The sequence below is a fragment of the Ochotona princeps genome, chromosome 6 (genome assembly GCF_030435755.1).
Source record: "Ochotona princeps isolate mOchPri1 chromosome 6, mOchPri1.hap1, whole genome shotgun sequence".
Taxonomy (NCBI): Eukaryota; Metazoa; Chordata; class Mammalia; order Lagomorpha; family Ochotonidae; genus Ochotona; species Ochotona princeps.
The window spans coordinates 73,295,424-73,367,512 of NC_080837.1; the positions used below are offsets into that span (position 1 = coordinate 73,295,424).

General features: G+C 42.0%; 1 protein-coding gene across 2 annotated transcripts; it reads right to left on the reverse strand.

Moving 5' to 3' along the window:
- Positions 1 to 4,038: 4,038 nt before the first annotated feature.
- SLC35F4 (solute carrier family 35 member F4) lies at positions 4,039 to 31,986 on the reverse strand. Of its 2 annotated transcripts, XM_058665370.1 has the most exons (7): positions 31,653 to 31,986; positions 27,424 to 27,721; positions 20,925 to 21,144; positions 12,686 to 12,811; positions 10,354 to 10,546; positions 6,766 to 6,855; positions 4,039 to 4,484 (listed from the first exon to the last, which is right to left on the reverse strand). In XM_058665370.1, the coding sequence occupies exons 1-7, from the start codon at positions 31,933 to 31,935 to the stop codon at positions 4,243 to 4,245; spliced, it is 1,452 nt and encodes a 483-aa protein (XP_058521353.1). In that variant the 5' UTR covers positions 31,936 to 31,986; the 3' UTR covers positions 4,039 to 4,242. The 2 variants fall into 2 exon arrangements, with proteins under 2 accessions (XP_058521353.1, XP_058521354.1); XM_058665371.1 differs by lacking the exons at positions 20,925 to 21,144; positions 31,653 to 31,986 and having other exon boundaries at positions 27,424 to 27,558.
- Positions 31,987 to 72,089: the final 40,103 nt, after the last annotated feature.

Below are 72,089 nucleotides of genomic sequence, written 5' to 3' on the forward strand. Positions count from 1 at the left end.
TGAACCATTTGATCATTTCCCTTTTTTCTGTTTTTTTTGTGAATAGTGCTGCAAAAAGCATGGTGAAGCAGCCATATCTTTGATCTACAATTTCATCTCTATTGGATATATACTTAGTAATTGTATTACTGGGTCGCAAAGCAGTTCTGTTTCTAATTTTTATTTTTATTTTTATTTATTTATTTTTTTATTTTACAGGTCAATTTTTTATTGCTTTGGTATTATCACTGCATCTCACACTAGATAAAATAATTCAATCTGGGTACATTTATGCAGTACCATGTACTATTACACATTCCAAAGCACCTTCAGATAGCATCACATTGTTCTTATTGTCAAGGAGAAGCCAAGTTATTATTCCTGTTTTATCTGAGATAATATCTTTTTTTTTAATTATTTATTATTTTCCGTTTCTAATTTTTAAAGGAAATCTCCATACTGTTTTCCACAGTGACTGCACTAATTTACAATCCTACCAGCAATTGTACGAATTCCTTTTCTCCACTTTGTTGCCAGAGTATTTTATTTGGATGCTGATGAAATTCCTATAGGTCATGCCAACAAGAAGGGTGGTGTTTGGGTTGAAAATGTACGTGCTTAGTTCCCAAACTCAACTGCCTACCTAGTGGGTTAGAGAAGCCATCGATCTCCTGGGTTTTGAACAGGAATAAGGTTTGCATTAAGACACAGGAGAACAGCAGCCTTAACACAGTACTTCCACTGTTAAGATACACACACACGCACACACACACATACACACATATATCTATAAAGACCAGGAGTTTAGAACTCCATCCTAGTCTCCCAAACAGGTGGCAGGGACTCAAGTCCTTGGGTCATTATTTACTGCCTGTGCAGGGTGCACATTAGTGGGAAGTGTGAATTGGAATCTGTATACCGTGATGTTGGGTAGAGATGTCCCAAGTGGTAAATCAACCATTGTGTCTTCATTGTCACACCCATCTAGGTTCTGATCATTAATGATGTGACATAAGACACAAGGGAGGCACAACCCTGAATGTTCAGTTACTGAAATACAGTATTATTCTAGAATAACTCTGGAAGGTAGCAAGGCTTATCTTGATTTACAACTACTTTTCCTGAAGAAAGGTACTATTTCACGTTCCCAAAGCTGATTTGAATTATTTTTTTTTTCATGTTGTTAGAATGACTATTTATCTACAAAAGTTGAAAGCTCTGGGAAGCAGGGATACTTCCTCATATATTAGCATATTTTTGCCCACTTCACAGATATAGAATTTTTTTTCCATGATCACAGAAAATTCTATTTGACAATGCTTATCTGGGGAGGACCAGTTAACAGCACTTTAACATAGTCTATCGCTTCAGAGCTGGAAGTAGAATCTAATAATGTTTGGATGAATAAATGAGTGAATACCATAACAGAAGTGTTTTCTTAATATAGACTAAAGTAATTGTGGTGATTTGTCTTAGGGTGAATTAGTGCTTTCCACGGTAACTGATGGAGTCATCAAAACAGCAAACCAACTCATTTCTTAAGGATGTCAAAATGCAATTTTAAATGCCATGTTAAATAATGGCACAATGTTGAGTGCATTTAGTCAGTGATTACTGCTATTTAACAGTAATTTAAAAACAATGCTAGGGTCCTTTTTGTGCCAATGAAACATTTAAGCAGTCAAAACTGACTTTACATGGATAATAAATTAACTCATATTTACTCAAACGTTGTTTTAAAAGCTTAAAATATGTCACAGTTATTATTTTTGTTCAAATCAAGTCGTTTATCTATGCCAGAATGCTGGCACTGCCTTTTCAGAAACTGACAGATAAATCAAAGGCTTGACGCATTATAGTTTTTATTTACCATGATGTCCAGCCAGTGAATGTGATATTCTGAATCCTTTTTTTATTGCCTTGTGATTGTCTTGCTTACACTTTAGGGGCACTTGAATAAAAAAAAAATGAGTGGGAAAAGCAGATGCTACAAAGTCTTGGCTTCTGGTATTAAATTTCCCACCAAATGCCAAGTATTTTGAATTGTTTGCTGCACTAACTATATCATTATGAAATGGATACCTTGGATCAAATTCAGAATTTATCAGTACTTTGTGGAAACATGGCAAAGGCTATTGGATATTTAGCCTCTTTCAGTCCTTCATCTAACAACCTCAACAATGCTTGTCCTTGTGTGAGACTAATCCATTACAATTTTTAAAGAGGAAGGGATGTATCCAGTATAAAGTTACCCATTTATCAAATGTGTGTAGAGGTACCAGGCATTGGAAACACAGTGATGGCTGCTGTACGGCCCCTATTTCCAAGGGGCTCAGTGTCTGTGAGAGTCTCAGACAAGTGGAAGGATAACTCCCCAGGGAGCAGTCAGTAATGTCACAAGGGCAAACAGAGACTGCTCAGCAAGCTATCAACAAGTAACTCCATGAAGTCTAGACAGGGATATTCAAGTGATAGGAAAGGAAAAGGAAACACGAGAAGCAAAGTATGATTTCACTGAAGAGTTGCAAGAAGTCTTTCGTTACTGAATCATATGAATTCTGGGCCAACCCTAAAGACAGCGTAGGTTTAATATGATAGCTGATTAATTAACAATGGCTGGTTAAATTTAACTTTGAATGAGTTCAAATGAAATAAAAGTATCAATGTAGACCCTCCATTGCACTAACCATACTAAAAGTGCTCAATCACAAAAATGTGTACTGGATGTTGTACTAGAGGCTGATAGGGGATGGCGAGCGATGAGCTTTGAATGACATGTTGAGTGTTCAGACAATGAGATAGAATGGAAGCAGTTCATACAAGGGAGTAGAATGATCACATTTATGTTGGAAAGGTCATTCTGTACAAAGGCATTAGAGAGAAGGAAGCATAGGAATGAGAGAATATTGCATTCATCGCAGTACATGATGAGAAGCTGCAATAAGTGGTATAGGAGAGAAGGGCATGACTCAACATATTAACAAATGCACATTGTTTAGACGTGGAGAGTAAGGAGGTAGAATTTGATTTTGACCCGTGGTTTCCACAGTGAGTGAATGACAATGGCATTAACATTGATGGGGATCAAAACGAGTAGCTGGGAAGGAGTGGTGTTGAATTAAATTTTTTTGTTTATATGAGACGTTTAAGGAGTTGTCCAGTGAGTTGCAGAAGGCGTCTAAGTCATCATATCTGAAGCCCAAGGAACACGTCTGGGTTGAAGAAGAAGATGGTTTGAAGTCATTGCCAGATGGATGACAGTAGAAACCACGGGAGCAGAAGAGCTGAATCCCCTGAGGGAGAGAGCAGGGGGGAGATGCCATAAGGCATGAGGACTGAGCCTGGAGCACAAGGCAGGTGCCGAAATCAGCATGGGAAGAAGAGCTCAGAGCAGCAGCCAATGAGATGGAGTGAGAACCAGGAGAGAGTTTCAGGCGCCAAGTAGAGAATGTTCTAGCGAAAAGGAAAGCTCATCATGCAAAATGTATCTGAGAGTGCAAAATGCATGGGTTGAAAAATGTTGAGATGATTTATCAAGAGAAAAGTCATTGGTGATGTTTGAGAGTGCTTTCAGAGGAGCGATGGAGGGAAGCTGGAGAACTGGCAGCAAAAATAAAAACTTATTTCAAGAAACTTGGTGGGGAAGGACTTGAGGTATGGCTCATGACCTCTTTATACCCATTGCACCATTTTCAAACATCCACCTCATCAGACATTGTAAACTGCCTTATACCCAACTCCACTCTAAGAATGTGGAAAGTACTCAAAGACCTACTTAGATTCCTTACACCATCATTGCTCTTAGTATAGATCTTGCATTAAAAAGCTGCTTTGGTGAAATTTCAAGAATGGTTGTCCAGTTCTCAGGTTTTTAGGCTCTTATTGGACTTAAATAAACACAAAGTGCTTATCATTATCATGTGTTTTTCTTCTAGACAGCTTTCTCTGACTGAAAGACAATTTTCTCTCAAGTCCATGAATGAATTAAATCTTATATTTTCAGGAAATGATGGGAGTTGTGGGAGGACTCCCTCAAAACAAAGAGAGGACAAAGATGGATATGTCTTCATTAAAAAATTTATTATGATTATTTACACCAGTTTCTTGATAAGCATATAAATGTAAACTTTTACTGTTGGCATTATTTCACAATATGACTTATTCAAATTCAGAGTTAATACTGTTGATTGAGTGTACAGGTAGTGAGAAAATTTTATTATATTCACAGAATATACATTCACGTGCATCCAGCTGTGTCCCTGGTCAGGCGAGCGGTATGGACACGGCCCCATTGACCCTGCTCCTGCTCCGCAGGTGCACTCCAGGGTCTGACACCTCATCCACATGCTCTTCACTTTTCTTTTCCTTCAAGCTATTGATGAATCGCAGCGTCATTTCATCCCACTCTTCAGGCAACAGCATCAGCAGAAACCCGAGGCAGATGATGATGGTGGCAGCCAGGCGGACGACATTGAATATTACCTCCTGTTTCAGGAGATCCACAGCTAAGGAAGAAACAAATCAGGTCGTTACAGCCGATGGCTGGTCTTGAGCTTTGCCAGCCTAAGTTGATGTTACTTCTTGACACTTTCTAACTCTTCCTTTTTTCAAGCTGAAGCTCCCTTTATCCATATTGCCAGCTCTGCCTGCTGCTCCTTCCTCTGCTCTAAATCACACTTACCCTTCACAATTGATAACCTTGCAGTTGCATTTACTAAAACTTTGTGTTTTTTTTCCCCACACCCACTTGCCTTTCTCTGGTTTCATTGAATCACTGGAAATTGTTCAAATGAGTCAGCCTAGTTCAGGTTTAGTCCTTTGTAGATATTATTCTTTATTTTTTTAAAGTTAATTTACTTGAAAGTCAGAGTTACAGATAGATTTTGCAACCACTGATCTACTCCCCAGATGGTCACGATGGCCAGGGCTGTTCCAGTCACAAGCCCGAAGCTTCTTCCAGGTCTCCCTGTGTATGGCTGGAACCCAAGCATTGGGGCCACCTTCCACTACTTTTCCAGGTGCATTAGTAATGAGTGGGGTCACAGATGCAGGCTCCAGGACACGGCTATGAACCCACGTGGGATGCCTGCATTGCAGGTGGCAGCTTCACCCTCTAAGCCACAATGCCAGCTATGATGTTGTTCTTTAATATTTTTCAATTGGGATAACTTTACATAATATTAAATGATCATTAATTTAATGGCATTTAGTACAACCATCCCCTCTGTTGTCCCAAACATCTCCATCAACTTAAAAATAAATAACCCAACACTTATTAAACATTTTTTTTTCTCACTCCCTTCCCCTTATTCCCAAGCTCCTAGTAGTCACTAATGAACTTTTCCTTCTATGAATTTGCATGTTCTGGATATTCTACAGAAATGAGATTTTATATCACATGACCACAAAGTGCATAGCTTCTTCCACTTAGCATGATCTTTTGGAAATTCACAGTGTGATACATGGGTCATTCTGTGGACAAACATTTGGGTGTTCCCATCTGTGGATACCACCCAGGTTATTGCTATAAACATTTGTGTGCAAGGATGTTTTTGAATCCCTGCTTCAAATGCTTGAGGTATACATTTTATGGTGGAGGTGTTAGCCACATCTATGCTGATCTTTTTGCATATGGTTCTCTTAGGCCTCTCTCCATCAAGCTTTCTCCTTTTTGACCTCCTGCAGAAAATCTCTTGGATATTCTTCCTGTGTCCTCTTAGAGTATGCAGTCTCCACCTTTAGCAAAGCACTTCTCTCTCTGCACTGTATTTGCTCAATTCCTCTGTCTTCCCTTTTATTCTACATGACCCTTAGCAAAAGGACTGTGTCTCATTTAGAGTCCAATCTCAAGCAGTGCAATCACAGCTATCAGCATACATTTCACCCTAAAAATTACTTGTTGAATGAATTAGCCCATGGATGAATGAACGAACTTCCTCGACAACTCTGCTTCATCTGCTATTTCTTCCCTGTGAACAACACGTGTCACTCAGAGTCCAAATCCATTTGGCATTTAATAATAAATTTCTTTGTATAGTTCCAAGTTGTTTCATGTACATTGGTATTCTTGAAGCAATAATTGTACAATTTTCCCATATCTTTTTAATGCCCCTGATTGTATAATAAGTATATTTCTGATTATCCTGGAGGAAAGAAAGATGGCAACTCAAGATTTGGAATTGCAGAATTTCAAACTTAGAGGGACTGAAATAGTTACGCAGACAATCCATTTTCATTGCTTGTTTCACTAGCAGCTTTAATAGAAAGATTGTGCTGGAAAACCAGCTTTTCCTGTTATTCCTGATGGGACTTGAATTCGTGTTTCCTTCTATCTACATCCAAGGGCCACCTGCTCTGTCCCCAGAGCAGCTCCTGCAACTCCCAGGGGATGGTCTGATGAGAGCCGACACCCTACAGGTTTGCTACACTTTCATTAGTGACGTTTATTTGAGAGTCCCATGCGGGATTGTCTTTTGTTTCCACACGATTGCCTCTAAAAATATCCCAAAATTACACTGTCAGAGAGATTACTTGAAACCCAAATGATACATTGGGTGTTTAATTCTAAAAGCACAACCAAGTGAAAACAGTGTTTTTGTAGCTGAAAATTTAAAATTCCATGCACAGTTACTCTGTCGTCTGCCACCTTCAGGATATTTAAAAACATCTTCCCAGGCAAGGGACATAATCCAGCACTTATAGAAGAAATATTTCAGAGCTAACACAAACAGGAACAGGAGGCGTATTGCAGGTTCAGAACCCGTATGTGTCTAATTGGGGCAGTACCTGCATTTCCAGGAACACTGAGGACTGTCCCGATGGAGATCAGGATGGGATACGTCAGCACCACACCTACATTCACCAGGATGTTGAAGGCTGTAAAATTGAGAAAATAAACAGGATGAAGAGGAATTGATACACTGGGCGCCTTTTCTTTTTAGAATACAAGAATCAATATCTTCTTGGCTGAATGTGACTTCTAAAGGAACTTTGCCTTTGGCCATTTAATCCTCTAATTTAGGATAAATGTACGCATGTGTGGCATGAATAAGCTGTGTCTTTTTCCTTCTCTGTCACCCTGGTCGCTTGTGCTGTTGCTAATTTCCCAGCCGAAGGTGCACTGAAACAAATGCCAAGAGGTAGATCATCAATGCACCATGCTGTTTCTTAGCATTGCCGGAGAGGTTGAAAGCACGTGATTGAGTTTCAGTGCTTTATCTCAGTGTAACTTCACTCTATTTTTTCATATTCCTGGACAAAGAAAGGTTCTGGGGGGACTGCCTAAAGGAAGGTCTAGCCAATGACAGCCCTGCTGTTAGTCCCTCTCTCTCTGCAGGTGACCAGCATATGAGCAAATCTCACACGGGTGTGGCCGACATGATTCACTGAACCCCCAGAGACAGTTTCCTAGCCTGCCTTGGGCACAGGCTACCAGAATGTCGGCCTACAAAGCTATTGAAGGTACAACCTGATGTTCTTCAATATCTTTCAACTTCTTTAGTTAAATACAAAAGTAGATAAGACAATCATCGCTCCTCAAAAATTAGCAAGCACAGGTATTCAACAAGAAGAAATAATTATCCTATTATTTTAATAAGATTCAATCATATGATTGTTTTAAGGGCTGGAGAGGTGGATATTAACTATAAAGCACCCTCAATTCAAGGAAGATCCCTATGAAAATGGCACGAAAATGTTGGTCATATTTCTGCAGAATCAAAGAAGGTTCTAGAACCATTTCAATTAGGATGATGTCTATTCTCGTATCACCCTTTATCATTTCTGCTCTCATGAACCCCAGGGACTTAGACACCTGGAGTCACTTGTGCTTGGCAGTTAGAGACAACAAGTTCAAGCCCATAAGGTTTAGGCTCCTTTCTAATGTCCAGAAAGCGATAGTGGTAATCAAGGCAGAGGGCTGCCCAAGCAAGTCCCTGCTCTCCCTTTATGGCAAGGCTGCAGTGCAGACAAACCATCCAGCACCTTGAATTCCTCTTCAGAAAGTCAAACATGAAAAATCATAAGATAATGGGCTTACTAAAATGTCAAGCTCCCTAACTGATATGGTAGTGGCTGAACAGGTTACTTTAGCATATGGAATGAAAGCGTTGGTATTTGGGGAGAACTGACCCCTTCTCACAAACGAGCCAGGTGACTGCTTGGAAATAGGCTATCTATTTCTCCTGAGTTCTTTAGATGGAACACTTCCCTTCTCTTTTGACAGTATAAGGAAAAGAATACATAGGTCCAGTGTTGGCGGGGCCACAAGGCCCAGCTGGAGCTTCTGACATGTCAGGTGGTTGAATAAGGTCAGCCTGCATCATGACTAAGGCACTCTTGGAAGCAGATGAACCTGAGAAAGGAGTGAGGCACAGTGAACCCAGGCTCGCAAGAGAGTCACCTTTACAAGAGAATGTTGGCATCTCTGAGCACAGATGGGTCTGTGTATGTGTGTGTGAGCGCACGCGCTCTCTCTCTGTCTCTCTCTGTCTCTCTCTCTTTCTCACACCAGCCCCTGCCAGATAATTCTTGATGCCATGGAGAAGAATGAAAATGATAAATGTAAGAATGAAAGTACTGAAGTCTGTGGACCCCCGGGATGTGTGCCACAGTAAGACAGAGGCTGACTCAGTCGCGTTTGTCACAGCACAGTGTTGATTCAATGAGCTTTACAGCATACTGGGGGTAGACCTGGCACTACACATGCAGATCATGATGCTTGGTAGCAAACTCCAGGATCCAGATGGCACGGGTGGCACCCAGGCTCAGCAATCATGCCCAGGAGTGTAAACGAGAAACGCAACAATGTAGACATCGGTCAAGGGCTATTTAGAGCAAAGTAGAACTCATGTGTGTACAGTGGAAGCCAAGAGTCCATTTTACTCATGATTTCCCCTGGGTAGAGGGAATAGTCTAGCACTTTGAGTTAGGATGCTCCAGCCAGATGGACTTGGAGCTGATGATGTGTGTTCTGCTAAGAAGAGATTATGACAGGTGATAACCATGATGTGAAAAGTAGACCTCAAGGGACCAACAGTTAGCATTTGACCCTTCTTTCACACAGCCCCTGTCTGGTACAGACCTCCGCTTTGGGACCTTGCCAAAGAGGGTAAAGATGATCGATGCCTGTGTGGGAATGAAAATGAGATTATTTTCCTCCCAGACCTTTCAGTGATATCGTTACTTCAAATCATAGTGCCTTGCAAAAGGTCAGTTGAGGACTGGCACTTATCCTGCAGGTCAAGTAAGTGGGAGAATGTGAAGTGAGCAGGGGATCTGTCTTTAGGGGTTGTTTTGAAGCAGGAAAGGAAGTGACTTGATGGTGACTAAACACATGTTCTGAGCCATGTGGTTGCTGCTGTTACCTGCTGCTTGGTGAGCAAACAGGCTTGTTGTTTCCTCGGCTCCTCTCACAAAACAGCAGCTGCAGTGCAGTCTGAAGTGGGAGGCTGGAGTTCCAGTGCAGCAGCAGGTAGCGTTAGTCACAAGGCCCCAAGTGGACCTCTTCCTGGCTATTGACAGGACACATTCTACTCCACCCTTTTCTCTCCTCTGATGAGGGCTTCCTGTTACAAATACCTTCTCCGCGCTTAGAATGAGCTGTTTCATATGTGGACATGAGCCTGTCACCTCCCTGCTGAGGGGTCTTTAGGTGGATTTTAAGTTCAGATCCCTGTAGCGTAGCTTTCCAGGCAGTTTTTTCCCTTTTCATCTCTAGCTTCACACATCTCCTCCTTTCTCCTGCAATAAGTGCTCTCAGCCATTTAGAACCAGAACCATTCTGAGTTAGCGGACTGCAAGCTCAAATTCTCACCTCTGTCTAGCACTTGGTGGCACCCATGGGTTATCATGATATGCAGGGGGTGGGGGGGACCAACATTGTGCCACAATGGGCTAAACTGGGACTTACAGTGCTGCCACCCTATACAGGAACACCAGTTTGAGACTGGTTGCTACACTTCTGATTCAACTCGCTGCTAATTCCTGGGAAGGAAACAGAAGATAGCTCAAGTGCTAGGGACTTTGCTACTGGTGTAGGAGACGGAGTTGGAGTTCCAGGGTTCTGGTTTCAGCCAGGTGGAGACCTGGCTGCTAAAGCCATTGGGGGAATGAGCATTGGATAGAAAAGTCTCTATTCTTTGTGTCTCCCCGCTTTTTTCTTCTCCCAGTGGCCTGGTTCTCAGCTGCACACGTTAACTCATGGGAGCCACTCATTTCCAATCTAATCAAACAAGAGCCTGCAAAGAATCTGCCAAATGTACACTGACATCAACCGATATAAACTTGGGAAGCCAAGAACAGAGGCCCCTACGGGAATCATCCCACCATGATATCCCAAGGCAATGTCAGGGAGCAAAACATGGGTCCACTTACCCAGCCACAGCCCTGCCATGCCACACAGACAACCCCAAGGCAGTGCTGCGAAAGATGACCAGTGCTCCACCTTGGTGAAGTACAAGATGACCGGTGTGAAGGAGATGAAGATCAGATTGAAGAAACCCAAGGTAGAGACAAAGTGGGCAGCCTCACCAAAGTTGGCACTTCCTAGAAACATCTTAAACAAAACCTAGGATAAGAAAGAAGCTCAATCAGAGACTTGGGGTGTGGGGAGGCAGCAGGGAGATTTTAACCGATCTTCCAGAGTTTGCTCTCCATTTCTTCTTGGGTTGCTGTCTCCCTGGCACTGATGGGCTGTAAGACATAGGGAAGTAAAATGCTCCACAGCTCCCCTGTGAAACAGCCAGTGTTGCTGCTTGTGGTACCTGCTGAGAGAGGGTTTCCAGAGTTGGGGGCCACCAGCAGGAACGGCTCAGGAATAAATGATAAACAGGAATGCAGACACACCCAGAAATTTCTTCTAGAACTGAGATGTCATGAATACATCCTCCAAGCATGGGATTCATTTCATCCTTACTTTGGATGCAGAGAACCTTTCACCATGTTGCTAATAGAAATAATTATGATGCCCACGATAACAAAAGCTTTTCTTCCTTGAGCCTCAAATGTCTTTGCAAAAATTATGTTTATGCTCTGGATTTGGAAGCAATTTTCTCTATGAATTAAAAGCCTCCATCTAGACAAAGACAGGAGCAGTGAATGATTAGACTGAAGTCACACGGCAGGCTCAGAGAGGAAGCCAGGCTGTATTCCTTACTTCTTAACCCTTCTGTCCTCTTCACTAATCTTTTAACAAGCAATGTAAAATGGAGTAGGTTCTTTCTGCGTGAACTACCAGGCAGATACGATTTTACACATGCTAGCAAATACTACTGCCGGAGAGGATGTAGAGAATTATCTGTATAAGATGGTTATTATGGTCACTCAGGAACCCCTGATACTGCTTTTAATTTTTACTGGTATTGTTTCTTTTTTCCCCTGAATTTAATACCTTATTTCTAAAGTTTAGAGCTGAGGCATACAATTTTATATTTTTTATGGAATATCGTGTGATGTTTTGATACCGTGTGTATGGTATCATGCTCCAAGCAGTATAAATAGTTCTATCTCCTCAAACACTTATTCCATGATAAAAACATTCAAAAATTTTTCCTTCTGGCTTTTTTTAAATGCACAACCTATTTCCATTATCAATAGTTATCCTACTGTGTAATAGAACTCCAGAACTTCTTACTGCTATCAAACTATAGCTTGGTACTTATTAAACTTCCCTCATCTTCCCTTGCCCACCTTCATAATCCTGCCTCGGATAACCACTGCACCTGTTTCCTTTCTTGAAAGACTTAATCAAGGGAACACAAGCATGTGGTAGTCATGGTTCCGACCAGACATTGTGGTGGAACTTCCAAAGGGAGCAAGTCAGACACTAACGATGAGTGAGTGAACACTTGTGAAGCTCGTTACACAGAGTGAATGAGTCATGAAATATAGTTGGGGAAATTAACTTCACAGCTTTGGAGAATAATGGTAGCACACATCCAGGAGGGATGCAAAGGCTGCTGTTATTATTATTTTGCCTTTTGAGGAAAGTTTTCTTAACAAAACACCAAAAGATGCACATTGGCATTGTCCTTTGGATAAATCCAGATGGTTTGCTCTTAAAAGGATGCTTTAGGAACAGCCTGCTAGATCTGCTCTTTCAGTCTTCTCTCTGAATTCAGATGGAATGACTGAACAAAATTTTCACTGATGTCAGGGACTCCAGAGAAGGAAGAATAGAGTGCACAGAGTGGGCTCAGGATGCCGTCGGAAGGGAAACAGCTGGCTGTAATTCATAATGCCTCTGTGAAGTCAAAATGACGATCACAGTCGGCTGATTCAGATAGAAATAGGAAGCTTTCTCATGTGCAGATAAGCGGGGGAGTAGGAGCAAGTGGCACAGGCTTAGGAGCTGACTAATTTAGAGTTTATAAATCTCTATCTATTTATCTATCTATCTATCTATCTGTCTATCTGTCTATCTATTTATCTATCTCTTTCTGGTTGTACAACCTTGGCCAAGTTACTTAATATTTCAAAGGCTCAGTTCTCACCTGGAAAGTGGGAATAACTATCTATGCCACATAGAGTCATATTAAGCAGGTGAAATTTTCTGATAGGTGCCCAATAAATGACACTGTAAGTGGCACTTAGTATTGTTTAAGCACATCTACCTGTTTTTCAACTCAAGGTCTTCATTGTACTTCTTTCCCTTATTACTTCAGCCTAAGCTTTTACAGTCAACTGTCAGAGAAAGTGTGCGACATACCTTATATAGTGCAGATGTAGAGGCTGACCCCACTGCAAAGGCCACTCCTATGATGGAATCGGCGTGGAAGTTATCTGCGTAGGCCATCATGACAATGCCAGTGATTGCCATTATTGCAGCAACTATCTGTCAAATACAATGCAAGGAAACAGAAGAAACCCTTGATGCCTCCGGTACCCCAGATCACCCCAGACTGGGTGAACATTGCCAAGTACTTCCTGAAACCCAATTTCTTCTACTACATTATACCTACTGCTCAACTGCAGGGATGGTCAACATAAAAAATAAGTAAGTGTGCTCAAAACACACCCAGGCACAGAAAATAAAGCTGCTCTTTCTCTCTTTTTATGAAGGGCAGGCAGCTTCAGCACAATTATTTCAGGTTGGCTTTCTAAATATTAACAGCCATATTGGTGAGATTAATTTATTGGAAGTCACTTTCAAGCATTCTCATCTGTACTGTATTCTTTGGCTTCAAACAATTCAGTATACATTTTAGTCAGTTCCTTGGATCAGTTTCTGAAGATCTCCACATCACCAAGACTTTACTATAATAATAACCAACACGGCTAAGCGATAAATCTAAGCTAAGGAAAGAAAGTGAAGAACCTCTCCTGGGGGTGCACCCAGGAACAAGCTGACTGCTCCATCACTCGGATGTCAGAGGCCAGTTCTCCATTTAGTTTAAATGCAAATTAATTCCATTTTAGGTGCACCACAGAAAGATAATTTCATTTAATTATGCTACAGCACTGCTTCATTGCAGAAAGTAGGCCATTCATAATCTGATTGATGTCAGCATGGCTTAATGTAAAATCATACAGTCCTGAGTATATTCGAAATAGGAGTCCTCTACCTTGGTGAGATGCTGATTGGAACTATTTCTTTAATTGTCTTGAAGTCACTGTACTGGAACACATTTCAAACCTACAACAACAGTAAAACAGCATGCCAGGACTAGGGAACAATGTATCATCTCCTTGTGAAGCAGTCTCACTGACTTTGAAATCAAGATGAAAGTGTGTGAGAAATTCAAAACTGCATTAATTTTGTTACACTTCAGTTCTGAGTATTCCCCATAAGTAACTTCCTCTGAGATCTTTTGTTACTCATAAGTGTGATTTGGGAGACCCCTTTTGAACATCAGTGAATTACTCCTTACAACCAAAGGCAGAATTTTGACTCATGCTCCTGATGGTTATCATTAGATTCCACTAACGCAGTTCTTTGTTAACTGCCACCCAAAGCCAGGGCACAGTTGGCTTTGGCTTAGCTTGCTAATAGCTTTCTCTTCTGTGAGGAGCAGCAGGAAGGTTTGAGAACAGGCGCTCCTGTGTCGGCAGAGCTGTCTTCATCATATGGGACCGAGGCAGCTGCAGGGTGGGAGGCAGTTTCCTTGTGGAATGAGTAGCATTTCAGATGTGTGCCACATGCCCTGCTTCAAATTATGGGGAGCAGAATTTACTACATGGTATGAGGTGTCAGGGAACATTTCTGGAAAACAAATAATAGACTCATAAATGAATATGGGGAGGAGGTTTGCTAGCCCTGTAAGTTCGGTAGCTGTTATCACTTTCCTTGATTTGGAGATGTATAGCTGTGCTAGGGATTTGCAACAATTCTCTGGGTGATCTGGTTTCAAAGAAATGAAAAGGCACAGTAGATACTGGCATTTCACGATGTGTCTTCCTGTCTAAATAATGTTCACAGGCTACAGTATTCATGTGCTCACATAGAATCCCTTAATAAGAATGAATATCTAGGTCAGTATATATGAGCTGATAGATATTTTCTTTGGGCCAAATATCAGATGTGTTTTCTCAAACAGGTAGTTCTTGCAAGATAAAGGTAACAGAAACAATCGAAGAAACTTGAACACGATGTGCTATTTCCTGTTTAGAGTTCTCCACAGGCTATAACCACAAGTGACTCTTCGCTTTCTGAGTTAGTCTTTAGTAAAAATGTAGATGCATAAAATTCAAGAATAAATATTCTCAAGATAAGGGTTGGATATGACTAAAGATTACATGGTTTCATAGTAATTCAGAATTACAACTATAATGAGCCTCTTACAGATCTCTGTTGCTTGTTCAAGTATTTGTGAAAATGCAAGTGTGGCTTGCTTAAGTGGACACTTCAATCACACAGCGTCTCTTGCAATTACCTTGATGGGAAGGAGCATTTTTTCACTTAGGTAACCAGGCAGTTAAGTTCTGAAAGCAGGAGAATATGAATGTTTGAGATATTTGAAAATTTTTTCTCCAAGGCACAAGCAATAACTTGTAGGCCATATATACATATGTGTTCCTCAGAGGTAAGATAGGTTGATCTATTTGCCGTATTTAGATCCAAATTTCACAACTAGCTGACAGGAAAAATTCTCTATGGCTGTTTAAAGAAAATCTCAATGTAGATGTACCTAGTTGGAAGTAAATGAAAGAATCTCAGCTAATCCTGAAAATGCAAGACCATGTTGGATGTATGGCTTATTAACAATCACCATTTGGATGATTCTCAAGTGGCTCTGTTTGGCTTGGTTGGTTTAACTTCAATGTCCACAGAAGAAATAACAGGAGCACATATCTGACTCCATGCATTTTCAGAATTATCCATTAAACAGGATTAATAATCTGCACTCCTCAACAGAAAAAAAGTTCACAACTCAGCTCACTGAAGATGTGTCTATAAGAAGCCAGCACCTTAATTATTGTGTCAACAAATGCTCATCTGTGCTTATGCAGAGGTTGACAACCACAAAATTGCTTCGGGGACACATGAAACCTGTAAGAGGGACTCAGCTGCTGAAAATGCACAGTGGACTAGAGCTGTTTGCTCTCTGAAAATCGTGGCTCTGCTGACAACCTGTTCTGAGTCCAGCCTCCACATCAGCCGAAAATGTCTGAATAAGATGGCAACCCCACCATTGCCATTACCTGAATCTGGTTGAATAGAGAATGTTAGTAACCATGGAGACACCCAAACGGCCATTTTAAGTTTTCTAAATCTCTCTGCCCTCTCACACTGTTGTGTACTCATCCAAGGTGAGTATTCCTAGTGGATTTAGTATCCCTGTTGTTTCAGCATGCTGGTTGAATGACCTGAGCCAGCCAGCTACCGGCTCTGCCTCCAGGAGAACTCTTTCTCCTCAGTGGTCAAGGTCAAGCAGAGGGGCCTCTGGGACCACATGAGCCTATTGCCCAAAACTCACAGACCACTTCACAGATATATAGTTGGCAATCTCACAGTGCCAGCTATCACCTGTGACCCTTCATGAAACTCAGTCTTTTTCACCTGTGAAATCTTTAGTTCATAAAAACAGAGGGTCCAGAACCTTGTGGTTCTCCTGCAGGATTTACCAGCCCCATCAGGTTCTCTGGGACTTCCATTTCTAGCTGGCCTCCAGGTTTGCCATCTGGATACCAATACCAATTTTTTCAGGATCTAAGGCACCACAGTTCATCTCTTTACTCCAGTTCTTTCCCACAGTATTCTTGAAGCATTTCAAGTTCTATGAGTGATGTGAACCCCAGCGTGTTTACTAATTTTCTCTGTGGGCTAATTCTGTGTATTCAAGCTGGGTGAACCTTGAGGAGCTTAATTCAACAGATTGTTGAATCCCAAAACCGCGTATCTCCAATTACACGACTTATGAGTGGCTAGACTCAAGCTCAGCTGAGGCTGGGATACACACCAACAGTGAGGCCAAAGAGAGCCGCATTAACAGTCACTCTTTCCTCCGTGAGTGGATTTAGGGAGAATCATGTTTCAGGGAACTATGGATAGACAAAGTCCTTGAATTTCTGCAAGATACATTTAGGAACCTGTGAAGAAATGTCATTTTTACTTAGATCCAATTAAATGAAACAAAAGCTGAAATGTGGAAAATAAAGGAGGTTTTACAATCTGTAGAGATTTGGGTATGGTGTGAATGAGAGTCTCTTGGATGATAGCAAAATTTCAGGGGTGCTAGGCCATTGAACACAACTCACTTGCGCTCATTTTCGTATCAAATTCACTTGAAAGTGGTCTCAGAGGGAGACCTGCGTAGATAAGAGGGAGAGAATTCCACAAACCAAGACTGAGGGATGTCCAAGGAAAGTCAACATGTCACACTTTCATGAAGGGAATATGGATTCCTCGTGGGCATAAAACCTGAGCACCATCATAACCCAGCTTCCACTCTACTTGCTGTATTCATAAGTCATTGTCTTCTAGAAGACCAGATGAGAAGGGTCAGGACCTTTTATCCATCTTCTACTGCCTGCCCTAAGAAGCACCAAGGTTCCCACAGAGAATCCTGCATTGTGTACGCATGAGCAGTAATCAGAGGCAAGATGGAAACAAAAGGTCATCCTGAATCTTATCTTGGTATTCAGCATCAGCACAAATCAGTAGCAGCTCAATCCGACTCTCCTGGTGTAGAGCATCTGGAGGCCAGTTTAAATTCAACTCAAGATTCAGTTTCACTAACATACTCCAGTCAGTCCTTAGTGGACACACGGTGTCTCTTTAACAGCCACCATTGGGAAGCACAGGGACACCTATAGGGCTGGACAACACATCAGTGTTAAGGTGAAGGGACAGAGTTCATTTCCTAAGTTTGCTAATACAGTGAGAATCTTCTGGATCATTCTCTGAGCACTAGTTTTCTCCTATATTCAGGGGAATTTGAGAATAAAAATGGATTAAGATCTAAATATGAGATTTCTAACCCTGCAGTCTGACATCAATGTTTTGTTGTTGTGGAACAGGTACATGGTAATGGTAGTGGCTGGTTTTCCTTGTGAAGAGCCCTCTTTCACAAAGGTGAGTGATTTTTCTGGTTCTTATGAATGTAAAAACCATAGCTAAAGAAGACATAATCTCAGAGGTGGAAAAACTCCAAATTCAATGCTGCAAGTGTTGGATTAGCACGTTGTAACATTTTCAATATAAAGTATGATCATTTGAAGAAATTTACTAATTTCTACCATAGGATCATATATTAACTACAAGCAGTTGTTCATGAAAGCTTTTTTATAGTGAAGATTGCCAGTAAGTTAATTCTAATGACTTTATGATAAAAAATGAAGTATGGCAGGTCACCTCTGTAACATAATTAAACAAGAGAGTAACAAGTGTGATTCAAACTCTATAATTCATTGTTATGTGAGCACTGCTCTTTCTGGCCCATAGTATCTATAGACTTGTGTTTACTAATGTTATGACTTGCAGCATTTTTTATTCTCTCTGTGATGTAATTTTGACATGAAAAATAGCAGCAGGGAAGGCCATCACTTTCATCTTACATATGATCATTTTTGGGGCCAAACCAAAACTATAATTCAACAATCATCTGTTTCTAAACTACAGATATTTTTACATGAACCATAAAAATAAAATCCATTCTGATGTTTGAAAGCATCTCTTTAACCATTTTTTAGAAGGAGGAATCCAGTGAAGTGACATCTGGAGGGGTTGTGTTTCAGATTATTTTTAGACAGGCAATGAGAGCTGTATTCAAGTTGTTGGTGCTTGGTTAGACTGCCTTTAATTTCTCAAATGACCTAATTATACATGTTCTCGATGTGTCTCAAGAGGGGAAGAGTTGCTGACACTGTCGGAAGGCAAAATGCTGAATATGTTTTGGTAATTCTCATATTCCATGTCCTGATTATGGGAATCATTAAAATTGTACTTGGACCTTCTTTGGAAATGTGGCATACAACACTTCCTAATGCCTACAGTGAGAAGTGAAGTACTTCTTGTCATTTTCAAAGAAAAATATCCAACTTCCACTAGCATGCCTGATACTAATGCTTATTCACTTGCCATCTTTGACATCTTATTGTGAGTATGGCTTTATTAGCAAATGCTTATGGGGGACTTAAGAGTCTTCTATCACCTCTTATTGTTACATGCTAGATCAGTTTCCTGAGGGAATGCATCACTACAACATTGGTGACATAAAAAAACAAATGGCTTTGGCAATGTTGTGCAAGTCAGAAGCTTGACTTCCTACACAGCCATGCCCCTGAGAGAAATTTCAGGTAGGATATATTTCTTGTCCCTCCCAACATGACTGTCCAGCACTCCTGGCTTCAAGGCACACCTTTCCCCTGTGTCTGTGTGCTCATGTTGTCCCCTGCTCTTCTGTGCAGCTCCCATGTGAGTCTCTTACAAGTTTCTTGATGGACTTTGGGTTCACCCAGATAATCCAAAATAATCTCTTTTTTCTCACAAGATCTTTACGTTACTGACATCTGCAAAGACTTCTATTCTAGAAATTCACTTTCATGGGTTGTGGAGATTAAGATGTGGGTTGTGGAGATTAAGATCTTTTGGGAATCTGTCATCCGACTCACTGGGATCCCATATTGAAAATGACAATCATTAATAGCCTCTAGGCAAATTTAGCCAATCTGTAATTTAAATTTAAGTTATATAACTGAGATTTTTTTTTCTCTAAAAGAATTCAAATTTACATTATACCTTTGATACCTGTTATCTCAGGGAGGTCCAGGTCAAATATGCGTATTCACGCTAATATGCTAATTTTTTCACTGATAAATCTCATAGTGAATGTGGTGATTTGTTTCTGTTACTCAGATGCCCCTGAAAAAGCAGAAAAGTGCCTCCATTTACTCTTTATTCCTCTCTAACAAGGCCTCCCCTCTGATAATCCCTCTGACTTAAGTGTCCTGTAGTAGTGGAAGATAGTGAAGAGAAAGATTTCACAAAAACATGAATGAGTTCATCATTATATCCTCAAATAGCCATTGAACTTCAACCTTATGCTCTGAATTCAGGCTGACTCTGTGGTTGTACAGACGTATTGCATCCTGTGCTAAGAAGGCTTTGTGCACCTTGCACTTGCTCTGTTTCTGCTATCTTGAAATCGTTGATGCTTCTAAAAAGAAAAGGGAAAAAAAAGTCCTGTGTTTCATTTTCACAGGAATGTATGTCACACAGTCCATCCTCAATGGGGCAGCGAACTGTGAGGAGGGGTCCTGACGGTAGACAGGCAGCACCTGTACCCTAGCACCCCAGCTGCAACTGCATGAGGTGAAGCCCCAGGAATGTCAAATCTAAGTTCAGCCAGAGGAGAGTGTGACATCACATTTGGATATGTGGTAATAATACCACGACTGACATAAATTTTTGTCCTCCAAGAAGATTTTCTGCTGTGGCTTGCGTCAAGCTTCAGTTTTCAATTTCTGAGTAGCATCTCCCATAATGCAATAATAATTTTCTAATTTGATATGTATATATATATATTTAAATCTTTCAAGATTAATAACCATCATTAGCTGGCTCTCTCTCTGCCTCTCATATTAACATAATTTTAGCATTTTAGAGAAGAGCAAGGACCTACAAATCTTTGCCAAAAAGGAAGCAACATTTTGAGAGCAAACTATATTTCAAATCCAACCTTGGATGCATTGTTGAGAGAACAGCAAGCTGTGTAATGTTGATAGTCTAGGGAGAGGCTGTTCGTTTGGACCTCATTCAGAGGCACCAGTTGGCTCAGTATTTTCATCACGGTGGCTTGTCAGATTGTATGAAGGAAATGTAGCTCTTCACTACTGCATCTTCTACACCAAGTAATCTATTTCTAACCCAGAACAGGCATTCAGAAATCGTGGGAATCCACGTTACTCCTGAGAGGAATAATCTCAGAACTGAAGTGGTTGGTGGGAGTTAACACAATTCAATTAAGAACTTGTACTCCGAAGTTTGAGCTGTTGCTTTTAGTTTCCTTTCTACATTATTCACATGAGATAGCTAGCCATGTTTAATAGCACTGTGCCATTTCTGCTGACATGAATTAGAGAATCTTATCTCCCTACACTGATATTAATTAAATCCACCTATGAAAGGGGCCTGCCTGGGGAGTGTTTGAATATTTACCAACATTTCTTGATTTTTTAAAAAAGCTATCTTTACTGTGGCTAGTTTTCTTAGATCCTTCCATTCTGAGGACCCATGATCACAATGTTAAAAATCAATTATAAGATAAAAACATGTTTTCTCTCTCTTAATCTTCCTGCTGCAATCAGTTGACCATCCCGTGGAAGCCATCCCAATATCTTTTGATGGTGTCTTTCTGCCTGTGCTCTCTAGTGCATCTTCACATTTGAATTTGTATTCGAACCAATGGGGAAAGTTTGACAGAAACTCCATGACACAAAGCAGCCTTCCTGAGGTCCAGCTCTGCAGCCAAAGGCAATGTTGCACAGTGAACCAAGCGAACCATTACCCTGACTCCCATGAACCTGTCCTTGAGCACGATCCAGGACAGCAAGAAGACAAAGGCTTTGTTACAACAGAACAGAGCCGACACATCCGTGGCCGTCAGCTTCTTCAAAGCCAATAAGTACAGGTAATTTGTCAAAGTCCATAGGATAGAAAAGGGAGCAGTTCTTTTAAGAAACAACTTCAAGGTCAGGCCATCTTCACCAAAAATCCGACTGCATTCCCTAAGGAGGAAAAAGAGATGAATACATAGGAAGTATAGGTTGGCACAGCTTGTCTAACTCTTCACAACAATTTTCAGGCAGAAGTGGACAGGAAGAGCCGGAACCCATCTGTGGACTAACTGCGCTCAGCTCTGCCACCTCCGGGCTTCAGGGAGCCCCCTTGGAGAAAAGCCCCTATCTCCCCAGACACCGATTATCTCCTATGCAGGTGCTCTTGGGAGACTCCCAGGACAGGCCTGCTGTCGGTTCTGGACATTTTCAGAGAAGCCCAGAGAAAGACAGAAATGGGCAAATATGGAAGTCATGAGCTTAAGGAAGAAAGGGAAAGTCTTTCCCAAAAAGTGAATGGGATAAACCAAATGGCTACAGACACTTCACAAAATCCTCTGGGACAGACCCACACATCCGTGAATCTGCTCGTATCTGTGTCCTTTTCTAGAATATACATGCTGAATTGGCCAATTGCTTTTCTCACTAGACAGGGTGGCAGGGAAAGAGGTCCATATGATGGTTGACTCCCCAGATGCCCACCCTGGCCCGGGAGTGAATCCAGGTCTGCTACAGGAGTGGCAAAGATTCAGCTACATAAGCCATCACTTGCCTCCAATCTGCAATGGCAGGAAGCTGGAATCTGAGTGGAGCCAGGACTCCAATCCAAGTATTGTGATGTGGGATGTGGATGTCCCAGGCAGCAGCCTCACACCTAAGTGAATGTAAATCCTTTGAGGTTGCTTCTGACACAGAAATATTTTCAAAGCCTCTGTGATGACTCCCAAGCTGTTAAAAACTAAATGTGAAATTCAGGTTACATTAAAATGTAAACATAGGCCACTTTGGAGGAGTCATTTCAGTTAAATCTGTGTATTTTTTCTTTTGATCTCTGATTAAATTGACTATTTAGCTCAAGGGGAAATTTTCCCTTATTTTTTCAAAAATATATTTGAGAGGCATGAGTGAAAGAGTGAGCATTATTGCATTAGCTGGTTTCCCAGTGCCTGCTACAGTTAGGACTGGGCTAGTCTGAAGCCAGGAGCTGGGAACTTAGCCTAGGTCTCCCGTATGAGTGAAATGGACATGATTACTTGAACAGTCAGTATTTCCTCCTGAGATCTGTATTCACAGGAAGCTGGAGTCAATAGGTAGAGCCGGGCAGCAAACCCCACACACCCTGACATGGGACACAGGCATACCTAGCCAGTGTTTTAACCACCAGCCTAAATGCAGCCTCCCGAGATGTCACTGTGATTTACATGTTCACTTAGTGATACTTTCAGTAGTACCGTAACAGTGCCTGTATACCATGGGTACAGAAGACAAGAGAATTCATCTTTGCTTTTTCATTCAATTATTCATGAACATTCAAGGGGGACTTGCACTTGGCATCCTGTTTTCCACTGTACTGTAAGGATTTTATTCAAATCAACAAGTTACGAATGTTTGAACATGATTGTAACATTTGCAATAGATTGTATTGACACAGCTCTAGACAGCAGGAGAACTGGCTCTAAGAATCCACGGAAGAGCAACCGTGCCTGCAAACCCAAGTGTTTGTCTCTCACATACAAAGTCTCTTACAGGAGGACCACACAGAGTAAGAGATGAAAATTCCCAGAACAATTTTTCAGATTTCAGATTGTGTCTCACAGTCTGTGTGTCTTTCAAACAGCAAAGAATGCAGGGAATTATAGGTTAACAATTACAGAAATGTTACAAATGCTCACTGCTCATGTAGATCCTTGCAGAATGGTTTCACTTATATGTAGGGCACAAATAAAACCAGAGAGTTTTCATGAAATAAAAATGAAATTTCCCAAAGGTAAATTTGAACCAATAAAGGGGCTAAAAGCTCTAAGGGCAATGTCAACTCTAAAGCAACCTGGAATTGCCTGTGTTCACACAATGTAGCAAGCATGGCCTCGCCACAGCCCTGTGGCCACTCAGGGACTCCAATGCACAGTATTCAGAACAGGCGATGGCTTTGCTAGAGCCAGCTGTACAAGACTCCACAATCTCTACTTACGAAAACATCAGAAGCTGCACGGGGCTGTGGATGAGCCGTGGGCTTATGGTGTCACCCCCAACCAATGAAGCCTTTTAAGATACACTTTTACTTAAAAGCACCACAAACCTCAGTTTTTATGAAAACATTTCCTTTTCTTATTGTTGTTAGCCACGAATGGTTCTTTCTCCCTGCAATCTACCATCATAGTGGTGGATTCTGAAGCAGGAAGAATATTCTGGGGCCCCAGACCAGGCCAGTGGCTACATAGGGAATGAGAAAGCTTCACAGCCAAGTGGCTGGGGAAACACTGATGTCCAGTTGCGGCCACTCTCACCTGACTTGACCCACACCCCAGGGCTCATTCCCTCACGGTTCCCCCTTCTTTTCCTTCCTCCAATCCCTGTCAGCCTTCTCTCCATCTGTCCCCGCTGCTGTGGGGATCATAGCTGCTCTTCCCACATACCAGGCCAACCGCATCACACTTTGCACCATTTAAGTTTTAGATGCTAAAATATGTAAGCATTTGGAGTCAGAGTTGTGACACAGCAGGTTAAGCTACCATCTGTAAAACGGGCAGCACAGGAATATCAGTTTGAATCTCTGCTATTCTGATAAGGTTACTGGGGAAGAAGCAGAAGCTGACCCAGTGTGGGCCCTTGTCATACATGTGGGAGACCTGGATGGGATTCCAGACTCTTGGCTGTTGCCTGGACCAGCCCTAGCTATTTGTGATGCTTTAGAGAATGAACCAGAACAGGAAAGATTCTCTCTCTCTCTCTCTCTCTCTCTCTCTCTCTTCCTGTATGTCTCTCTATAACTTTGTCTTTTGAAATAAATAAATAAATAAATAAATATTTCTAAAAATGTGAAAAATTTTAGAACAGATCTTTAACAGGAAACAGTGTAACAGAAATAACAGTAGATCTCTCTTTGGGATGATGAGCTTAGAGTTTCTGGACAAGAGGCGTTGGCAAGTAGCAAACTGTGGAATGAAGCCTAGACATTGGGGACTGTAGAAATTCAATTGTGCTCATCTTTATTCTAGCAACTGCTAGACTAAGTCCCTTCTGGATGTCAGGTGTCTGAGCACGTCTCAAAGTGTTATTGTGTCTTTGGATCTTTATTTCATATTTTCTGTAATCTGTTAGAGCTATGGTATATAATGTTTTTCCTCTTAAATTTCAAAATCTCTTGTGGCGATTGAGCTTTCCTGGGAGTATATATGGAATTATCGAATCATCAAAACCTATTTCCAGATGGACAATCCTCAGCATGTGGATTTGATACTTTCCTGAATGTTCTCTTGCTGCTAGTGATAAAGAAAAAAGATGGACCTTCTTTTATACCATTTAAGAGAAAATAGAAGTTCAGGTGTCATGGGACAAATATTACTCCCAACTTGATACATGAACTCTTTTCCTCTTGTTCAGGAAGGAGAGCTTTGAGAGTACCTTCCTGGCAAATGGTGTTAATGAGTCTACTTGGGATTAAAAGATCAAGGATCTAAGATTTTTCTGGCAATGTTTATTTCTTATATGGAGAGGACCACTAGAGAATAATCCCTTCAAAGACAGTGGTTTATTCTGCACAACAAAAGCACTTTGGTTTGCTTTAGAAATGGTCAGCTTAACTCTCCCAGTGCTAATAGGGAAGGTGTCTTGTCCAAGTGCAGATTTTATTAACTTTAGAGTTAGCCCAACATCAGAAAAATGGAAAAGATGAAGTTCATTCACAGAAGAGCATGTCTGTCAGGAGTAGCCTTTTGTGTAAATGTGCAATCTTAAATAAAACCAACTTGACTTGATTTGAAGTATTCTTGAAGTACTGCTTCTAATACTCGTGTGTCTAAACACAGGAGCATTAAGTAGAATCCGCTTGTTATCTGGGTTCACATAGATATTCTCTAACAGGGACAGTTTTACTTTGATAATTACCTTCTCCTGTAACTGTTTATTAAATGCCATCCTTTAAAAACATATGCCCCAAATCATGTTTGAATTAAAGGGAATCAAATTTATCTTTGGCAATCACAAATAGATATGGAGTTTTATACTTCCTGCTGAACCAGACAACAGCTGTTCTTTCAAAGTGTTTTTTTTTTGTTTGCTTAATTATAATTGAGTTTTCATGATCACATGTAGAAAATCACTCCTAACATGACCTTAATATACTAACCACTGCCGTGCTGGTGACAGAAGATGGAAGCTGAGGATAAGGCCTCCTTATTGTTAAGGTTTTAAGAGTTACCACATCATGTACTGGCTACTGTAATCATTCCTTCTTTTCACTAGGTGTAGGAGCAACTGAGAAAGGTTATTTCAGCTCTTGCAGGACAAGCTTATAGTCATTCCCCTGGAGACCCACAAGTTGTTGTGGAGAACTGGCACTTCCCCATTTGGTCCCTACTGGGTCTCTGGTTCCTGCTTTGTCTCAGTATTGAGATGGTTGTCCTGGAACTTTATTTCTGAGCCCCAGATTTTCCTTTTTTTTGCTTCCATCATAAATTTATTTGAGAAGAAAAGTGAGAAAAACCCTGAGACTGGCCAGGCTGAAATCAGAAGCCAGAAATTGCGTTTCGGTCTCTGACATGGGTACCAGGAATGGAACCATGCGGATTGTCACTTCTGCTCTCCAGGGTTTGCACTAGCAGGAATGCTAGGGTCAGCAGCCAGACCCAGGGTTCAGATCTTTGCATTTTGATGACATGGGCATCTTTTTTTTTTTTTTTAAAGATTTATTTATTTTATTACAAAGTCAGATATACAGAGAAGAGGAGAGACAGAGAGGAAGATCCTCCATCCGATTATTCACTCCCCAAGTGAGCCGCAACGGCAGGTGTGCGCCGATCCGAAGCCGGGAACCAGGAACCTCTTCTGGGTCTCCCACATGGGTGCAGGGTCCCAACGCATTGGGCCATCCTCGACTGCTTTCCCAGGCCACAAGCAGGGAGCTGGATGGGAAGTGGAGCTGCCGGGATTAGAACCGGTGCCCATATGGGATCCCGGGGCGTTCAAGGCGAGGACTTAAGCCGCTAGGCCACGCTGCCGGGCCCCGACATGGGCATCTTAAGGGACAACTTCAGTGCTAAGAAACATCTACACTGGCTTTTCCTTTTTAATAATCTGTCCATTTGGGCCCTGCACAATAACCTAGTGGCTAAATCTTCTCCTTGCATGCACCCACATCCCATATGGATGCCAGTTCATGTCCGGGTTGCTCCATGTATACCATCTAGCTCCCTGCTTGTGGCCTGGGAAAGAAGTGGAGGATGGCCCAAAGCCTTGGAACCCTGCACCCACATGAGAGACCCCAAAGAAATTCCTGGCTTCTGGCTTAGGATCAGCTCAGTTCTGGACATTGCAGCCTTAGGGAGTGAACCAGCAGACAGATCTTTCTCTGTCTTTCCTTCTCTCTCTGAATTTGACTTTCCAATAAAATAAATCTTTAAAAAGAAAAATTTGTCCATTAATAAAGGAAGTTTGAAATGCACACTGCTTTTACCTTCCTTGAGAGCTACGTATGACGTCAGTCCTATCTGCCGCCTGACCTCTTCAATGGACGGTGGCGGAAGCCAAGGGCATCACGGAGCAACCACTAGCTTTTCAATGGACGGTGGCGGAAGCCAAGGGCATCACGGAGCGACCACTAGAGCCACAGGACTCTGCAGGAGGCAGAGCCACAAGGAGGGCTCCTGTGCTCCTCGCCAGCAAAAAATGGCAGCTTTCAATTCCTCTGGACCAAATCTCCCATGGCATGAAGCCAGGTCATCTCACCTGCTTACAGACCACAGTGTTCAGAATATGGATCTAAAGTTTCTACTAAAATCAATTTTACTAGTGCACACTTGGGAGAAGTTGAGACAGACATTGCGATGACATTCTTTTAAAGTATGGGTTTTTAGAGATAGGTAGACTTAAATTTGGATCCCATTATTTATCATTGTTTGACCTTGGGCGAGTCATTTAACCATTCTGAGTCTGTTTCCTTATGTGTTAAGATGGGACAGTAATGCCACCTTTAAAGGTAGATTTGTTATCACTAATGATGATCAAATGAGATGGTGCAAGCACACCAGTACAGTGCCTTGTACATTGTAGACACAATTTATTTCTGAATAAGGTCTCCACTCTTCTTCCTGGTGCGCATTCTCAATGGTAGGCCCTGCTTCTCCGTGTTTAAAAGAGAACTTACCCATCTTTCAAAGAGATGAAAGTTTGTGTGTCTGCATAAAATGCATTTCCAAACATCCCCCGTTGTCCATGAATCTAGAAACCTACCTGAATTTTTTCATTGGAGATTGCTTTTCTTGAGCAGTGGCCAGATGACCAGAATAATAGACTGGGAAAAACATAATATTCCAGTTTGTTGAAAACCAAGTCATGAAAAATGGGCAGTAGAAGTTCTTATATGTGATTTTTACAATCTGTGTGGTTCCAACCCAAGACGATGACACTGACAAGATGATCAAGAGTCCCCACACAGCCTTGAGAACCACCGATGTGCAGGACAGACAGCGGGCCTTGATGCTGTTCTCCTGGTTGCTGCTCTCAGGACAAGGCTGTGTCCCATCGTCCCCTGAAACCAGAAAGGGAAGACATGCGGGTAAGTCAGATTGTAAAACAGCAATCCAACACATTCAAACACAGGAAACTGAAGAGACAGACTGTAGCATCACAGTGGTGTCCTTTCCTGCCGTCATCGGAATATGCAGAACCCAGGCTTGTTTTCTCTGTGGCATCTTGGCTCTAGATGGTGCAGGGTGACTCTGGAACACAGTAATGTTACATGCCTTGGACATTTTATAAACAGAGCCACATTCTCAGAGCCTGGAGCTCCAGAAGATCAAAACTGGCATTCTTTTATTTATTCAACAAATCTAATGTCAATTCTGTCAGTAGCCAGTTAAGTAGTTGGTAGTCCCAGATGAAAGAGTTGAGCTCGTAGTCTAGTGGGAAGCCAGGAAATACATCAACTATGGTGTGAGAAGGGCCATCTCTGATAGATATGAGGGTACTTTCTTAGAAAATGGAAATTAAAAGTCAAGTAACTGTGTTTTAAAAGAATTTTGAACTCCACGCACACTCCTACAAAGTCCTTTATAGAATGAGTGGGAGGTGATCAGGAGAAACTTTTGTGACATAGTGCCATTAAAACGAACCTGTTTGTACGAGTAGCCAGCTACCACCGCATCCCATGTACAGATGACACCTGCTCTTAATAACAGTTCTGCAGAATTCCTCTTTGACCATTGACTCTACCATGCAGAGTAGGGGAGAAAAACCAAGATAAACAGGAGATCAAACTGATTTGGGAGGTAGGGAAAGATATGAATGTACCCTCCTAAGTAGGTATTGTCACTCCCACTCTAAAGGTGGAAAACTGAGAGTCACATTAAGGGTCAGCCCAAGTCAATGTGAGTCCAGTGTCGTGTTTTTATTCTGAACACTCACGATGCTACGCTGTTAGTCTTCTCCTTTCCGTTTGAGCACTGGAATTTTCAGAAACAACTTAGAGGAAAATGTCTGTTTCCTGGTGGGCTTGGCAGTCTTGCATGAGGTTTAAGAGAAGTGATCCTTCAGAGAAAGGCAGATGACCACTCTTGCATCGCATTAGTTTCGGGACTATCTCATAGGGGAGGATTGATATTATAAGAACTTGAAGTTTCTTGATGGGGTGGTACTTTCTCTCTCTCCCTTTTTTTTTTTTTTTTTTTTTTTGAGGATTGCCTCTGAGCCACTGCCTTACCAGGCACACCAACAGTCATTGAAATCCTTGCGTATTGTTGACCCATTCTGATTGCCAGATTGAACAGTTAATTCTGTAATTTTACAAGGCATTGGAGAGATTGGGCCTACAGACTGCTTTTTTTTTTCCTGACCATCTTAAACATGCTTATATCTATACTCTTGCACATATCATTAAACTGCTGTATCAGGAATCCTATCCATTTCTCTTTTTTTCTGGTGAATTCTCATGTTAATATATTAATACAACAGAGTCTATGTAGTTCCTAGCTACAGTTCCAAGACTATAATATTCCTTCCACCTACCCTCTCTCACATCATATTTTTTCTCTTTCTTTCTTTTTCTTTCTTTCTCTTCCTTCCTTCCTTCCTTCTCCTTTTTTTTCTTTCTCTCTTTCTTAGTGAATAGGATGGTAGAGGCTACTGGATTTTGGAAATCTGACTTTAATCTGCCCTTTTACAATCCACAGTCCAGGTTTAATTCCAGTCTCTGCATTTATTAGTTGCACAGTTATAGCATCTCTCTTGTGGGATTAATTTTGATGTTAAGAATTGTAATAGTCATAAAATCATGAGGAACTGAATTTAGAATATTCTCATTTTTCCTCTCTCCTCCGTGGTGCACTGGCATCCCCCCAAATGCCTTCTAGTTGTCACAGAAAGAGTAAATTATATTCCAGGTGATCTTTAACAGTTTTCATTTTTTAAATTGGTAGACTATAGTGACATACAGGACCTGTCTTTATTAGCCGGCATACTTCATTAGTTGGAATATTTTGTCTTGTAAACATCTGGATGGCAGGAGTATTGTTGCAATGTATTAAATTTTTTGAAAATTTAAGGTATAATTTTCTTCATCTTTTTAAAAAAGAATTTTAGCTTTCATGTGTATATAGTCATTGAGGTAACATTTTAAAAACATTGTCTGGAGTGAGCTTTTGGTCTAAGACACTGGTTAAGGTGATGGATCATATGTTAGAGTACCTGTGTTTAAGTCCTCACTCCCCTCCCTAATCCAGCTTCCTGGTCATGTGGACACTGGAGACAGCAGCGACAGTTCACGTAATTTAGTCCTGTTACTCACGTGGGAGACTTGGATGAAGCTTTTGGCTTCTGAGTTTGATCCAGGAAAGGTAGGCATTTGGGGGAATGAATCAGTGAATGTGAATGCCCACTCTTCTCACTTCTCTCTCTCTCTCTCTCTCTCTTTCTCTCTCTCTCTCTCTCTCTCTTTCTCTCTCTCTTTCTCTTTACCAAATAAGATAAAACAACGCTTGTTCTTGAACAACAATTTTTCTCATATAAAACATCTTTTAAAATTAGTGAATCCCAAGAGAGGCTTTTAAATCTCCTCTATCATTTTTTGTTGTTGTTGTTATTTACTCCTGGCTGAATCCCTAACTTACCCTTTTTCCTTCTCTTTCTAAAAGGAACTCAATGTTCTGAGTTTCTTGCTTGTTTAGTTTATATTCTGCTACCCAGTTGTTTTGGTTTTCAAAAATTATTTGTTCCTTCATTTTATTTATTTGAACTGAATTCAGGTCTCCCATGTAGGTGGCAAGAATCCAATTGCTTAACCCATTATCTGCTGCTTCCAGCCTCTGTATTAGCAGGAAGCCATAGTTAGGAGTCGGAACTCAGTATCAGAACCCAGAGATTCTCAGACAAGATGTGGAAGTGTTAACTAAGGTCTTAAACACAATGCCAAAGGCACAATCCCTAACATCTATTATTTTGGATAGGATGTTTTGCTGTTATTACTGTTTTTTTTTTTAAATGAAAGAGACTATAGTCTGTTTCTGGCCAAGCTGAAGGAGTAGATGGGGAAGGAAAATGAAAATGTAGGAGATCCAGAGGAGGGGATTTTCATGAGGTCAGGGAGCTAACATTCTAAAATAGCAAAAGATATGAGCAAATGAAAAGTATTAGCAAATGAAAGGTTTTCTGAGGTAGAGAAGCAAGCGTTAGCAAATACGTGCTTTGCTGTTTTCAGGGAGATGGATGTATGTTCCTGTGATATCAGGAAGTGAGTATGAACTTGGCACTTCGAGAGCATTCCCTGGGGGGAAAAATGAGACATCCCCAACCAATAGGCAATAGTCTTAGGCAGCAGCCTAGTGGACCAAGCTTCATTTAGAGACTATGAATTCCTCGTTGGAAGGTTTATTTAGCAATTCCAGTAATTTAGGCCGTGGTGAGAAGTCAGGTGGATGGCAGATAAGTCCAATGGCCTCATCTGATCCAAAAATGTTTGTGGAGAGGCAAAGGAAGTTTGCTATGGAAGTTACGACGTTGGGAAAACTAAGAGGTTTCCAGGGACAGGACCTGATGAGAACCAAAGCAAGTTTTTTCTTGCTCATTTTCTTTCTCTCTCTTCCTCTCTCTCTCGTTCTCTCTCTCTCTGTTTACTGGTGTTTTTGTTCTTTTCAGAATGGGCATCTTGTGATGTTACTGAATCTCTGGAATGAGATAAAATATGGTTAAGTTCTGACATTTTGAAGATGACAAAGCTAGCAACCTTGCAAATGCCATGCGATGTCATTAACTGACTCCGTGTTAAGCTCTTTCACCTTGTGTTTTGGTCTTCAGTTTCTCTGCTGCACTGTGTACCACTGGCGGACCTGCTCTGTTTTCCTCCTCCTTCTTCCTTCCGCTGGACAAATCCTCCGCATTCCTACCCACGGCATTTCAACATTCTGTGCCTGGGCTTGTTGGGACGTTACCAAGATTCACTGTTATTTAAGAGGGGTTCTCCCACATACCTGTCCGGTCCTGTCTCTCGATTCTGTGCCCACAAACTCCAGAGGATCCTCGACTTTGAAGTTCTAGAATAGGAGCTGACGACTCCTCGGTGACAGACAGTGGAGACAGTTGTCGACTGATGCCACTGTGGGAACTGGGGCAATTGGCTCCTGGTTTACACCGAGTGGCTGAGGATCTGGAGGTACCTGGGAAGACAAATTCATACCCTTCTGAGAACTTCCTGGAGGAGAAATCGATACCAGATTTTAAAGGCCTTGGTGTGAAAATTATGGGGGCTATCATCACAGTTCTGATGTGCTGGTGTCTAATTCTATAAAAGAACAGACTGCGTTAGCAAGGACCGAGTCTCTAAGATAGAGTCTTCTCAGAGAAATCAGTTCACTAGAATTGAACATCAGATGATAATACTCATATGAATACTTTCATGTTCTGAATTAAAACCGTCATCACAGCCAGCTGACGGCAAGGAATACACAGTGCCATACTGCATTTGCTTTCACAGCTTTTGTTCTACATTGACTCTCCAGTTCCTCACCGGCAAAGGAGTGTTGTTTATTAAACTGTGTGTGGTTTTCCATCAGATAGGTGACTTTTGTTGTTGTGCACACTGAATCACCTCCAGCCTCTATCCAGTGTCATAGTTGAAAGCCCAACCTTCAGGATCTCCCCTAGTGCAAGTCCCTTCCTATCCTGATTAGTTTCTGATTAGTTTCCATCCCCTAGTACGCCTCATTAATGTACAACCAGAGAAGTCACACAGGATTCAGCCTAGCAGCTTGACCCTCGTCACCTCCACCTGTTGCATCCAAATAATGCACTGGCCAACATTAAGAGATTAACACTGATATGTTAGTATTCAACCTACTCCAAACCTGATTTGCATGCCACTGCTTTCTTATTAGTAACATTCTTTTTTTATTTCAGGATTCCACCCAGGACATCACATTACAGTTTGTCCCCTTAGCTGGTAGGGTCTGTGACAGTTTTTCAATCTTTGTTTTCAATCTTTGTTTGGCTGTTTTTCAAAAGTGCTGTTGAATTATTTTTTGTGGAATGCCTTTCAGTTGGGGGTCACCATGTTTTCTCTCATGGTAATATTGAGGTTATGGAATTTTGAGAAGAATGTTATAGACATAAAGTCTCATTGTATTAGCCACGAAGACATTGGCCCTGGTCACTTTGTCAAGGCAGTGTTCTTCCCTCTCCTCATCATGGTGTTTGCCAGCTGATCACTAAGTGTAAATAGTTTACACTTTATGGGTGGAAGGTGTGAATATTTGCTTTATGGAGGAGTCATGTCTTGCAGTGTATATGTGTGTATGCATGTGCGTATATGGAATTTCTCTATGAGTGTTTGTGTCTTTGTCTTATTTATTTTTCCAACAGTTTATTTTAAAATATTCATTTCATACTTTGAATTATGATCAAGTCTGCTTATTATTTTCTTCAAATTATCCCAGCTTTGGCCATGAGGAGCTATTTTGATTGCCTTCTGAAGTCCTTTGATAGGGCCTAACGCTTGTTTTCTGAGCTCTTTCTTATGCTACAAGTTGCCCCAGGCTTATTTTCATTTTTCTTTTCCCCATCCTACTCTAAGAATCAATAATAATGTCTCTATCAATCCCTCTTTCCTTTAAGCGGATACTGCTTAGAAACTAGCATCTGGCTGCGAATGTATTGATATGGGGTATCCCTGGGTTAAGCCCTCCTACTTGTCAGAGCTAAAATGCATGTGAACGTCTACAAACGTCTACCCATGTATATGAATATACATAAGAGTTTATTCATAATTACTTGTATCTCACATTTCTGAATGTTCTCTAGGAACTAGCTGAAATGTTCTATAATCATGGTAAAAATCAGCATTTGCTGCCTCTGATGGGAATCAGCTGGTGGGATTAGATATGGAGCAGAGATCCATCTGACGCTGTGAACATGAGTCCTCAGATAGGCCCACTTCTCTGAACTGGCTCTGGGGTATTGCACTGCCTCTTCCTTCTGAGTTATGACTTCCTTGTTTCCCACTGATGCCGCCATTGAACAGAAGCCACCATTCTCTCTGGGTCACATGGGCTCTGTTTTGCTGCGATGCTTCTGAGATGGCAGAAAGAAGGGAAACTAATATCAAACAAACACAAAAAAATTGAAATGTAAATAGCATTCTGGCTTTGATTTAGCTTTGAATCCATTATGTTGCATATTAGGTGAGTAATCTTCTGCAGCGATCATCTCAGAATATCAAAAGCAGCAGTGGCCAGAGAAAAAGACTGAGTTCCTGAACCACCAAGAACCAACAAGAACCAATAATGAAGCAGCGCAGGCCTCTCCATTCATAATGAAAGCTCATCTTATTTTCAGTCTTGAGAAAGATAGTGTATAAAGAGGTAATTGGATATGCCATTAAGTATCTCAAGTTGACCTTATTAAAATCATTATTTAATCTTGAAATTTTAAACCACAAAATGTACAAAGTTATTTAAAAAGTCAACAGATGTATTATACACTGATTATTACAGGTAAATTTAAGACTATCTTAATATGTTTTATAAAAATGTCAAAAAGAGGTGAGTTCTCATTTTATGTATTTCTACATGGAACAATATTTACTGTTCCTTTTAGCACTGTGCTTCCAACTGAATAGCATAACCAATGAAAACTGGACATGTATAATTCAGTGAACTCTAAGTTATTCATGTTCCTCAAGAGGGGCAGATTCTTGGATACCCCAAGTCTTCTGAAGTTGGCATTTCATGGGTTTTTATAATTTATTTTTATATAATGTATGCCCCACTCATCTTTTACTCAGAGTAATATTGAGCTTCATGTTGTGAACACTTGGAAAGCAAAAAGGCTACCAATAGGCTGGGTGGCAAGTTGAGGTAAGATCGACATAAAATATTGGTCACAATGAACTAAAAATTGGTAATCTGCATACAGCTAGGAGGTGCTGAATTTCTAAACCACACCAGTGGTTTATCTTGCCTTCACATTTCCACAGACACACAGCTCAAAGTTCATTTCCTGTTGCCAATTGCTTCCAACTGATTGGTCTTCTGAAGAAATCCAAGCTCAGTCTTTGAAGGCATTTAACTGTCATGCTAAGACGTTGGAGCTGGGTCAGGCATTTGGCCTTGCAACGGAGACGATACGTCCTGCGTCAGAGTACCTGAGTTTGACTTGCGACCGTGCTTCTGACTCCAGCTTCCTTTTGAAGCAGACTCTAGAATGCAGTGGTAATGGGCTGAAGCAGTTGGCTTCCTGTCACACACGTGGCACACCCTAGTGTCCAGCTCCCATCCTCAGCCATGACAGCCCCATCCAAGCTGTCATTGTGTGTCTAGGAAATGAGCCAATGAAAGGATCTCTGCATCTCTCTCTGTCTATATGTTTCTCAAATAGAAAAACAAAATGACAGACTTTAAATTTCAGAACCAGAACTAGAAATACACTTCAGGTTTGGGCAACAAAACACCCATATCCAATCCTTAAAATGAGACAAATGATACATGTCTTTGGGTCTGGCCCCCAAGCCTAACAGCAAGATAATGGATACACAAAGGAGTCTGAATGTAGCACAGAGGATAACTTCCTCTGATTTAAAAACTTTTCAAGTAAGCACCTGGAATAATGTTTGACCATTAAACAAACAGCTTAAAATAGCCATTTATATTAATCCCCGAAGTAAGATATGGAAAATGCAAATTATGATAGTTTAAAAAAAGATGATCACGGCAGGAATATAGGGCACAGCTTTTCTAACTTTCAAACCCCAGCATCACCTGGGGATTTGTTAGAAATGCAAGATTTAGCACTCACCTCAAGCCCACTGAAGCGGAAATTGTCCCATGGAATTAACCTATGGTTTAAGAGGGTCTCTAAGTGATTCCAATGCCAGCTGAAATTTGGGAAACTATGTGAGCGATCCCAGGAACAGGGAAGTACTCAGGCTCAACGACAGTTCTTCCCACTGTTTGGTTCAATGGGACAAGAGGACAGTGGTTTGGAGAATCTGGAAGGCAAAGGTTGCCAAACTGGGTTGCAACTTTGATTAAAACATTGTGCTGGACACTCCAAGAACAGAGCCTTTAATATATTTATATATCCATCTTATGGAGGCTTACTATGGCCAATAAGCTAAAGCCAAGAGAGCCGATAGCCTGTTTCTTTAGTCCTTGCTGGTCCAGCTCCCAGAGAGGTGGGTGGAGAAGAGTTGTAGGTGGATTTAGAAGGATAAAACAAAATATCCCACTTGCCGTGCTTCTACAACAGTATTACAGAGTCAGTAGTTAGATCACCTGTTCTAATTCTGACCAGATTTAAGCCTCTGTAATAGATGATTCCTCACCTATCAAGCTACTGCAAATCACATTTTAAACAAATCAGCTTGATTGTTTCCAATTTACCATTTAGAGACGTGCCTCTTTAAAAGACCTGGTATTTTTCATGAGGAGACATTATGATCGCTGAAGAAACGTTGAAGACAGATATATGATCCTGGGTTTTTTGAGTTGGTGTTGATTGGCAGCTGTCACTTTGTCACGCAAAAAGAGAAGTGATATCAGTAATTCAACAGGAGTATGTTGACACTTTTTATTTTTCAAATATTTGTTTATGCAGAGTAACAAAGACAGACAGGAAGGAAGCAGAGAGAGAGACACACACACACAGAAAGAGATTTCTTCAATCTGCTGCTTCATTACCCAAATGGTAGCAACAGCCAGGGATGTTCTAGGCTGAAACGAGGAGCCATGAACTGAAACTGGGTCTCTCGCATGGATAGCAGCATTCCAGGCTCTTGGGCCGTCATCCTCCACCTTCCCAGGCACGTTAGCAGGAATCTGGACCAGAAGCGAAATAACTGGGACTCAAACAAATGGGGTGCTGGCATTTGGAGCCGCTGTTTAATGTGCTAATCCGTGACAGCAGCCTCTCCGCTCATATTTTTACACTCATATACTAATGAATTACAATGGCATCAAGCATTCCCTTACAGAAGTCTTTATTGTCATCATATAGGATCACTCTTCACGGAAGTCCATATGTAATGGTATGTGGATGAATAGTTGAAGGGGAAAGTGAAAGGTGGTGTGGGGAAGGACAGAATCCCTATACCCTTAAAACTGTATCGTGGAAAGTATAAAAATAACAGAAAACCAACTGTATCTTGTTAATGCCTCAAATGTATTACCTTTATAGAAATACAAAGTTTTTTTTTTAAAGATGTCCATATTGACTTTGCCTGAGGTTACATCCCCTTAGCAAAAACGCAACCAACAGAGTTACTGAAAGGGGTCAGCATGGTTGAAGGGCAGTGAGCAAGCACCATGCCAACTTTCCTTCCCCATTTGTATTATCACTGTGGGTTTTTTCTTTTTTAAAAGATTTATTTATTTACTTGAAAAGTGAGGTATAGAGAGAAAAAGAGAGCAAGAGAGAGAGCTGCAACATCTTCTGCCTCACTGCCATGGCAATGGACCCTACTTTGTTCTTTAAAAGTTGAGACCACCCAGCACAATTCCATTTGTCTTACCAGGTATTATTTCCTCTTTGTGCATCAGAAAATTGTTGAGTCACTTCATAAATAAGCATCTTTTAGTGTATTGCAGCTATGGGCTGCATTGTTATCCACATTTTTATGCTTTAGATATTTCATACTTTCCTAAGATTCACTGATTATGTTATTACAAATGATAATCAAATATCCATTGCCTAAGACTTAGATTTTCAAGGTATGTATCTGAAATATTTAAGTACTTATGCATACATATTAAAGTGATCTTTTAAAAAAACTCATTAAATTGCTGATTCATTTGTTATTTCCCTAAAATATATGCTTAAAAGAAAGAACTACTGATGGTTATATTTCTGCTAGGCTCATCTTATCTAGAACAGTAATATGTGTAGCATTTGTTTGATACCTGCCATGTGCTAAAACAGATCACAAAATGGTACTGTTGAGTGGGTTTTACCAGACTCATGTTGCAGATGAGGAAAGTCAGTCTGTAATAGCCCAAAGAAAGCTTAAAACTCAGTTGTTCCAAGTTCCAAAGCCCAAATTATTTCCAGTGTGCTTTAGTGCATATCTGTCTCAATCAGTTTTATTGAGCTCCTTCAGACTTGCAGAAGCAATCTTTGGAGGAATAAGCTAATGATTCCTAAGTATCCTCAAGAATATTAAAAGGAGTAAGTATAAGGTTATCATTTTTCACAAAATGAAGATAGGAGCATAGGGATTGGGTATAGCAGTTGACATTGCTTGAGATGCCCTCCATCCCATGTTGGAGTTTTTGGGTTCTGTTTCCAATTCTCTCTTCCAGCTAATGCCTGCTCTAGGAGGCAGCAGGTGACGGCTCAAGGACTTGGGTCCTTGCCCCTCTTATAGGAGACCCAGACCAAGTTATGGGATCCTGGTCTAGGCTGTTGTGGATACTTGGAGAGGGAAAAATTGGAAGATTTCTCTGGTCTGTTTCTGTTTCTCTCTCTCTTTCTCTCTCCCTCTCTCTCTGTCTCACTGCCTTTCAAGGAAATAAGAATGAATAAAAGAAAAGAAAGAAGGGAAAAAGATAAAGCAGGGAGAGTAAATTCATCTTAGTCAAGGAGATGGATTCAAGAACAGCATTAACAATACAAAATGATGGTATCTTGTGCATGTAAGCTGGTCATGGTTGTGCTTACTGGCCATGATCTTGTACAAGGCACCTGCAGTATCTTTACGCTAGCCTGCAGATGCTAGAGGGACCCTATTTTTGCTTACACTTCTCTAGCATATGTTCCGGATTTGTATTCTAAAGAAGGAACTGGGGTCAAGATACACTTCCTGATTCCAATCCCTCCCACACCTCACTCTCAGCATTTGTTCATTTACATATTTCTGGCCTGTTTCTCCATGTAGAATCAAGCTCTGTTTCCTCTGGTGCTGCTCACCCGTGGACCTCTTTCTCTCTGTTATGGCTCTAAACACATTCAAGTTTTCCTAAATCTAAGGTTATTTTCTCGTTTCTAGCTACCCTGCACTGGCCCATACCTATTCTGTGACTACTCAGTCTTCTTCCCTCTTACACCTTCTGGCACCTGTAGAATTAGACACATGGTAATGATGTCTGCTCAACACTTACGGAAACCTGAAGTGGACTTTTAAGTATTCTCAAGGTTTTTAAGAAAATTTTTAATTTATGTTGCTGATCTTAGATATGAATCCATATGTATCCATCCAGTCAATCCCTTCTGGGCTTAACAGCCACCATGGATCCTGTGGCTTGCAACCCAGGAGCCCTGTTTGATACCTCTGCTAGCACCCAAGTCTGCAGCTTAATTCTCTCTCGTCTGTGTCTCTTGTCCCCTAAATCTTCATTCTTTGTATTTTAATCATCTCTCTAGGTGACAGGGAGGTTCTGAAAGCATTTAGGAATATTTTCTGAATTTCTTATAGGTCTCTTTCCAAGAACCCCAAGCAGCCGTCTTCAAGGATAGGTAACTGGCTGCTCCCATTCCTGCTGATGATCATCAGGGGTGGGTTTTCTCTGAAGAGATCTGGATGACTCCCAGGTGAGGGTGGAGAGGAGGGAATTCCTCAGATGCACCGATCTCACCTCTCCATGACACCACTCCCAACAGGGTGATGGCAACAGCAAGGGCAAATTCATTCCCATACAGTGCAACGTAGGCTTTTCCTTATGGCTCTGAAAGAATTCCTTTTAAATCATCGGGAAGTTAGGATGTCCTTTAGTACATTTCCCAGAAACATGAATCTTGAAGTAAGATAGACAATAAAATGCTGTAATATAAAAAAAACAAAACCACCATTGCAATCTGTTGACTCAGCTGCTCCTATTTTTAAAAGTTCTGGTTGTCCACTTAGGGGTAGGCCCTCACTTCCTAAAAAAGACTCCAAAAGCAGTAGAAATCGAGACCAAAATAAACAATTGGGACCTCATCAAACTAAGAAGCTTCTGTACAGCTAGAGAAACAATCAACAAAGTAAAAAGGCAACCCACAGAATGGGAGAAGATCTTTGCACACGACATAGGTGATAGAGGGCTAATCTCCAGAATATACAAAGAGCTACAAAACAACCAAAATGTCAAAACAAACAAGCCACTCAAGAAATGGGCACAGGAAATGGGCAAACACTTCACAAAGGAACAAACCCAAATGGCAAATAAACATATGAAAAAATGCTCAAGTTCCCTGGCAATAAGGGAAATCCAAATTAAAACATCAATGAGGTACCACCTAACGCCAGTAAGACTGGCCCACGTGAATAAAAGCACCAACAACACTTGTTGGCGAGGTTGTGGCGAAAAGGGAACCCTACTCCACTGCTGGTGGGGCTGCAGGCTGGTACAGCCTCTATGGAAATCAGTATGGAGAACATTCAAACAACTCAAATTCAACATACCGTATGATCCAGCAATAGCACTCCTAGGAATATATCCAGAACACTTGTTTTATGAGAAACCAACATGCACTCCTATGTTCATAGCAGCACAATCAGTAATTGCAAAAACATGGAAGCAGCCAAAATGCCCATCAATAGAGGATTGGATAAGAAAGCTATGGTTCATCTACTCCATGGAATACTACTCAGCTATTAAAAAAAAACAAAATGCAGTTCTTTGTAGCCAAATGGGCCAAACTGGAAACCATAATGCTAAGGGAAATGAGCCAATCCCAAAAGGTTAAATACCACATGTTTGCTTTAATTTAAGATGATATGATGTTATGTATAACATGTTATGTTATGAATGTTATATGTTGTGTATAAACTAAAATTGAAATGTCAATGAGGTGGTCACAGAAGGTGGTTAAGAATTCGCATTTACTTTTACCATATTGGTTACTCATTACTATGTCAATTAATTCCATAATGATGTAAATTTTTGCTGATGGTATGTTGGAGCTTTTAATTGATCGGGATGATACTCTGCTGGCTCTGTCTTCAGACCAGAGAAGGTATACCTAAGAAGACGTTGAACTTGACTGGTCAATAAGATGATGGACTCTATGTTTGGTATATGCTTGCAATGGGGGAATCTCAACTGAACTTGAGCTGTGGTTATGCAACAAGCTGGAGGAATCCACCATGGTGGGAGGGTTTGGGGAGGGGTGGGGAGAATCCAAGTATCTATGAAACTGTGTCACATAATGCAATGTAATTAATGAATTTAAAATAAAATTTAAAAAAAAGTTCTGGTTGTCATACTTTGAGTATATACCTCCTTCTTTAAGGCAATAAGACACTGTCATTAAGACTACATAACTACTTTGTTCTTAGTTTTATGGTGTATATATTCTTTCTAAAACACACAGAAATAATTTTCTATGATCATTAGATGGAGTGAGTGTATTTGTGCTTGAAATAATGTATTGTTCATACAAGTAACTGATTTTAATTTGCTTTCTAATTCTGAATTTCCATTATGCTGGGATTGCTTCCTTAAATCACCCTGTTTGCTGTTCATTAAATTTTCACATTAGATTTCTTCTATTTGAGCCATTGTCTCCTTGCCCTCAATTTTTATTTTCTTGGAACTTGAACCAAATTATTTATTCATCTCCAGGTGCACACAGAGAGTACTAAAACCCTTACACATCTGGAATAACATTACCACTCTCTTGCAATGTTGCTGTTGTCCAGACTCTAATAAATACTCATCACTGTCAGAATGTTCGCCAGGCTTTCCTGGAACTCACAAGCAAGGAAGCTTCATAATCCTTTATTAGTTCAAACTTCAACTCAGAACACACCAATTGACCTGTGGCTATTGACCTAGTTCTAGAATGAGTCATTCATTGATGATGTATTGATACGTACTGTGTGCTAGCAAAGCCTCAGATCACTGCTAAGCACAAGGAAGATCAAGAGGGTGTGGTCAAGGTGGAGGAATCCACCGGGGGGAGGGGAGGGGGAGAGAGGGGGGGATTCCCAGAGCCTATGAAACTGTCACATAATGCAAAATAATTAACAATAAAAAAAAAAAAAAGAGGGTGTGGGACTTATGCTCACTTTCTCATGGTTCAGGGGGTTACGGGGAAAGCCAATTACATGAGCGTTTTCCACAGAGTGCTAAATCCCAGTGTTTGGACAAGCAGTCTTTACTTTGGGAGCCAATTCACTGCACATCTCCCTTGCTAGTGCTAATGGGCCACACTGTCTTCTTCAGGATCTGGGCTTTTAAACTATAAGCCTACGGATCAGTTCACAAAATGTTTATGCTTTGTTCATGAACAGAAAGAAGTAAATGGGCAGATAAATATGCCAGAGTACAGCTAATGCTGTTGGCATGCTCATTTATCACTCAGGGAAGACTGCAAGACAGGGTTTGGCAGAGACAGCTGCTAAGGCAGCTCTGCTGTGATTTAAGCCACAATCTAAATAAAGCAATTTGCAAGTTTCTGCCTCAATCAATGTGGGGAAAGCTAGACGACTAGACAAGCAGGCCTAGGTCACTCCCAAAATTGCTATAGATAATACACTCACCATTTGGGTGGCCTGAAATAGTACCTAAACCCAAACCCTCAAGGGTAACACCAGTTCTACAGTCATAAGCAGCCTCTTCCTCACTTAGCAATCCTATTCTCCCTGCAAAGTCCTTTTCAGGGCCCCAAACCAACCATCTGGGCCCAATGTTGCTCCAGGGGGTAGTCCCTGTGACTTGAATAGGTTTACACAGGGCAAGGAAAGGATTAGTTAGATCTTCAGAAGACTGCTCTGCAGTGAGGAAAAGAGGTTTGACAGAGTAAAATTAGATATAGAATGACTTGTTAAAAAAAAAACTACTGGGGTGTACTGAAAGAGAACATAGCAGCTTGGAAGAGTTGGTAGTAGTGAGATGGAGGCGAGGTAGATTTGAAAGAGATTGCAGAGACGAAATACATGTAACTTCAGAAACATTTTGATGCAGGTGTAGAGCAGGTTGAAGAAGGGGTCAGGAATAAGTTTCAGTTTCTGCTCTATGATAAGTGAACTGATAACATATCACTCTCGGAGCTGAAAGAGGACATGCTCTTCGGGAAGGGTGGTGAATGCAGTCATAGGTATGTTGACATTAAAGGGAAGGCAGCCAGTGGGCAGCTGGACACTCAGGCCTTGGGCTCAGAAGACAGACTGAAGGGTCATCAGTGTGTAGACAAGTCTGTGAAGCCATGGGAGTGGAAACAGATGAATTGTCATCACCTCCCCAGCTCCTCCCTGGAATCTCAGAGTGTGACCTTATATGGAGATAGTAGCTTTGCAGAGGTTATCAAATGAAAACGAGATGATTAGGGTGAGCCCTAATCCCACAGAACAGGTGTCTTCATAAAAAGGAAAAGTTTTGACACAGACAAACACAAAGAGAATGGCATGTGATAATTCCACATGCAATGGATACCAAGGATTGCCAAGAAACCATGAGAAGCTAGGTCAGAAGCGTGGACCAGATTTCCTCCCATGTGCCCCACAAGAAGACAATCCTGTTGATACCATGGTTCTAGAATTCTAGGCTTTAGTACTGTGTGACAACACATTTCTGTTGTTTAAACCACTCAGTCTGTGTAATCTATTATGGCCAGTAATAAAATAATACAGCAAAACTTGCAATCACACAGAGAGAAAAAGGTTGACAGAAAAATGCAGATAACAAGGGCTGAGATTAAATAAATTAAATAAGTAAAGGGATATGAACCTAGTCTTAGAATGCAGTTGTGGGCATGGTGGTGCTGCACGTTAAGCTGCCATTAGGGACTCACATATCCCACACTGAAGTACCTGCTCGAATCCTCGCTCCTCTGCTTCTGATCCTGCTCCCAGCTTACTGTACGTGGGAATCAGCAATTGATGCTTCAAGTACTTGAGTTCCTGCCACCCATATGACATGGAGATCTGGACAGAGTTCCATGCTTCTGGTTACAACATGGTCCAGCCCCCACTAATTAAGGAATGAACCAGCAGATGCAAAACTCTGCCTATCTTTCAAAGAAACAAATACATCTTTAAAAAATAGAAGGCGTTCACAAAGTAGAGGGAAATCAGAAGACTGAAGTAATATAGAAGCTATAGTAGGAAGAACATGGGAGAAGGTGACCGTAGCGCAAAGGGTGACTTCGGTGCAGGACAGCTATTGCTGATTTAGGAGAAGTTCTTGTTGGTAGAAACGAGTGAAAGCCACACTTCATTTATTGAGAAACGTGTGGGATATGAGAGCACACACAAGAAGTTAAAGAGTGCACAAGTGCAAGTGGAAAGTAATTTTTCTCTACAGGAATTTCTGCAAAGACAGACACTGTGTTAATTGAAAGAGTAGACATACCATTTGAAATTTGCTAAGTGGGAAGTGGGGATAGACATAACTGCAACCATGAATAGATAGCTAGAAAGATGGAGAGATGAGTAGGTGAGCGGGTAAGTGAATGGAGGAAAAGATGTCAAAGCCAGATACTGCAGAGTCAGTTTGCTAGAGGAAAGATCCTCTTTTGTCCACAATGGACACAAGTCATTAAAAAGTCAGGCTTGGCTTTATGCTTTATAGAGAACATGTGAAACTTTCTTAAATTCCTTGAACTCTTTCCACCAGAATTCAGGGGAGTAGATCCGGTATGTGTATCACTTTCCAGATCCCTTGGTGGCTATAAAAATACAATAAAAACTCACATCATTTCTTGGTCAAAGATGAGGAGAACACAAAATTGTAATTTTCATTATGTGGGTTTGCTAGGGAAATTAGAGTAAATTACTTCCTGGGAGTACTGTATTTACCAGAGTGAAACAAACCACAGAAGCTATGTATCTGTTAGAAGGCTCAATGTGCTGTTACTGAGAATTGAGCATAATATTTCTAAATTTTTTCATGTAAAGGCAGTGCAATGCATGCTCGCATCTTTAAATTCTAAATTTATCTGGTGGAGCTAAAGATAATTTTTATGATGTTCACACTGTCTGGAAGATGAATTAAATTTACTACCCAGGCCACAGATTAAGGTAAGGAGGCCCTGTTGGCATTACTTTCTGAATGTTCCTCAAATCTATTTTCTCTCACCACTTCCCCACTTTAGGTTCTTGTTGGCACTTTCTTGGATGACTAACTGCCTCATGCTTCCTTGTTCCCACCCCCCTGCTCCCTCCTGGCCACTCCCTGCCCCAGGATTGCAGAGAAGAGCTGCCTTCTAAGTACAGAGGTCATGTGGTATCATGGGAAAACTCTTGATAAACCCTGACTTCCCTATTCATAGACAGAGGCTAATTTTTTGCTTGTCAATGTTTATCTTGGCAAGTGAAGATTTGGCACCCACCTTCGTTCATTCATACTGAGTAAAGAAGGAGTTTCTATGTTCTAGACATTTAAATGAGCTATACAGGCTACAAAGAGTTAAGGCCATGTTTCTTCCCTGGTCTACAGCATAAAGGGGAAAAAAAACCTAAAGAACAGATGAATTATATCCCAACATGGAACTCACTAACCCAATGACAAGTTCTAGGCTTAGTCGAAGTAAGACTTTACAGGACCTTGAGGCTACAGGATATGAAAAATAATAAGATATTCAGATATCTACAATATTATGCAAAATCATTTTGGAAAAACTAGTTAAAATCAGCAGGACAACAGCCTGGTGGCGGCTTGCAGTCTCCACAGTAGTGTACCAACTAGGTTCAGCAATGATGATGATCTGACTTGTTAGACAAATTTGTGGTTTTCAGCCTTAAAAACTTAAAATCAGCTCCTTTGTCATAGCCTCTTTTCCCATGACCTTGGTTTCTTCCAGTTCAGGGTTCACTTGGGATGTAGGGATTGATTTGTACGTTTATAGTTCCAACATTACCACCTAGCACCAGAACTCTTGAGTGGGAGTTCCTTTTGGCGGGACAAGAAGTGGACAGTGAGTCTGGTTCTGAGTTGACACGTGCAGCCACTAGTCATTGACTGAGTACTCCCCACATGCCAGGCACTGTGATACACAGGCATGCTCTCAGAGTAAGTGAATGAACACAGAAACACAGGTACACAGTATCAGAGAGCAAATGAAGAAGACAAGAGGAGATAGGGAGAGAGAAAAAACAGAGCATGATCTAAGATACATGTTAGGGAATCTGCATGAGAAGATTTTAGGTAAACCTGGACTCCAAGAATGAGGAGGGGATATGCAGGCAAAATAGTTGGGGAAATGAGTCAGGAAGTGGGAACAGCATGTGCAAAGACTCTGAGGTGTGAACAGACTTTGATGTGTTGTGGAGGCTCAATTCAGGTCAGTGTAGATGGAGTATAGCAGAGAAAGGAAAATAGAGTATGAGATAGGGTTAAAAAGAGACTCAAGTCTGATCAATTTTGAGGTTGATTTTCCAGATACCAGTGTCTACTAGGCAGTGGGAGATATCTGATAAGAATTCAGTACGGAAGACAGTATTGGTCACGAAAGCTGAGCGCATACAGGAGATGCCCAGAAACCATGGAAAAAAAGCACCCTAGGGAACAGTCCTCGAGAGGACCCTCAGCAAAGGAGGGAGAACCGGAGGCTGGCAAATGAAACAGGAGTAGTCAAGTGTGGACGCAGACCCACCACGGTGAGAGAATCCAGAAGACAGTTTCCAAACCAATTCTCGGTTAATCATTTCAAATACTCTGAGGAGGCAAGGAAGACTGAAGGTGAAAACGGGGACTTGGAGTGCCTTCGGAGGCCGAGAACTCTGAGGTCTTCCACTCCCATTTGGATCTCCCACATGGGATGGAATAAGCTCAAGTCCTGCCCTGCAGGAGCCAATGTCGTCGGAGCAACAGCCGGGAGCCCTGAGTGGTTCGCAGAAAGAGAACAGTACACTTCCTTCCGAAATCAGGAGAGGAGCTTTTTCTGGTCCTTACTTGGTTCCAACTTTGGATCCCTACCCTCTCTTTCAATGACCATCAGGGTTGCTCGGGAGCGCCGCCCCCCCCCCAAAAATTAGATTAGATAGACAAAGAACAACAAGCAAATCTTAGTACCAAACAGGAAATGGTTAGCCTGGACTCATATATACCTTACTAGGTAGGACACGAAGATAAGTTACTCTTCACTAAGGTATTGATGATTTCTCTGCATATCCCTCCTAAAACTGTTATGTGCCTCAACTGTTGACATATGCCTTGTTAGAATTATAAGCCAACATGGACTATCCCAAAATACACCAAGTTCAGTAAAAATTATGCTTCAACACTATAAACTACTAAATACGAAAGTGAAAATAGACACGAGACAGCTGAATAGTAGCCGATAGCCATTTTAAGGTGTATAGCAGCCAGTTGTGTATAAACTAAAATTGAAATGTCAATGAAGTAATTGCAGGATGTGGTTAAGAACTTGCATTTTCTAACATATTGGTCACTCAATACATGACATTAACTCCATAATGTTGTAAACAGTTGTTGATGATATGTTGTGGCTTTTAATTGGTCAGGATGATATTCTGCCAGCTCTGTCTTCAGACCAGAGATGGTCTCCCCAAGAAACCATTGAATTTATCTGGACAATAAGATGCTGGACACTATGTGTGGTACATGCTTGCAATGAAAGAATTATGATTGGATTTGAACTGTAATACTGCAACTAGGTGGAGAAATCCACCATGGGGGGAGGGTTCGGGGAGGGGTGGGGGAATCCCAGAGTCTATGAAACTGTGTCATAAAATCAAATGTAATTCAAAAAAAAAGATTGATGGTGAAAGCAACGCCCATTGACTGTGGTGATGAGAAAGAATGTCACAGGTGACTTATGCAAATAGTTTTGGTAGGGAGGAGAGAAGGAAGTGGGAGGAACAGGCACAAAGGCAGAGGTGTGAGAAAGTAGAAGGTAGAGATTGTTAAGGTCACTGGGGAAAGCCAGGATAGCAGGGAGAATCCCAGTCTTGATGAAGTAACTAATCCTTCATGCTGCCAACAGTCAGACTGAACAAATCACACAAGGCAGCCCTTCCCAGGCTTAGACAACTGGTGGTGTCATTGTGCAATCCCTGAGAAAAGTCCACAAGTCCAGCCTAATGCCTGGGTACTCTTTCCTCACTGTGGTGCAGAAATGTGGGATCTGAGCCAGCACTAAGAAAAGAAGTCAAGGTTTGGGGAGGCCGAAGGAGCTGGAATTTGTGAAATAGCTGGAGAGGGGGGTTGTGACTTTAGGGGCTGTTAAAAGCAAGTTTCATGCAAGCCTTGTTTTACTGGGTTGGTAGCTGAAGGCTCATTTCCACCAGACCTGAGGCCTACATTCTGTGAATTCATCTCAAACGTGAAGGTTCAATTCAGATGTCACCCACTCTTGAGGACATTCCTTCACCATCCACTCTCCTCTGTGCACACTGTGTTTGTCTACTTACACTGCATCACATTCTGATTTCTGGCTTACTCATTTTTCTTCCTGGCTGGAGGCTTCTTAATAGAGCTCCGTGTAGGCTATTTTTGTATCTCTGGTGTTGGCATTTGCCAGCTTTGCATGAGCATTTGTCGAGTTGTCTAGCCCTTGAGGAAAATTAAGGAGAATTATGCTCCACTGTGTTCAATTATTTAATATGTATGTATCTTATCATCCTTGACTACACATGCTCAAGAAATATTTGTTTAATAAAGAAATGAACAAGATTAGAAATGCTGTAATTAAGCACAAGCACCAATTTCCACTTGCTTTGACTCTCTTATGCCTCCATGAAAGAATATTGAGCACACAATAAATATTCGATAAATACTTGGGAGATTAGATGATTAGCAGGAAAGTCAATAAACTCCAAATCAAGAGCTGCATCTTATTTGCGTCTTTAAGATATGAGCATGGATGGGAAAGTGCATTCACAGTTATTTTTAGATAGCTCATGAGCACAGCACGCCCTTCACTCTAAGGAGCTATCACATTGAAGAGCTCGGCACAAGGGCAGAACTGTCGAGGTGCCCCTGCTTCTGTCTCATGGAAGAATTGAGAGCAACTGCTCACTGTGTCAGGCAGTTCCCTGAGCATTCCCCTCCTGCATGGAGATCATTAGCAGACCCGCTGAGCTATTCTGATCAGCAGGTATGTGGGCTACCTTTAGCTCTCAAGAAAGCAAGGTGTTTTTTGTTTTGTTTTTCTGTTTTTTGGTAAATGTTAGTACAGTAATTACATAATTTATTATGTGTCTGTTTGGCTCCATCAGGAGTTTAGAACAAAGCTGAGGCTTTATATCAACAAAGAAGTCTTGCTGATGGCAAAGGGTGAGACTGTCGCATGCTCCCTTGTGAAGATGGCAGTTGGCACCCTGCTCCAAGTTCCCTCGTCCTCCTCAACAGCAGCCAGTCACAGTCACATGCTCCCCTCCTCCCATTGTCCCAGTAACTCCCGTATGTGCTTTCCAGTCTCTCAGTAACTTGCAATAGCATTCGCTAAGAGGTATTTCATTTTTTTAAGAATAGGTTACACCTTTAAATAGCATGAATCAGAGAGAGAGAGAGAGAGAGAGAGAGAGAGAGAGAGAGAGAGAGAGAGATAGTGCAAGCATTCCTATTCACTGAATCACTCCCAAACGCCTCCAACAGCCAAGGCTGGGTTGGTACAAAACCAGGAACATAGAACTTAGTCCAAGTGCCAGGAACCCAGTGACTTGAGCCATCACCGTTGACAAGCATAGCACTAGTGTCAGAAGAGCCAGGACTTAAAACTAGGCATTCTGAAACAAGACATGAGTGTCTGAACCATTAGGCTAAATGTCCAACCTTGTGTCTTCCTTAAATGGATGCATTTGTTTGTGAGAAAGTGGGGAAAGGGGCTCCCATTGGCTCATCATCTCTCTTCTTATCTCCAGGTGCCTTCTATGGCTAGCATTCACAGAGCTCAGTCTGGGATTTGAGAGAGAAATCTAGATCCCCTACGAAGGTGGAAGGAGCCTAGGCACTTGAGCCATCGCTGCTGCCTCCTGAGGGCTGCCGTGGCAGGAGGTTGGATATGGCAGCCAGAGCCAGAGTGGAACCAGGCATTGGATGTGGGACCACAGTACTTTTACCAACAGGCCACTAGCTGTTTCAAAGCAGCAGTAGTCAAAACAAACTTTGTCAGTCTGAGATTTAGCATAAATTACTTTCTCAGAAACTGCTGACAGCCAAACTTCCAAAGAGTTTGAAGGTGCAGACTTTCTGCACAGTTTTCTTAGAACTTACAGGAGCTCTGAGTTGGGAGTCAGGTGACTTAGGGTGATGGTCAGCTTTTACTCTCATTGGTTCTGGTCTTGGATGTTTATCTGCTGGTCTTGGTCACAGTATATACTTAGTAAGGATATAAGAATTAGATTATACAGCACATGGATATTTCAAAAACTAGAACTAAAAGGTAAATTTATCTTGGTTAAGCAATCCTTGAAATCTATGCTCAGCCTCATATACACATTTTTCATGAACATTTTGAAGATAGCTCATATAGTATGTTATGATTTTTCTACAGAACCATACAGCACCCAGAGTGTAGCATTTCACCAACACTGGTTGAGCTCTACTCAAATTCAAAACATGTAGCACAGGCACTCTGTGTGTAAACAAACTGGCATTTTTCCAATTCTAAAAGCATTTTCTCACATAAACAAAGTTACAAATTGTGGTGTGACTGCAGTTTGGTACTCAAATCCCATTTAGTGCATATGGTGCTAAAAATGTTAAAGATTTGCCATGCAGAAGCACACAAAATAAAATCATTCATTAAACCAAACATTAAATAAGAACATTTTTATGTTTCTCTTAAAAGTTATGGCCGAAGAGAAGTAAACTGAATTTGAAGAGGAGGACAACACTGTGAGTCATCGCCAGAGCAGATCCCAGGAAAGCTTCCCCACATTCTACAGGACTCCCCGTGTCCATGCCCTAGACCTTAATTCTGTTTTGTTTCCCACTTTAACCAGCACTGCCTTGTCCGATTCATCTCCCTGTCTCCTCAAATATTTCATATTTCTTTATGGTGAAAACTTGCAAAACTTTCTTTTAGTTTCTTTTAAAAGAGAAATATACAGCACACTAACTACAACTTAGTACAGCTAAAAAACCGTCCTCTTTTTATCTAATGAGTAGGTAGCAGAAAGCATTTCAAAGATTCAATCGTGGGCCCAGCACGGTGGCCTAACGGCTAAAGTCCTTGCCTTGAACGTGCTGGGATCCCATATGGGTACAGGTTCTAATCCCAGCAGCTCCACTTCCCATCCAGCTCCCTGCTTGTGGCCTGGGAAAGCAGTGGAGGATGGCTCAAAGCCTTGGGACCCTGAACCCACATGGGAGACCTGGAAGAAGCTCCTGGCCCCTCCCCTTTCTTTTTTCAAAGGGACGTCTGCTCATCCCCCTATCTAGTGAAGAGCTATTTGGGAGTGAATCATCAGATTGAAGATCTTCCTCTCTGTCTCTCTTTTGCAATAAAAATAAATAAATCTTTTTTAAAAAGCGAAGATTCAATCTAAATTTAGTAGAGTCTTCTTGAGGCAAATCATGCTGTTTCATGACGGGATTTATTTCCTTTTCACATTTGAGTAATTAAGTTGTATCAGGAGGAATCCAAGATTTTGAAACTAGCCCTAAGTGTTTCTAGCTGACAGTTAGAGATTATTATTAGAACACAAGGAAAACAAACTGATTCCATGACCAAGATTTTAAAATAAAATGTTAGAAGACCTTGTATATTTGACTTAAAGAACCCAGTCACGTAGAGGGTATTATCAATGACTCCATTCTTCGCCATTCATAGGCAGAAGGATGTACATGTTCTATAAGGAACTCTGTCTGGGGTCCAAGGAAACCTGGAGCTCAGGAGGTCCCCAGACTCTGAAATTATATAAAATTATGCACATATGCCTGTTCTGGGGGAGATATTCTATAGTATTAATTACAAAAATACACATGAACTCCATGCCCACTCAAAATTCAATAACCACCACGAGTTGTCATAAAATGCTAAAGGAACAGTTTGAGCCATACAGAACACCAGATACTTTTTAGTTTAAACTAACAGAAACAGAAATTATTCCTCTGGTAGGTTAGGAAATAGATGTACAGCAAATCATATTCCAACTGAATCTGTGGGTGGGCCTTTGTCACAGCGATTAAGCTGCTCACACCCCAGATTAGTGCCTAGATTTGAGTTCCGGCACTGTTTCTGAATCCAACTTTCTACTGATACACACTGTGAAGCATAGCATACATTGTTCCAAGTACCTGGGTCTGTGTCACCCGCATGGGAGACCTAGATGGATGTTCAGGCTTTGGCCTGGCCCACCCAAGGCCGTTGCCAGCATTTGTGGAGAAAACCAGCAGCCTCTTTCCTCCAACCTCTGTCTTTCAAATAAAATTAAAGTAATAAATTAAATATATTCTACAGAGGACAAAGATTTTGGTTAACGTAAAGGTGGTTTGGCAAAGAAATTCAAAACATTGAGGAATGAAAATCATTAGAATTTAAAATTAACATTTGACAATTACTTGAAGAACAGCATGAGGATACCTGTATGTGGGTTCCTGGCTAATGTGATACGTGGTGCTTGGCAGTTCTTACTACTCTGGGCTAGTCTGGACTGACACTCCCACAAAAGAAATTCACAAGTCCATTGGAGACAAATGCAACAAGTGTTCTCACAATAAAAGCCAGAGCTGGAAAAACTACTTTTTTAAAGTTTTGCCCATTAAAGGCAATGGAGAACTCAAAGGTTTATAACTTGTTTCAGGATGAACATAAAATCCTATTATTATTTTAGCATTCTGTGAACATTCAGAGTTTAGCTTTGTAGTCTTAAAAGTAGATTAAAGCAGAGAAATAAGAGATTGAAGTAGAATGTTTAATCTGTCAGACCTCTTTACAAACATTCATATGCATATCAGATATTAGCAATTAACTTGCTAGTAACAAGATTGATTCTATAGACCAGGTCTAAACAGAACTGTGCTGCTAACTGCTCTTGGAATTGTAACTAGTTTAAAAAATTGATGACTTATTTTTATTTTAAAAAGATCATCATTTGGTTACTTCATAGCTTTGTTGAGTTTTTTGCCCTAGAAGTTTGTTTTAGTATTCCTTGTGTTGCTCGGATAAACATAACGGAGCAATGTATCAGAAACTACTTTGCCACTCATTCTTTAGTATTTATAAAACCACGTACATGAAAAGCAATTCTAAAATATTCTTCATGAAAGACATTCAAGATACAAAACGTAGCATTTAAGACAACAAACTACAGTGTTGTCGAAGCAAGACAATTTAAATTCCTTTCCTGCAGTGTTTGAGTCTATGGGATTCAGTATAAACTAGACATCCTCGAAGAGTCCCATGTTCTGATGGTTTCGTCTCATTGCTCTGGCTTTCCCATGCATCCTTTGGGATTAAACTCAACATAATATCACCTGGAATGTCTCTTAAGGATAATTGGCTAAGGATCTTACTTGAATTATGCAGAAAAATGCACATGTTATTCAATTCCTTGTGTATCCTTTTATTTCTTAAAATAATGAACTCTTATGCAATTTTTTTTTACCTTTTAAGGATAATTATTTTTATCGTTGATGATTGTTACACATTGAATTAGGGGAATAAGGGTCAAGGGCTTCAGAAACTTAGGTGAGACCATTATTTCCACACCCTCTCTCTTTCCTTCCTATATCTGGGGAAAGGGGGGAGATAAGAGAAGCCACACCCAGCCTCCCGAACGTCTCCATACCCTGGGATGGAGGACAGCCACTTGACACCACCCCAGGGTCCCCGATGTGGAGCATGCTCTGAGGGTCCTGCTCAAGAGGTTTTCATAGTTCAACAGTGCTGGATTGCTGCTAATCTTGCCACTCCAATCATAATGAAATCTCTTCAGAATCCTCTAGTTGACATAATCCACCTTGGAGTCTCCATTTGCCCAGATATTCATTGCCAACACTTGACTGGTGTAGTTGATCCATTTGTTCCGTCCTCCATCCTCTGTTGTGGCACCAGGTGTCCTCTGCAGACTCCAATGTTCTACCATATCCTCCATGTGCGCCTGGATATGCTGTCCACTGCTCCATCTAAGTCTCTGAGGAGGCCCAGTTCTGACACATTCACTCCACATTCAGACCATGGAACCTGCAATTCTCTCTAAGGTTGGGGTTCTGAGTCCAGCAATTCAGTTGGGGGGATCCCCAAAGAGACTTCATATGAAGTGATCCCAGACCTGGTTCTTGTGTGTGCCTGCCAGTACAGGGTCCGGTTCAGTTTGTTTCCCAAATCAGCCTACGTGCACATTGGTGGTTGCAGTTCCTGAATCAGTTCTGTCTCCACCCCTGTCTTCTATACAAACCAATGGGTGTTGCAGTCCAGCCCAATCCTGCCCACCCACACACTTGGTCCTCACACAAACCAATGGGAGCTGCAACCTAGTCAGAGCGACCCACAGTAACTCCAACCAGGGTCGCTCCCTGCCATGGTTCCCGTGCTTGCTAATATGTACAGGAGACTAGTCCTGTCTGTCCCACATCCCATTCAGTTCTCATACATGTCAATTGGCATTGAAGCCTAGTTTAACCCAACCAGCCCCACTATCCAGCCCACATACCTGCCGGTGGGTGCTACTCTCTGTCTAGTCATGTCTGTCCCAGTCCTGATTCTCAAGCTCACCAGCAGGAATGGCAACCCAAAAGGGGGATGCCCACTATTTCCTTTATGGTCCCACTCCCACTCCCAGATCTTGCATTCTCCAGGTGGTGCTGCAGTTTAAATTCACAGAATTTGCCTCCCATGCCAGTATCTGCCAGTTGATGCTATGGTAAAGCCCAACCAATCCACACCCACTCTGGCTTATGCATACACTAGTGGGAACAGTCTACCCAGCCTGGTTTTCCCCTGATCCAACTCACACGAGGCCAGTAGATGTTGTAGCCCTCGCCTACCTGGTCTGCGCCCATCCCAACTCCCACATTCACCAGTGAGAGTGGTGGTCCAACAGGGGAACCCCACACAGCCTCTCTATCAGCTTCACCCCCTCCCGTCTGGGTGTCACATGTGCTGGTTGGGTGCTGTGGCCCAGTCTGGCATGGCTCGCCTCACCTCAGCATTTGTCAGTGGGTGCTGCAGCCTGACCAAGTCTGGCCCACCCCCAATTCCAGCTCACACTGGTGGGGCATATAGCTTAGCCCAGCCCATCTGGTCCTCAATCCCAGCCCTCATGTGAACTGGCTTGTGTTGTGGCATAACCTGGCCTGACCATACTCCATTCTGGTACTCAGATTTGCCAGTGGGTAATATGGACAGGCCCAGCCTAGTTCAGCCTTGATTTGCACCAAATGTATGCCAGTGGGTACCATTCCTTGGCCTGGTCCAGGGTGCTCCCTTGCTTGGTTCTTGTGCTCACCTGCAGGGATTGTGTCCCAACAGAGGAGTTCCCTAAGATCCTCCATCAGAACCTCTCCCAATGCCAAACCTCTTCATGCCCATCTGTGTGTCCATGGGCCAGCCCTACTTAGTCCACCTCCTGTCTTATCAGCAACAGTGGCCTTTCCTGACCAGCCTTCACCCATTCCAGTTTTTACTGTTGGGCATTACAGCTCAGCCAAACCTGGTCCACACCCAGGCACAGCTTACACATGACTCAGCAGGGGCAGAGACCTAGCCCAGCCTATCCTACACCTACCATGATTCTCATGAGTACCAGGGGGTGTTGGAGTCTAGCCCAGTCTGGTGCACTCCAGGCCCAGTCCACACTTATGCTGATGGAGACTACAGCCATATCCAGACCAGATAGCAGCTCTGGCCCTTACACTCACCAGTAGAAACCACAGCCCAGCTGGGGCATCCCCTTTACTCCCCAGCCAGGCCTGTTCCCAGCCATAGATCTTGCACATGCCAGTGGTTGCTCTGACCCAGCTTGTCATAGTCTCTTCCCTGTCTTGGCCTTTGACTTTGGATGTTATAGCCCGGCCTGACCCGGCCTGCCTCCAGTTACCATTCTCGCTGGTGGGTTCTGGAACCTGGCCCTGCTCAGTCTGCTCCCATTCCTGGCTCATGCAAACTGGTAGGTATTACAACTTAGCCCAGTATGACCTGTGTTGCAGCCTGGTTTCTGCTCTTGCCAGTAAGCTAAGGTTTGCTTGGCCCCGCTTGATCTGCCCCCTTCCAAAACCAACCCACACATTAGCCAACATTTGGAGCTACCTTACCCAGCCTGCCTAATACCCAGGCCTGGACCACGTGCTCATCAGTGGGAGCTATGACTCACTAGGGGAGTTTCCTAAGTTCTCCTACTCAGCCCACTCCCAGACCCAGATCTTATGCTTGCCAGTGGGTGCTAGGCCCTTGCCTGGCATAACCTGTGCCTCCATCTCGGCCTTGTATGAGCTGGTGAATGTTGCAGCCTGGCCCACCCCATGCCATTTTAGGATGCACATGCAGGTGCTGCAGCCTGGACCTGCCCAGATTATTCTCAGTCCCTGTGTCCATGAGTGTTGTCAGGTTCCATGGTCATATGTAGCTCAGTCCATCACCACCCCAACTCTTGAGATAACCAATGGAACTTATATTTCCACAGGATGTGGCTGACATATCCCCCACAGAATCTACCCCCAGACCTGGTTCTCTCACATGCTGGTTAGTGTCATGGCCCTGCTTAATGTGACCTGTCCTCTGTTCTGATATTTAGTCAGGTACTGGGATCTAGCCCTGCTAGATAGACCCCCCAGCCCTAGCTTTCGTGTGGACTGCATGTGATGGTCAGCAATGTTCTATGCTAACAAGCCCAACTTAGGCCTCCATGTGGGCTGGTGCATCAATCTGACCCATACAGATCTTCTAGTCTGTCCCCTCCAAATCGCCAGGTCGCATCCCCTTGTTTAACACAAGTACAGTGACCCCTGTCATTGGGTGCCCTCAGTATTCATTCCTCACCTACACGTACAGTGACCCCTGTCATTGGGTGCCCTCAGTATTCATTGCTCACCTATACGTACAGTGGCTTTATTCATGGATGTCTCTAGGAGGTAATTCCACACCCCCAAAGACCCCAGAGCTTCTCGCCGGCAAAAGCAGGCCCACAAGCTCAGGATTTGCTCACCACCTGGCAGTGGTAGCCAGGAGCTAGGATCCCCAGCAGGTAACCTGGCCCGGCACCGATTCCCCCAGCAGCAGCCACGTGACTGGGAGATTCTGACATAAGCACGTCTGCCCAGGCTTACCTGGATTCTGCCCACCCTTGTATCTTTTCTTTCTCTACAATGTTGGAAAACAGAAATTCATTAGATTATCGCAATATTAGTAAGGTCAAACACAGACGCAGGGCCGATGCCCTGGTATAACACACTAAATTTGTACCTGCAATGTTAGCAACCCATATGGGTGTCGGTTCATGGCCTGCCTGCTCTGTTTCTCCAGTTCTCTGCTTACGGCCTGTGAAAACAGCAGAGGATGGCTTAAGTCCTCGGGCTCCTGCTACCATGTAGAAAGACCTAGAGGATGTTCCTGGCTCCTGATTTTGGATCGGTCCAGCACCAGCTGTTGTAGCCATCTTGTCTCTCCTTCTCTACTATGCCTTTCAAATAAAAATAAAATCAATATTTGATTTTAAAAAAGACACAGAACCTCAGTAATAAAGCTAGGAAGTAACCTCAGTAATAAATGCTAGGAAGGTTCACAGGTGGGTATTTGGCCTAGTTCTTTTTTTTTTTTTTAAGATTTATTTATTTTTATTGGAAAGGCAGATATACAGAGAGGAGGAGAGACACAGAGGATGATCTTCCATCCAATGATTCACTCCCCAAGCGACTGCAATGGCTGGAGTTGAATCAATCCGAAGCCAGGATCCAGGAGCTTCTTCCAGGTCTTCCATGTGGGTTCAGAGTCCCAAGGCTTTGGGCTGTCCTCCACTGCTTTCCCAGGACACAGGCAGGGAGCTGGATTAGAACCAGCGCCCATATGGGATTAGAACCGGCACCCATATGGGATCCCAGCACGTTCAAGGCGAGGACTTTAACCACTACACTATTGCGCCGGGCCACTGGCCTAGTTGTAAAAATGCCTGTAATCCACATTTGACTCTCGGGTTCAATGGTGGGAGAGGGGACTAGCTTTCGATTTCAATCTTATGCAGCCCCTGGGAGGCAGCAGTGATGGTCCCAGAAGCTGCATCTCTGCTATCTATATTGAAGACTTGAATTCAGCTTCTGGCTCCTGGCTATGTTCTGGTCCCATCCCAGTCACACATAGCATTACGGAAGTCAACCAGCAGGCGAGAGAGTTTTCTCATTCTGTTTCTGTTTCTCTGACATCATTTTTTTTCAATGAAAAGAGTTCAGTGTTCAAACAAAGTTAACTGACAATGCAATAAGTGAAATCTAAGTAATATTTTACATTTTCTTTTTTCAAAACCTTAAAATTTTCTCAAAAGCAATTTTCATCTCTTTCTTGTCCTTTACTTGAGTAAAAATCGCATTTGGGCCATAGGTCATTTCAGCTACGTTTCATGGAGCTCCAGCGAGAGCAAGTGATTGGAATGCTGAGTGCAAGGTGTCTACACCCAACCACACACGGAAGGGAAGTGCAATGGGAATAGCACAGACTGTCTAGGTCCATGAGTTCTAGTTAGAGAAACTGTAGGATACCAAAGGTACAGTCCTTGTGGACTGCTACTTCATTTTCTAACTATAATTTCATTTATTTGTGTATGTGTGTGTGTATGTGAGAGAGGGAGAGAGACAGAGAGAGAGAGAGAGAAAGAGAGAGAAATCCTATCTGCTGCTCTGCTACTCACAGGTCTGCAGTGGTCTTGGGACAAAGGTTGAAGAGCAAACCGACCCAGGTCTCCCTGTCATGGGGCTGTACGTCAGAGCTGGAGCTGGTGATCAAGACCAGGTACTCCCATGTGGGATACGGGCATCTAGCAGGAGTCTGAACGGAAAGGCCCAGTGCCTGCCCTTGCTTCACCTTGAAAGCAACACTCCTTGCACTCAAGGCTCCCTCTGCATTTGCTTTGAGTCGCCTGTTCTAGAGCAAACACTGCTATGGCTGGGGTATGCAAGTTGCTTTGGAGATGTGTTGAAAGCTATGAGTATCGATGTACTGTTTCCCTAGGAACCGATTTGCCACAGAGCCAAGCAATGTTTGACCTCCACTAAAATTGTTCTTTTAATTAACAGTTAGGCACAGTGGGAAACTGTGAAAAATGAAAAGGGAGACGAAGATCATTTTGTGCTTCAAGTGCAGCAGGGTTGCTAGACTGGAGCAATCCCTTTCTAAAATATAAATCTTGATGCAAATGTGACAGGAGCCCTGTATTTCCAGGGTGCCATGAGGAAACACACTGCATGGGAAAATGTACCAGTCTACAGGAGATACACAGGGGATCACATCCTGATTTTGACAGAGTGGTTTCTTTGTGCTATATAAAATCTTCAGGACTGAAACACTCCAACAAATAGAAAAGAATCACAATGTCCTATCATTTAGTGATCACAGACATTGTTACCACATAAGCATCATTTGACTCATGACAAGCAGGAATAAACCTGTCTGGTGGCTATGCCTGTGGATCCACAACACTGGAGCCCAGAAAAACAGGGGCTGAGCTTGAGAAGCCTCAAAAAAGGGCCACCGTCACTGATGTAGCTTGTAAGGAAAGGAAAACTATGTCCCCAGTTTCTCCTAGACCACATTTTTAGAGCAGTTTATGTTCACAGCAAAACTGAACACAAAGTATTGAGATCTCTCCTATCCTCTCTGTCTCCACACATGTATAACCTCCCCTGTTATCAACACTCCTACAAGAGTGGTATGTTTGTGACAGAAGATGAACCTAAATGGATATGTCATTGTCACCCAGAATCCACAGTTTACTCTGGGGTTTACTCTTGGTGTTGCACAACCTACAGGTTTTTGACAAATGGTTAATGACATGCACCCACCATGACAACATCACACAGAATGATGCCATTGCCCTAAAAGTCCTCCGTGCTCTGCCCTTCTATTCCTCTTTGTCTCCGTTCCCAGCCCCTAGCAATCACAGATCTTTAAATTGCCTCCTTATTTTACGTTTTCAAAGTGTCCTCTTCTAGCTGGCATTATATATAACCATTTCAGATTGGCTCCTTTTACTCAGTAGCATACCATCATCTTTCCTGTTCATATTTCTGGTTTGAACCTCTGGTTCAAAACCTGATGGATGTTTGCTAATATTTTACTGTAAGAACGGGCCATAATTTATTCATCCATTCACCTACTATGTGAAAGCTTGAATGCTGCCAAGCTGACAGGGCTTTGTGTGAATTTAAGTTTTCAGCCCCTTGGGCAATAACCTTGGGTGATTGCCAAGGAGCACAATTTCTGGGTAGCACAGTAAGAGTATGTTTGGTTTTGTAAGAAGCTGTCACACTGTTGAACCTGGTCACACTCCCACTGCAGTCAGAAAGTCTCAGGAGCTCCTCACCCTCACTCTCAGTTAGCATTGCCAATGCTCTGGATTTGGGCCATTCACATAGCTGTACAGTAGAATCTCAACAGTGTTTCAATTTTCATTTTTCTGATGTTATGTGATAAGTGAGCATGGTAATGTCTAGATTTTAATTTTGAAAAAATAACTTTAAACTCACATAGAAGTTGTAAAATATGTATGGGAATGTCCTATGTACTCTTCACCTATCATTTGATATGTATAGACTTGTGTAAGCATTACCACATTCAGAAAATATGCATTTCATTGCTCCCTAAATCCTCTCATGTTTTCCTTTTCCATTCATAACCCTCTTCTCCTCCCCTTTCTCAGCTGCTGAAAACACTTGTCTGGAATCCATGTTTCCATGTCATTCTGAAGATGAATCCCCATGGAATTATGCAGTAGATAACATTCGAGATTGACTCTTTTTTTCTCAGCTCAATGCTCTTGAAATGTCTCCAAGTTTTACATGAACCTATCAGGGTAAGAGATGATTGTGTAGACAGATTTGACAAGTTGTGATGTTGGGCTTTTCAACCTAAATCAGCAGAGGGGTCAAAAGTGAAGGATGAATGGAGGAAAGTGTTAGAAAGAACCCCCAAATGTATGGCTTTTGCAGCTGGGTAAACATTGGGAGGAGGAACAAATATAGGAGATGGTTGGGCTCCACGGAACATGGAGAGGAATCCGTTTGAAATGTGTTACGCTTCATAATTCCGTGAGATATCCAAATAGCCATATCTGAAAGGCTGCTGGATTATATAGTCTATTACTCAGAGGATAACATTGTGCTGGAAAAATATAGGAAGTATAAACTGAGCTAAGTTTTAATAGGCACAGGTTGGAGTGAGATCAGGCAACAAAAAGACAGAACTGTAAGAGGACCCAGCACTGAGCTCTAAGACGTCAGCATTCAAACACAAGGTTGAAACGAAGCCAGAAGAGGAGACAGATGCTTAGTAGAAAGCATCTGTGAAACTTCAATTCAGGAAGGCTTCAAGTAGCTGTACACGCCACTTTTGAAATGCCAGAAGAAATTATTTTCAAGGAGTTACAAATGTATTCTTGGAAGCTAATGAACTGTTTTGATTTTGGAGAACACATTTAAATAAGTTTGAGAAATTGCATCAAACAATTTATGCCAGTGTATTTAATTACACCAACACATATGGCACCTAACAACCACTCGCTGCTTCAAGAGCATGTGAAAATGTTAGCGTAGCAAAGGAAGATGGAGCTTTGATTCAGCATCTTGGCTGCAGCAGGTGAAGTACAGCAGCTTCTACTTCCACAGAAGGCCATACTGGTGATGCGCTAGAGCAGCTGCTGTTCGTTGCTGGCAGATGCCTCAAGAAAATGACCTAGAGCTGTTACTGAGGCTTAAATAAATATGGCTTCTAAACTAAAGCAAGTGGTTAAACCCCAAAGTCTTAAGTTAATGATATAGAGAGGATGGAAACAATCTAATTATGATGTTTAGGAAGTGGGCATGGGAGCTGTTCTCCACATCATTCGCTGTGTGCCCTTGTTCCCATAGGGGTCTGAAGTTCATACACAATGCAGTCCGAGAAGTTCCAAGGTGAGGTTCCACAGCTAGAAGGATTCCTACATGATCCTAAAGTACAAGCAGCAGCAAGTAGCCTTCTCCCTACAATTGAGACATGTGTAGGAGACCAGCAAGAGATCTGGCCTGCTGGTCTTAAAATTATTCTGTTCACAATGACTAGCAAGGACTCACAGATGGTGGGTATAGGAAGCCCAGGAACTGAGCATCCGACATCAAAATAAGGATGGGTGGAGACAGGCAATTTCTGGGAACTCTTTGAAGTGATCCATAAACACTCACTCTTATTTATCATTACAATCCCATGCACTGCCAATTATGATGATCTCATCCTTTTTTTTTTTAGATTTATTTGTTTTTATTGGAAGTCAGATTTACAGAGAGAATAAAAGATCTTCCACATGCTGGTTCACTCCCCAAGTGGTGCAATGGCCAAAACTAAGCCGATCTGAAGCCAGGAGCCAGGAGCTTCTTCCAGTTTCCCCATACGGGTGCAGGGTCCCAAGGCTTTGGGCCATCCATGCAAGGCTGCCCTTTTAGGCCACAAACGGGAGCTGGATGAAAAGTGAGGCAGCTGGGACACAAACTGGTGCCCATATGGGATCTTGCCATATGCAAGACTAGGACTTCAAATGAGATTAAAACAAAAGTCAGCCTTTGTGATGTGGGCAGAGTTACTGCAAAGGGTGGCAGGAGGTTGGGCTGGGTGCAGATGTTACTCTTATCCCAAAATCCTTCTGATGACAGCAATGAATTTCCCACAATCCCCTTAGTTCACTCCAAGTCTGTCTGGTTTAGGTGAAGTTGAACAATCTTCCCATGCCCATGAGTCAGAGAAGGGCACATGACCCACTGCTGACCCATCAGTGCTTCAACCCCAGACCCAAAATTAAGCCAATGGCAGGGGACTCCAGGATGTTGCTGGAACAGTTGGGATGCTGACATTGCAGGCTGCAGCTTTACCCTCCATTCCACAATGTTGGCCTCTCAATAATTTATTCCATATGGTATAGGACAAAGTATTCACTAGCGTTTACTCCACAAATGACAGTTGTCCAAGTCTATGAGCCTGCTAGTCCATAGATCATTAGACACGAATCTGCTAGTATCTGACTCCTACCATTTCTACCAGCAAACTTGCTTCATAAACTTGTCCTTTCATGCTTCAGAGAAATGAATGGTAGACATGGATGACTTGTCCAGCAGATCCTTAAGATACTTAACGCCTGATGGGTGTGTAAAGCATCATCTCAAATTCAGCTTGAAGAGGCAACCTCTCCTCAAAGTTGGTGAAAGCAAACACATTCTTCTACATCTAAAGTATTGTCCCTTCTCCTTTTAGCAAACCCCTGTTTTTGCCATCAAAAAATTATATTTCATAAAAAACACTAGACCACTGATTCATAAAGGCTGATATCAGAGAGAAGGAAAGATAAAAATTTCTCTACAACTATTCTTGGTTTTCCACATTTTCTGATTTGCACTGGAAATATTTCCAGTAGATCCATGTGTGTTCCACATCATGGCCAATTCCAATTTCATAAATCCTGTTGAGTAAATGGGAAAAAAATAGGAAGAATCCTTCTCTATCCTAATACCAAAACACAAAACGTAGCAAGCAAACTGGAAATACAAAATGCCTGCAGATGTTAGCATGGGAAAAAATGTCAGAAAGTCTCAAGAAAAGAGAACACATACATCCCAGTTGCGGACTTAGGAATTTTCTGTCTCTTAAACTGTGACTCCAAGTAACTTCCCTATTTTATTTAGGTCATAATTCCCCACATGTGGCAAGATTTTATGAAAGAAGAAATAAACTCAAGCAAGTAAAGAAAAATGACTAAGGATATATAGAAGGTATAATCACACATACATTGTTTAATCATTTTGGATAATACATTTCCTTTAAGTTTCATCAAAACAGCACTTAGAAACACATTTTTTTAAATCTTATGTTCTTTAAGAAGAATAATTTAAGATAAAAAAGAACCAGAGAGTCAAGATGGCAGAATAGGGTAAGAACATGTTTAAACAGATGAAAAAAACATTAGCCAGTGTGAAGCAGAGAGCACATTCCAGAAAATAGGAGAGGACAGAACAAAAGCAGAAGGGTACCTGGAGACTAACAGACACAGGAAAGCAACAAAAACAATGGTGTGGTGTTGCAATGACCACATATCCCAGCAGCACTCTGCAAGTGGTGATCTGAATTGCAGCAGCAGCAGCCAGAACTCTGCCAACAACCAGGAGGGAAGGGACGCTCCTGGGGAGCTCAGGAGGTGAACCCAGACAAAGAACTGCCCATCCTGCTGGTCTGCTTGATTTGATCAAGAGCAGAGACACACTGGCAGGTCCCAGATAGGCAGTGTGGGAACTGGGTGGATTTCACAGCCCATCCACCCTCTAGAACAGAATCAGGTACCATTTTGTATATGGAGACAAAAACTATGAGACAGCACTGTGCATGCACTAAGCTGGGACTGAACTCATTTTTGGCTCAATGAGCTGCAACAATGTGGCATCCTGCAGGTTCAACCCAAGATAGATCTTGATGGAGCTCAGACGTGACGGCCAGTAGATAGAGAACTCTAGTAGTGACATATCAGGTGCCATTTTGTACAGTGTGGAAAAAGTTTTAAGACTGCAGGGACAACAGTGAGCTGTACATGCGCTGAGCTTGGCAAGAACTCACTGAGCTTATTGTATTGCACTGGTCCCACAGGAAAACAATACTGAATATGACATTGTACAGGTCAAACTAGGTCTGTATGCCCCTCAGACCTAACAGCCAACAGGTTCTGGCAAGATCAGCACCACCAACAACCTAGATCTATATCGGACACCTGTTGTCTCCCTAGTACTGAGACCTGCTCCAACCAGAAGTGGGAGAAACATTGTACAGACAATGGTGCAGCTGGGGAAATCCCAGATCCCAGAGCCTTGGAACTGTATCATAAAATGCTAATAATAAAAAGAAGCAAAATTTTTTAAAAAGATAGAAAAAGAATCAGCTAAAGTTTTATAAATTATATTAACATAAAGAACAGAATTCATGAGGACACAATTGAATTATGTCATGAAATTAATGAAATGATGGAAACCAGAAGTTTGGGGAGACTTGAATTAACTGATAAATGAGGGCCAATTCCACACACAAATATAATGGTTTTCTGGTCTCTTAATGAACTCATTTTTTCTTGTTAGAAACCACTATCAGGAAAAGTGCAAAATAATATGGTATTATAAAGAAACAGGTGTCCTTGGGCAGAAGTGTTTGTCCACTGGTAGGGTGCCGGTGCTTTAGATTGGAAAAGTTAGGTTTGAGTCCCATTTTTCCCCCTGCTTCCATCCACAAGACATCACAGTACTGGGGAAGCATTAGAGGTGGTTCAAACAAATGAGTTCCTAGCACCAACATGGGAGAACTGGATGGCATCTCTCAGCTCCTGGCTCACCCAGGCCCAGCTTTAGCCATTGCATGCATTTGGGGGCAATGACCAGCAAAGCAAACAGGATCTCTCACTGTCTCTCCCTTTGTCTCATCTCCTCTTTTGTCTATCCTTTCTTCTCTCACGCAGCTCCCTTCAAATAAATAAAATAATTGTTTAAAGATTTATTTGTTTGAACAGCAGAGTTACAGAGAGAGAGAGAAGGAGAAACACTGAGAGAGAGGAAATAGAGAGAGAGAGAGAGAGGAATAGAGAGAGAGACAGAGAGGAATAGAGAGACACCTTCTGACTGCTAATTGACTCCCCAAATGGCTGGACCAGGCCAAAGTCTGGAGCCTGCAGCTTCATCCTGATCTCCGGAATGGATGTTGGGGCCCAAGCACTTTGGCCATCTTCTGCTGTTTTCTCAGGTGCATTAGCAGGTAACTGGATCAGAAACTGAGAAGCCAGAGCACAAACCAGCACCCAAATGGCCTAATCACTACGCCACAACTCTGGTCCCAATAAAAATAATTTAAAGTGAAAAAGAGAACCGAATGTCTTATAAACAAATACGAACTAGGCTTAGACAGGAAGCAAAAGCAATCAGCTGTAAATTGGAATCCTTTTTCTGTTCAACATCAGAAGCACCTGCTGCATCTTAAATATTTGCTTTCAAGAAAGATGATCATGGACATGCTAAGTTTAGAACTGGAAATTATTTTAAAAATAGGTTGTTAGTAATCAACACTGTCTCTCGGTTTCATGTAAAGTCCTATTAAATCTAAGAGATGACCGAGAAAAGGTGTCAGACACCTGGCCCACCAGGGGAGCCTAAACTCTCTTGGGCCTCAGTTTCCTCCGTTTTAAGATGGAAGACATCTAACCTAACAAAAGCCTGCGGTAAAGCAAAAACTATCTTTTAAAACAGAAAGGGGGGATCTAGATATATTTTTTAGCTGGAGATTTCAAATTAGATAAATCATGACCTAGTTTAAAAAAAACTATACTTAAGCCTTGAAACTCACAAAATGGATGGACTGAGAAATGACTCTCAATTTTAGAAAATGAATGGCTTATGTCCTGGTTCTTTTAAATGCCAGTGTTACAACTAAATATGATTTAAAACATATTTTAATTTATTTAATTGAAAGGCAGAGTTATGAGAGAAATAAAGAGAGAGAAAGAGAATCTTCTGTCTGCTGACTTCCCAAATGACCAAAAAGCCAAAGCTGTGACAAATTGAAGCCAGGAGCCTGGGTCTCCCGTGTGAGTGGTACGGCTCCAAGTACTTGGTCCATCTTTTACTGCTTCCCAGGTGCGTTTTCAGGGCTCTTGACTGGAAGTGGAACGACCAGAACCCAAACCAACACTCACACCTGAATGCCAGTATCATAAGCACCAAAACTCTGGCCCCTACAATACAATTTAATTTATGGAAATGTTTTCAACAGAATTATACTGCTGAAGCTACTTAAAAGACGGAGAGATCTCATATCAACGGACAGCCTTATGTCTGCCTTTTGAACATCTTCGTGACAATAAGCCTCTGAGGGAGAATGCAGTCATGAAAGAGGTGGTTGTGAGTAGCCTACAGACCTATGATCCTCTGTTTTGCTAACAGCCTGTATTTGATAATTACTAAGGACTGGTTTATCAGGACATAACACTTGGGACTACTGCACAATCACCTCTAATCTATAAATACAGTCATTACTTGCACACAAATACCCTGGAATGTTTGCCTATCCAGAATGTTTGACCCTAGAGCTTCATTTAATTGCCTTATTTCACTTTATTAGTTAGCCCTACCGCTGCCCACAAGTAAATAAAATAGCAACAAGACCCCTTTCTAGGATATAATGAGGAGATAATATTTAACCTATCTTGACAGACATTTAACTCATCTCAGTTGCAATTTCCATGTCTTCCCACACATAGGACCCACCATAGCTGCTGAAGGCACCTGAATGCAAGAACAAATGCCAGTAAAGTTAACATGTGGTTAGTTGATCATCTCATTTATAGATAAAAGTTATCCAAACAATGATGATTGTATTTCCCAAGATATAGATGTTGTTCATCATTTAACATCTTTGGAATTATGATTTGTCTCAGAGCTAACGAGTGCCTTACAATCACTGTTAGTCCCATGGCAATTGTGGAGTTGAGTGTAATTTCATTATAATTCCCAGGCATTACTGGGTAATTTTGACGCCTTAGAACTTCAGTCTATAAACCATATAAGCTCTGTCTAAGGAGAAAATCAGAAAGCTTTCTGGTAATACCTGCCAGGAGGTTGTTTGTTTGTTTGTTTGCTCGACTAAACTTAAGTGAGGCTTTTGAACCCGCTCCAAGCTCAAGTATGCATTTCCTTGTAGAACCAAGTTTTAGTAAGAAATATCTCTCTCTCTTTCTGTAGCCCTTTCTCTGTTGCTCCACCTTTCAGATAAATTAGTATCTTTTTCTTAAAGTTACCAATGTCATGAGTTACAGTGAGATGACTATAGAGAATCCCTTTGCCCACACAGAGGATAACTTGGCATGTAAATATGGATTTCAAATCCTGAATTGACGAGAGACTTGGGTAGTTTGAGCATTTAATCTTTAAATACTTGCACAAGAGAGATCAATGTTGGTGTTTATGTCTAAATCTGCTCCAAAGGGCTCTTTCCATAAACATAAACATAAAAGAAGACATTTTGCAAAAGGAAAACAATATGTCACTTTTGATCATTTTTCCCTTAGAGCTACATAAAACAGTAGTACATTTTAAGACCTTCTGTGCAATGATACGCAACAAGCTTTAGCTCAGAGGCCACGTGCAGTGAGTTGACAGGATCTGTCAGGGAACAAGCTGTAGGTACTTGAGACCACCCAGGCTCCACTCAAAGATGAGCCGTCAGAGATGTCTGCAAATACTGAGGGGGTATGGGTTCAGGAGCCTCTGTCATTCTCCTTCCGGTTCAAAATCTCCTCTCAAAATAGCTCCCCATTTCTAAAATCTTCAATTAAAAATGGAAATTTGGCTGGTTTGTGAAACTTTATCCTTTCTCTGGAAAATAAAATCCAAGTTCTTCAGTCATGATCTGACCTCTTCTTACAAATCCGGTGCCCCTTCTGACTGTTGTGAACGATTGCTTGTGATAGAATGTGTGTGTGTGTGTGTGTGTGTGTGTGTCTATGATTAGAGTCCGTATTCATTTCCTTTTGCTATGAAACAAATTACCTTGCTGTGCAACTTCTTTGGCTCATGATTCTATCTCGTTCATCCTCATACCTGCTCAGGCACTGGGCCTCTTCCCCTCTCCTCAAGTTGCAAGGATATTGTGATTGGGCTGGACCCAGCTAGATAACTAAGGACCGTCCCTCCACTGCAAAATCCTGAGTCTGTTCACATTTGTGAGACCCCCATTGCCATGGGAAGTGACAAGTTCACAGTTCAGAGGGGCTGGAATGTAGACATTACCTGCCAACTGCACTTCCAGGGACCGACAGATAACAGACACTAGACAAAGGTTGGCAAAATGACTGACTGAATGTATGTTTTATGCTGCCCTACTTAAAACCAAATATTAATTCTCTCACCATCTAACCAATAGAACTGATGAATCTGAATACTTAAATCAGACATTTGTGCTTCCAAAAGAGTTCCCTAAGGCAGATGGCTGTGAATGTCACAGTTAGGTCCCTGGTGCTGTGAGGCCTTTCCTATCTCTTCTTCCCTTCCAGCAGCACTGGACATATTTGGCCTTCCTTTCCGTCTTTGAACAACCTCCCTCCCTAGCTATTCTCCCAAATTCTCCCAGAGAGTCTACCCCTCTACAATTCTTTGTTCTTGACCCATTGTCCTGGTGTGGTCCCTTCCTGTCATCATGAACATAGGAGTGCATGGAGCCTTGACCCAAGGCCCTTCTTGCCATTAATGCCATTCCCTCCTGCTTTGGTCTCATGCTAGTCTATGCCATTAGCATTATAAACATGCTGATAACTCCCAGTCTCCAAGTATGACTTTTCCAGCCCTATAAAACTCATCAGTGCTTTTGGCACTAGAGGTTTCTAATGTCAGCCCCATCCCTGTCAACACTCAGAGTTCTAAGTTTCCCAGGGAGAGCCCTCCCTTCCCCTAATGTGGGCAGTGAAAGAAACCAGAACTGGTCCTTTGCACATGAGGAGAGTAGTGCTCCTCCTGCAGGTCTAAGGAGAGGGTGAGGATCAGGGCCAGGGTGTGGTTGCTGCAAAATTTTCAGGACCAACCATTGCTCACATTGCTATGTGAACAAGCATCTTTGCTTTGTGAGTGTGTGGGCTGAGAGATATGTTTACCTACAATACTAGCTTTAAGAAACCAGGTCCAAGAAGTGGATGAGCAACTAGGGGAGAGAAGTTCATCCTCTCAGGACAAAGGGGACCCTTACCAGATGCAAAGCAGCAGGTGGGAACTGCCCAGGAATCCACAGCAATAGCAGCTGGAGAACTGAGAAGCCTTTGTGGGTAGACAACAGCAGACAGGGATGACTTACTAGACCAAGCATGGTACTCCTGGGGCAGGCCAGAAAGGAATCTCCAAGGGAGGAAAGACAAGCAGTTCTGGCCACAGAGAGGAGCAGGATCCTATCCCAAATGGGCAAAGTCCAGACCATGAGATACATGCAGAAAGCACAAAAATTTTCCAGAAGTTTATTGCAAGCTTGATTATGACCTCTGAAGTGCTAATGTTTGCATAAATTCAGGTAAATCAAAGACAAGAAAACTCATTGACAGGCAGGCTGGTGTTCCAGGCCCTTGTGGAAATCCTGGCTCCTCTGGTTTCCTCAATCATGTTTAAACCAGTTACCTGCTCATGACAACTAAAATCCAATGTGACATGTCTTCATTGCTTCCCACGAAGGATCTAAAAACATGTGATTTGTGAAGCCTATTTCTTCCTTTAGAACAGGGATAATTGGATCTCTCAGGGGGACATTTAGCTCTGTCTGAAGCGAGTCACAACTGTGTGGGACAGGGTACTGGCACCTACCAGGTAGAGGCCAGAGATGCAGCTAAATATCCCATAGGGCATAAGAAAAATGCCCACAGAGAAAACAATCCTACACATCTCCATCTGGTCAATAGTGCCAAGAGAGAAAGACACTAATTTATCCTGACAGGTATTCAAACCACTTCTCTGTGGTATCTCTGTCAGAAGGAATGTGAGGAAACATGATTTGTGATATCAAACCAAAGCAGCCAGATCATTTGCACACAGTTCTAATCCTGGGCAATACAAGCACTCATTCTATTTTATTATACATATTTTTATTTCAGGCTGATCTATCTCATGTCACGGAAGCTTCTACTTGACTCGCCCTTCAGGCGTTTAACCTCTGTGGGTAATCCCATCAGACTGTTCGAGGCCTTGGCTTTCAATATGTTACAAAGCCTCAAGTACATATTCCTTTGGAAGTTCAATATTGCAAAAGTCACAAGGCCATTGACAAGGATTAGTTTAAAAGGAAGTTTTATGGTTACTGTTAAATAAATTGTATGTTCAGTGCACTGGTGCTGCAGAGAAGAAAGAAAAGTAGAATCCCTGCCTTGAAGTGCTAGCAATGTCGTCAAGGTCTAATCAAAGGAGGTACAAAGGACTGTCTCGGTGTAGCGGGAACAGTCAAGTGCCCGGAGGAAAGATACACAAGGGAGATTATGCCAAGAAGAAGGCCCAGGCAAAGCCATGGCTGTTCCTGCACTAGAGGCCTAAGGACCTGGTAAGCCATGGCGGCCACACTGTTGCTCATTTAGTGACTGAAGGTCACATGGAGGTAATGACTGGAGAGAAGGCCCCCAAGGATGACCATCCAAGCTGCTGACTCAGCATCCAACCTTGTGCATTCAGCTCAGAGCCTTTGGTTCACCTTACTTAAACAAACAAACAAAAAAAAAGATTGCTAGAAACACTAAGGTATTTTGCTTTTTACTAAAAATGTCTGAAGTTTTGAAAATGTTGTTCAGGAGTAATTCCTGCGTGGGAGCAGGTGGTAGTTGCTGGCCTGATCAGGGCTGGGTTACTTCTGCTTGATGGATTAGTTTTGTTATTGCCAAGGCTCACAGAGTGACTAGAACCACAGAAGTGTGTTGTTTCACACATCTGGAGGCTAGCCGTCCTAGGCAAGATGTCAGTACGGCTGGTTTGTTGTGCAAGGTGCGAAGACAAATCTGCTTCCTGTGTTCCTCAGCCTCTGGCGGTTTATTAATAACCCTTGGTGTTCTTTGACTCATGGAAGCCTTACTCAACCTCTGCCTTCACCTTTCCAAGATATTTAGTCTGTGTGTCCCCATAGGTCCCCTTTTTACCAGGACATGAGTCATGCTCTGTTAAGGTATAGACTCCATCCCACCCAGGATGGCTTCATCTTAATGATATCTCCAACAACTCTCCTTCAAAAGATGGTTGCATTCTGTGGTGCTGGAGGTTAGGATTTCAAGATGTGCCTGAGGGGGCATAATCAGCTCATAACAGAATGCGGCCAAGAAGGGGAGGACTTGAAGCTTCCAGCAGTTCAGTGCACGTGGATCTGTGTTGTTGATACTCATAAACACCTCCAGACAGGAGGACATCTAAGATGTGTCGCAGTCCTTGGCTCGGAGGCCCCTTGGTGGCTTCTACTGATAAAACAGTGACCCACTCTTTCTTCCTACCTCAACTCTCTCTGTGTGAGCCATTAGGGAAATGTGTCTCTACACTGTGAAACGATTAACTCGGTACTTTCTTTGATACATTAAACACAACTGTTATTGAACTACCAGCTACTCTGGTTTCCTTTTTATTAAAAAAATTAAATGAAATTGTAGACAAATATAAATAATCTTTCTCTGGAGTGTCTGTCATTCAACAGGCAGCTATTCCAGTAGGCGGAGAGAATTTGTGCCAGCTACTGCCGAGGGAAAAGGACAGGCATAATGCCCATGTTCACCAAGGTTACTGTGAGGTGCACTGCACAAAAACATAGCAATAAGACATCAGGATGTTTCTGCCTCCAAATGATCTAAGGGCTGTAAATTAGAGCTGCATTGAGCCTGTACAGTCAAGTTCAATCTCTCCACT

Excerpts from the sequence above, each read along its gene's own strand:
- SLC35F4 (XM_058665370.1), bottom strand. The coding sequence starts at position 31,935 with ATGATAGCCCCCATAATTTTCACACCAAGGCCTTTAAAATCTGGTATC. Across the intron at positions 6,856-10,353 it reads CATGGCAGGGCTGTGGCTGG|CCTTCAACATCCTGGTGAAT; the intron begins GTAAGTGGACCC and ends TCAATTTTACAG. Across the intron at positions 4,485-6,765 it reads CAGTGTTCCTGGAAATGCAG|CTGTGGATCTCCTGAAACAG; the intron begins GTACTGCCCCAA and ends TTTCTTCCTTAG.